Genomic DNA, 69,679 nt, shown 5'->3' on the forward strand with positions numbered 1-69,679 from the left:
GTAAACGTTATGGATTTACTGATTTACATGCAATTAACCCTAATAATTAACACCAAATTACTACTAAAGCTTAGGTGATATAATCTGTAATTAACTCCAAATTGAAAAGATGTAACAATTCAAAAAAAAATATAATCAGAGAGATTAAAGAAAAACTAAAAGACGAAATGCGAAAACTGATTACAAAACAGAGATGAAATAATGATTCTGACACAAATTAACGACGCAAAAGCTTGAGCGCCTTAGCCAAAGTAGCTCTAAATCTCCATACATCAATGGCGACATTCTGATCATTCAAGTAGACATCTCTTAGCTTACTCCATCCCTGCATGTGTATCGACATCGGATCTCTGAGCACGGGATGATCCATCGGATAGCGTTGGATGAGAGAGCTCTCCTTTATCTCAATTTTGTAATCCAGATACCTTATCTTCATCCCCGCCGACGGATTCCTGAAATCCAACTTCGCGAATGTCAATGGCGCCCAACGGCACTATCTGGATGAGCACCGCTTTTTTCTTTTGAGAAGAATTGGGAAGACTCTATACTACGACCCTGCGTATAACGCCTTCACCGTAAGATGAAATTATATAAATGTAAAAAAGTTAAAATAATATTATAGAATATAAATGAAAAACCTGCAAAAAATTTAACAGACATAAAAACTAAATAAAAATTTAATTTTTTTTTTAAAAGAAACTCAAGCCCTTATGCTAATTATGCATTATTTTAACTTTAGAAAAAAAAAATGCCCTGCTAATGAAAAAAGAAAAAGCTCCAAATGAAGTTTAAGGAAAAAGTTTGCTCGACCAAATCCTATCTACCAACTAGAATTACGTGTCTACATATTATTCGATAAAAGCGGGTTTCAAATACAAAAACTAAAGAAAACTAGAAGCCAATGAACCGGGTATACGAAAACTGCCCGGGTTGCTAACTTTAACAACAAATTGCTGGTTTTAAAATAAAGTACACGTGTAATGATCCTAAGGCAAAGGCGCATCACGCAGGGTGTAGTATAGACTCTTCCGATGAAGAGTATATTTCTTTTTATTTATTTACTCCCTCCGTCCCATTATTGATGGCACATATTTCCTCCGTCCACGATCAATGTTCATTTTTTGTCATTTTAATACATTCACAAAAAACTATTTCTTTTTTATTTTTAAACTCTACCACACAATACAATTAACTAATGTGGGACCCAAACTCCTCTCATCCACCACACATTAAACATTACCCCACAATAACACCTTAATGTGGGATCCAAACTCACACATTTTTAAACACTACTCATAATAATAGGATGGAAGTCTGGCTTGAGCTCTGCTCTGTGTCGTGTCTAAGCTCTGCTCTGTGTTGTGTCTGAGCTCTGCTCTGTGTATGAGCTCTGGTCTGTGTTGTGTCTACTGTTCTTTTCTATGATAACCTCTTTAGGTTTGAGAAAATGGTTGTTTACCCCTTGGGTTGGTCTCTATGTAGAGATTGAGATAAATATGCTTAATATTTTTTCTCACCCTCTCTTGTCTTGACTTCGTGGTAGATGAGAGTAAATATGGTTGTGATGATTGAACTCAAAAGAAAGGCAAACACTCCCTGGTGACATTAAGACAATTGTGCCAAAGGTGGATATGTGGAATGTTGGCCCAATGCTCTTTATTCTTTCCTGGCCCAACTTCAGGGCCCATACCTCCTTAAGCCCAATATACCTGATAAACACTCATTTTGCATGGTTTATATGGTCTATATTCTTCGGTTTAAGTCGCTTTTACACCCGTTTTATTATTGTTTGGAGTTCATTTCATATTATTTCATGATTTCACGGTCCGGTGTAGTTTTGGCTGTTTTGGAGCAGGAATGAGTGTTATTGGAGCATGGATAGTAAGGAATATGCTTAGGCTGACATTCACTCGGCAGAGCCAGAGCTGACATTCACTCGCCAGAGCCAGAGCTGACATTCACTCGACAGAGCTAACAATGCCAGAGCCAGAGCTGACATTCACTCGGCAGAGCTAACAATGCAGCCAGAGCTGACATTCACTCGACAGAACTAACAATGCAGCCAGAGCTGACATTCACGCGGCAGAGCTCAAGATGTCAGAGCTGGCAATCATTCGTCAAGGTAGCCAGAGCTGACATTCATTCGCGCAGAGCTCAAGATGTCAGAGCTGGAAATCATTCGTCAAGGTAGCCAGCGCTTACATTCATTCGCGCAGAGCTCAAGACGTCAGAGCTGGCAATCATTCGTCAAGGTAACCAGAGTGGATTTCCGTTGCCAGAGCTGAAATTCATTCGCCAAAGCTCAGTCGACAAAGCTGACAATCACTCGCCAGAGTAGATTTCGTTGCCAGATCCGGAAATCACTCGCAAGGCCGCCAGCACTGCTCCAGAGCTGGCAATCACTCGCCAGCACTGCTCCAGAGCTGGCAACCACTCGCCAGCGCTGCCGAGACTCTGCCTAGGGATTGTCAGCTCTGGATGTGGTGAGCTCTGGAGACGTAGTGAGCTCTGGAAACGTAGGCAGCTCTGGAGACATAGTCAGCTCTGGAGACGTAAGCAGCTCTGTGGAGTTTGGTCAGCTCTGGCAAATGAAATTAAGCTCTGTCGAGTTTGGTCAGCTCTGGCATTGGAAGTCTACTCTGGCTAATGAGGTTCAGCTCTGTTGAGCATGTTCAGCTCTATCTGCCTTGACCGCTCTGGGGAGTGTTGTCAGCGCTGGCGAGGGATTGCCAGCGCTGGGACCACTTTGAGCCCAAATAAGCAATTTCTGATCTAAATCTCCAAACTATGATTCTTTCTCCTATTTTATCAAAATCTTCTGCAACACATCAAACAGACTCATAAACGCACCAAATTCTAGAATATTTAACTCAAATTTAGCGCAATCAAACCCCCAAATATAACTCTGCTTTGGCTTCCGAGCTGCTCTGCTCTGGCCCTCGAGCTGTGCTTCTCTGGCCTCCGAGCTGCTATACTCTGGCTCTGAACTACTCTGCTCTGGCCTCCGAGCTTCTATGCTCTGGCTTCCGAGCTGCTCTGCTCTGGCCCTCGAGCTGTGCTGCTCTGGCCTCTGAGCTCGGACTGAATTAATTGGAATTAATTCAGTTTTTCAGTTTGGGCTAGACGTTTGGGCCGCAAATATTTATTCAAATGGGCTATACGAAATTTGCCCACTACATCCAATAATTACCAATTTTTCTTATATTTTTCTTGCACAATTACATTTGTATAAGAAAAGTATAAGAAAGACTTAAGAAGTTCACACAAAATTGAGTATAAGATCAAGTTTTATACTCCTTTTGTCCCGTGAATCTTGAGCAGTATTCTTTTTTGGATTGTCTCGTGAAGTTTGAGCAGTTTTCTTATATGACAAAAGTTATCATTTTATTAATTTTTTCACTTTTTCACATACCACAGACACAAAATTCTAATTTCTTAAAACCCGTATCAAAAAGAAAATTGTTCAAATTTCGTGGTACAAAGAGAATATAAAATAAAGCATTTTAATTTTAACTTAACAATATGGACATTTTTATGTATTAACACATCTTTTTGTCTAAGGACATAATTATCCCCGAAAAGGAAACATCAAAATAAGAAAATTCGATACAGTTTTTGCATGCAACTGTAATATAATATCACAAAAACTTAAATGAGCGCCGTTCAAATCATGCGCTTACAGAATGCGCGCGGGTCTGGGTCGGGTCGGACCCGAGACCCGGATCCAACTTATATATTAAAAAAAAACCTCAGCTCATTCTCTATCCCTCTCTTGCTCTTCTCACACTTTAGATCAGCCAAGGAGAAGTCGTCGCCTCCCAAATACTTGGTATTGGCGAGTGTGGTTTCGGAGCCAGAGACCACCGCTTGTTCCTTTCAAGATCCGGCAACGTCCTCGCCTTTACACCGGTGACACCTCTTTCTTTCTCCCTCTCTTCGTCTCTCACTGGAAAAATAAAACCAAAAGAAAATCCTAAATTTTTCCCCTTTTCTAAACCTTTCACCGTCTTCTTGTGAACGGAGGGTTCAACGAGAATGAGAGATGAGAGAAGGGGACGACGTCAGGAGGTGCCGCCACTCGCCGATCCCTCAGCGGCGGCGGCGGACTGTAACAGAGGGATAAATTAGGGCTCGATCATTTTGAATCTGTGTATTATGAAATTGTGAGAATTTGAGAAAGATTGAGAGAGGAAGGATGATGGGGCTGGAGTCAGAGGCGGTGGAGGAGGCGAGGCGCGATTTCTGAGGTCAAATCTAGGGCTCGACTTTTGCCTCGAAGTGTGAGTGGCATCAGAGGCGAGGTGCGGCCTAACCGGGAATCCAAAGGCTCTAATTTGTTCTTGAAAGCTCCGACTCTACTTTACCTAGTGAAGCCCAAGGCGAAGCAGATGGTGTCGATGGATTGGATTCCGTTAGTGCTCTGAGTTTTGGAGTTCGGTGATCAGCTGCAGATACTCTTCACCGTGAGGTGCAGCCCTCACGAGGCAGCTTATTACTTCCTCAATGAGCTCCTGATGAGGTTCGATGAGGATAAGAATTTTGAGAACGAAAAGCAGATCATTTCTCTCGGAGGATTAGGCCTGCTGGTGAGAATCATATCAAACATTAAATTTTGTAGATTTAATATTAGAAGGTAAAAGTTAAAAAGAAAATATTATAGTTAAACCATCTTGATAAATGTGAGTGAATGATACTCCCTTTGTAGGCGATATCGTTTCCACTTTCGAAGTAGGGTCTTTAAACTTCCAGTCTCGCCGTCCATAACGTGAAAACGATATCACAGACGGAGGGAGTTTATCCACATTTTCATTTATATATGGGCGTTGGGCAGAGTCAAGAGTCACTTTTATTGAATCCGAATAATCCGTATTAAATAGGATACAATGATATTAGGCCTACCTTTAGCCAAGGGCTCAATTATGTCACATTTAAAAGGCCCAAATTGATCTTTAAGCCTTGTTTTTTCGAATTGTTATCATTTAGTTGGGCTGAACTAATAAATGCAAGTCTAAATAAACGATCCATTTTATTATTGTAAATTTAAAAACAATCATTAAAAAAAAAGTTGAAAAGTTAATGATTGTAATTATACTCTTATTATTATAGTATTTTCACAACCTTGTTTTATCTATGATTCACCATCGCGAAACTTCTTAGTTGTTCATTAACCTTATTTAACATACAATTCACAACCACAAAAATCATCAGTATGAGAGGATACTACGAGAGTCCTATGTGGTGCGGTCTTTAAATTTCTTTATTTAATATTGTTAGTTTATAAAAAAAATCATCAATGTGACATAAGACCAATTTGAGTGAATTAATGGAAAATACTATAGTACTTTAGCTAAAAATAATTACTAGTACTACTTTTTATCTTCTTCTTTTTTTGTCTGATAATCTTTTTGACTATTTTTACTTACAGCCATAAAATAAATATTTTTTAAAAATAACTCTTTTTATGTTTATAATTTAAAAGTATTTATTTTATTTTGCATTTATCTGTTTTTTGAACACAACGGATTAGAAATAAAAGAAATAATAGTGAAATATTTATGGAGTATTTGGTAGCAGAAGCAGGGTGGTGTGAGTTTACAGTTACACAGTGAGGCATAGAGAAACAATTGTAAGCGGCGGAGTAGTCGAAGCCAAGTCTCCCTCGCCCTCTCCGCCCCACCTCCATTTATATCATCACATTTTCACAAACACCTAATGCGCATTCCGCCATGGCTTCGCTCCGAATCTCCTTCTCCTCCTCCCTCTCCTCCACCGCCCCGCTCCTCCGCCCCTCCGCATTCTCCCTCACCCCTCCATCCACCCGCATCCCCCTCGTCCGCGCCAAAATTCGAGAGATTTTCATGCCCGCTCTCAGCTCTACCATGACTGAGGGCAAGATCGTCAGCTGGATCAAATCCGAGGGTGACGCCTTGTCCAAAGGCGAATCCGTCGTCGTCGTCGAATCCGACAAAGCCGACATGGACGTCGAGACCTTCTACGACGGGATATTAGCAGCCATCGTCGTTAACGAGGGCGAGATGGCTCCAGTCGGCTCCGCGATCGGGATTTTAGCCGAGACCGAGGATGAAGTTGCTGAAGCCAAGGCGAAGGCGAAGGCTGCGGCGCAGTCGCCGTCCTCCCCCGCCACATCCGAGCCAGAAGCGGAGGAGTCCGCTCCAATTCCAGCTCCAGCTCCTGCTCCGGTTGCGCCGGGGAAGGTGGCGGCAACGCCGTATGCTAAGAAATTGGCGAAGCAGCATAAGGTGGATATTAGCAAATTGGGGGGAACAGGTCCGTTTGGGAGGGTAACGCCGGAGGATGTGGAGAAGGCTGCTGGAATCACGCCGGCGCCGAAGGCTAGTGTTGTGCCTGCAACCGCCGCTCCAGCGAAGGCTGCATCCAGTTTCGCCGAGATTCCAGGATCGAATGTGGTTTCGTTCACTACAATGCAGGCCGCTGTGTCGAAGAATATGGTGGAGAGTCTGAGCGTGCCGACTTTCAGAGTTGGGTACCCGATCGTTACGGATGCGCTCGATGCCCTCTATGAGAAGGTACATTTCTTTGGATTTGTTGGAGAGATTAATCAAGTTTAATCGAAGTCATTTGCTGGTATTTTGGATTAGTCTATATAGATTGAAATATTACATGTTAATCTATTGTTTACTAAGATGGATTGGAAACTTGGGATAACCTAAAACCCTTCATTGTTTCTACAATTTGAGAGAATTTGTTTGATTCATATATGGTTGAAAGGGGTAGGATTGTAGAAATCCTTATGATAAAGATAAAGATACTCAACCGTGTACATTGTCAATCCTTAATAGTAAATGCCCCTAAGAGAGTATATAGATTAAGGTTTTTCACCATCATTTAGAAGACCTCCTAAATCTTGGAGGTTTATGTGTAGACCTTCGTTGGAATCGTTGAACATAAGATGTCATCTTCTGATGTGATGTGAATATAGCTTTCCAATTTCTTAATTTTCTCTCTAGATAAACCAGCATAGTTTGTGTTCATGGGCTATCATTTGCATATTGGCACATTGCTAGCAAAATGAATTCCTATTCTACTCTATGGTGGATGGTTGTCAATTGTCATTTAAATCAATGTGGTTTTCATCTAAAGCCATTGTACTGTCATGAATTTACATAATTCAGCACCTCTACTGCTCGTACAAAGAACAGCTCATTTTACAGAATGTTGAATACTAGGATTTCTCCATGAATGATAGGTGAAGCCCAAGGGCGTGACCATGACCGCGTTGTTGGCAAAAGCTGCAGCAATGGCATTGGTTCAGCATCCTGTGGTGAATGCTAGTTGTAAAGACGGAAAAAGTTTCACTTACAATAGTAATATAAATATAGCTGTGGCTGTGGCTATCAATGGTGGACTGATCACCCCTGTGCTTCAGGAAGCGGATAAGGTACAACTCCCATTTGTGGAGTAAATAGTTTGTTCTTGCATTTTTTGGCTTCGAGAATGGTAAGCGTTGAAGTTTTAGATGATGGTGACTTAGTTTGGTGTTGATTATAGTTGGATCTGTACCTGTTGTCTCAAAAATGGAAGGAGCTAGTCGAGAAGGCTCGAACTAAGCAACTTCAGCCACAGGAGTACAACTCAGGTATATGCATTATATTCTTGCAGCACATGTATCATTTTTGGACCTAAAAAATGATCTTTCTTGTTTTCCTCTCATTTAGGAACCTTCACATTATCGAATTTGGGCATGTTTGGAGTAGATAGATTTGATGCCATCCTTCCTCCGGGCCAGGTGAGCAGAGTGATCAACATTTTGTGACAAAGTATTATTTACATAATCTCTCTACTTCTCAGCTTCACCCAATCCAAAACTCAAGTTCTTCTCCATCAAATAGGAGAATTAATGAAAAGCTGTCCTTTTAATTTTTATTTTTTTAATTGTTCGTAGTTTAGTTTCATGCTATCTCCCTCTAACTAGAAGGTGTAGTCTTACCACTCCATGACTATAACTTTTTTACCCATCCTCTTGTACAAGTATCTTCACGGGGGAGATCTGGTGATCTACTTTTTGGAACTGTTGTTTGGGCAATTGTAATATTTCCTTCTCTTGTATATCTGAAAGGTGTTTGGATACATAGTTGTTCAATTCTTGATGTAGTATGAGTAGTTACTTTCCAATCTGGGAATTTGAAGGCTCTAAACTAGTTTTATTGTTTTGATTATTTCTCTCTCATTTTCCCTTGGGGTTTGTTTTAATTGAAGTAGATTGTATGAAGTAATATGTATATATATGAATGATCACTCTCTTGTTTGGCTTGGTGGATATTCCCAGGGGGCTATTATGGCTGTGGGAGCCTCAAAGCCTACTGTTGTAGCTGGAAAAGATGGATTCTTCAATGTCAAAAACAAGATGCTGGTGAGTAAATCGTCTACACAATTTGTTCCTAAAAGTAGAGACGTTATTTAATGATTTCAAAAAAACGTTTTGCAGGTTAATGTGACAGCTGACCACCGCATAGTATATGGTGCTGACTTGGCTGCATTCCTTCAAACATTCGCAAAGATAATCGAGAACCCAGAGTGCCTCACCATGTAGATGGGAATTTAGGATTTCTTGGGCAAGTTTTGAAATTTGGATTTTCTTTAGTCATGCGTTTTGCGTTGATAGGAGGATAATAAGTTTTTTCTCTAGCTTCCTGGTTTGAATATTTAGTTGGTAAACACATGTTATTTTGATATTTCCCTCTCATAGTCAAGAGCCTGGAAATTCTGATTTATGTATTATCATTGAGTTTCAAAGTGATCGCTACAGAAAATAAAGTTACATTTGGTAGGAGTTCTCGAGACCAGAAAAAACATAAGAGAAACTGCAGCGGGGATTGACCAAGAGGATCGAGCCGGCCCTTGGCCAGCCCCGCCCCTTTGTCGTGCGTGGGTGCGGGAACGTTAGAGTCGGGCGCGAATGGAGTGTTTTTTATTATATAAATTTAATAATTTAAAATTACAATACGAAAGATTTATTTAAAGTTTTATTAGCAGTTTAATTTTTCTAGAATCCTTGAAATTAAATTAATTATGTAAACATGAAATCTAAAAAATGAACATAGAACTATATATCAATCTACTTTTCTTTTTGGTTGTTTTTTTTTTCTAATGACGAAAAAATTATAGGTACGCTAATTAATTAAAAATTATCTTTAAATATTAAATTTAGATGAGTTTTTTTTTTTAAAAAAATTATGAGTTTAGAATATTACTCTCTCCGTCCCACGAATCTTGACACATTTGGTTTCAACATGAGAATTAAAGAGTTGTAGATTAGTATTTTAAGTGTGTAGTTAATAAAGTATAAAAGTGATAAAGTAGGAGAGAGAAGATAATAAAAGTGATAAAGTAGGAGATGAAATAATAAAAGTGATTAAGTATGTGAGAGAAAATAATAATTATTACTTTATTTGGAAATGTGTCAAGATTCGTGGGACAGCCCAAAAAGGAAAACGTGTCAAGATTCGTGGGATAGAGGGATTATATTTTTTTCTAATATTATCCAATAATTGGTTTAAAGTTAATGATAAATACAATAATATAAAATGTAAAATTACTAATATTCTATGAAAATTTCCAAAAAAAAAATTAATATCAGCCAACCACCCTCTAAAGCTAAGATAGAAAGTCCCAAATGGTTAATGCTTACTAAATAGAATTATGAATAAATTATTGACATTCCATCCTAGTAACCCTATTACACATTGCATCAACTCTTATATACCGCCAAGGTGTCATAGATTTCGAAGGTGCCAGATTGATATTCACACTCCCAAAAAGCTTCAATCTATCTCTCTCCCATCTCTCGCCGGAGACCATAAACGTGTAGCTGAAACAATATTTTTTAATTTCCTTCACTTATAGCAATCATCCGGGCCTTCTCTTTTGCTTGCGTCGATTCAGATGCTGCCTTTAATTAATTGTTTCCTAAAACCTGCAAGAAATTTTTAAGCGGGGAAGAAAAGGTGAGTTTAATACAGCAAGAGAATGCCTTTTTTTTTTTTTTAATGGACAGCGTAGGCTTGGGATAAACATTTGAAGCCTTTAGGTTCTCACAAAGTTGAGCAATTTACTACTAGCTAGAGTCTTAAAATCCGTTATATTATGTTCAGATGAACATATATATATTGAGATCATCTCTCAACTGGCTGAAAAATTGCTGATAATTAAAAGTGACTAGTGAAACATGTTTTTCTATATTTGTATACATGTTTCCTTACCTTGGTAGTTGCCAAAAAAAGTAGAACAAAGGATTCTAATCTAATGGTTACATAAAACAAAAACAGAAACCCATTATTTATAAAGAGTAACTCCAGAGTGGTATTTCATCTGCTTCCACATCGACGCCATAATCGTAGAGAGGCGGCGGCGACATCATCAAGCCCTCACACATATTGGAAATCAATCCATTATCCCTTCCAAACACAGCTTCTTCCTCCTCCGCCATAGACAACGAAGCTGACTCCGGGCTGAATGTCTCAGCTGACTCCGGGCTGAATGTCTCAGCTGCCTCCGCCGCAGCCATTTGAATGTCCTGAGCACTGCACGACGCCGGAACAGGCAGCCGCCACGTGGAGTCGGCGAAATTCAGGCAAGCCATCCGGCCTCTCAACGCAATGGCGGCTACATCATGTGCACGCGCCGCCATTTCTGCAGTGGCGAAAGTCCCCAGCCAGATTCTTGATTTGTTGTTGGGCACTCTCGCCTCGCAAACCCACTTACCGGAACTCCGCAACCGGACGCCGCGGTAGACTGGGTGGCGCGTCTCGCGGACCTTCTTCCGCCCCGCCGGCTTCTTCGGGCTGGCGGAAGCTAGAATCACCTGTTCGTTTCCGCCGGCCGACGGTTCCGGTAGCTCTGGGACGCCGGAATAGTTTTTCCCAAACATACCTATATATGTTTTGCTTATTTGAGGTTTGGAATTGGATCCATGCTTATTTTTATGGGGAAAGGGAAGGAGTGGAGTAGGTATAATGTGGTAATAATGTGTTGGGGTGGAGGAGAGGAGTGTAACATACCAATTATGATATTTATGTGGCAGCTTGCAAGGAACCAAGACTTTACATTATTTAACAAATACTAACAATTATTCTTTGTCTTCCCTCTCACTTGACTACTTATGTTGGGCGCAACTATTTAGTGGAATAAGATTGTAATGTAAATTTATGTGAATTCATATTTACTATTCCTTTCGTTTGAATAAAAGTAGTAGTGCATATTCTTTTTTGAACCGTCTCAACGAAAGTGGTGTATTTTCATTTTTGGTAATAATTTTACACTACAAATAATATGGTCTCACACATCTTTACACACTTTTACATTATAATCTTATTCTCCTTAAATTTTGTGCCGAAAAAAAGTGCACCGTTTCCGTTGGGACGGATGGAGTATATTAAAAATTAATTAATCAAAAAGAAAATAAACGAAATTGTATGGGATAATTCAAAATGTAAGACATATCATGAAATCAAGTGGGATATATATATATATATCTCGGGGTGGTCCCTACAGCTCAGAAAATTTAATTTGTCCACGTGTGACGATTAAGAGTGGTTAGTGCTGCTTTCGAAAAAATGATTTGAAGTATCGCATTTGCACCCAACATGTCTTGTTTGGAGTATTATGTATACTAGGAAACTCTTGGACCGGAGATTGTATTGCTTTTTTGGGTATTTTTATAATGTAATGTAATGGCTGTGTGGGACCACCTCTCTTACAAGATAATTATTCCACTTATTTAGCCGGGCCCCACATGTGCAGTCTCTAGCTATGAGTCGCACAGCACATTCATGATATTTTCTCAAAATAGATTATGTAAGCGGATATGACTGTGCACGATGCTCAAGACTTACTTGGAATAGACAAAGAATCATAAAATTTGTTACTATAAAATTTGGCACTAATTATATTTTTTCTTTGTTTATTTAAATATAGTCTATGATATATTGTAACAATAATTTTTAATTCTGCATATTTAAATGAATAAAAAAAAATTAGTCAAAAGCTTCAAGATATGAAAAGTGATTGAAGAATTTGATCATCAAATTTAATTCGGAATAGACAAAGAATCATAAAGTTGATTACTACTCCCTCCGTCCCAAATCGGCGAAAAAGCCCTAGCCCCAAACCAGAGCAAACCCGCGCCACCGACGAGGTGGGCGGCGGAGCCTTCAGAGAGGAAGAAGGGGCGCCGGTAGTGCTCTGCGCGTGTGTGCGCAACAAGAGAGAGAGAGGGAAAGAGCAAAGGCGAGGGAGAGGGATGGTGCCGCCGTGGAGGAGCTCGACGCCGGCGAGCAAAGACGGCGGTCGTACTGGGGAGGGGTGGTGGTGGTAGGTGAGAGGAGGGCTGAGTGTGTATGTGTGTGTTTGTGTGTGTGTGTGTGTGTGTTTATTTAAGAGGGTTTAGGTTTAGTTAGAAACTTAAATTAAATTAATTAATTGGATTTAATTAAAGTAAACTTTGCCATTTTTAGAAAGTAGCCAACAATAGTGGGACAATCCAAAAAGGAAATGTGGCCAACAATATTGGGACGGAGGGAGTAGGATTTTTCTATAAATGATAGGTTTATTCAACGGCCAAAAGTCAAGACTAAAATCATCATTGGGCTATACAAATCAATTTCAATTAAGCTCAAATCATCGAGAAAAATTAAATTCACAAATTTTTGAAGAAGACATCATTGACATCTTACCAGAATTCAAGTGGAGCAATAAACAACTCAACCCACCAATTAAGCCTAGCAAAAATAAGACAATAATAACATCAAGAGAATAAAAGTGATACACATATCTAATCGCACCCCCTCCCCCAAACTTATTACAGAACAACAGGTTCGAAAATAAGTTTGGAGGGATGAAAATTTGTGTGTCATTACTCACAGAAAAACATGTTTCAAGGTGGTGGTGTGGACGAGGCTCCAAATCCGCATCTTCCAAGCTCTTCTGCGATCTCTTCCCCGAAAGAAACAAAACAATGAAAACAATAGAAAAAGGAAAAATAAAATAAAGAAAAAAAAACAGTTGAGTTACCTCCCAAAGTGTGCTTAATTTAACGTGTAGAGCTTGACGGTACCTCATGGCTCATTTATCCCCACACGGTAGAAAGCAAAGAGAGGCATCAAAATGATGCAAACCTCTAAATCCATAATACCTCTGAAAAAAAGGTAAGTCAATCAATCACACAAACAACAATAAAGTTATCGGGGTCATTGCCATCTTTTCATTAGTATTTGGCTTGGCTAAGCAGGGGAGGAATGGAGCAACAAGCTGGTACTCGGACCTGGGATGAGCAGGAATATAAAACAAGCTCTATAGCGGCAGAAATAAGAGAGATGCTAAAATCCTAGTTCGGAGTAGGTGGCTCATTAGCTGCTATCTTCTCAATCTCCTCATCTTTCTCTTCGGTATCCTGCATCTCAGGCTTGTGCTGCGCAGCTACAAGATTCGCCATCTGGTAAATATGAGTCTCAGGCATCTTCATATATGTTTGGACAGAGCCGTTTCGGTGGACTTCATATTTGCCATCCTGGTTAACTGCGCCATAAGCTGCTGCATCATCTTCTTAAGCGATGCCTTCTTAGGCTCATTAATGACTTCATGGATAAGAGGTGGTGGAAGAAGTTGTGCACGTTTGTCTGATTCTTCTAGTTGTTTTTGAAGATCTGCCACCACGTGCATAAACTTTGTGGGATCACAAACTTTCTCTGCCATAGTATGCTTTATTTTCTCTCGGTTAGCTCGTTTGTACTACTTCTCAATCTCCAAATTCAAAGGCACTAGATGTTCATTTTCTTTGAATCTTGTAATCATGCGCTTGAAACAATAGCAAAAAGTTAGGAATCAAGAAACACAAATACTCCCTTCGTCCCATGAAGCATGACACACTTCTTTTCGACACGAGAATTAAGAAATTGGTATTTTGTGTGTTAAGTGTGGTATGTGAAAAAAGTGAAAATGTGAATAAAGAGTAAATTTTTTGCCATTTTTAGAAACGTGTCATGCTTCGTGAGACAGACCAAAAAGGAAACTGTGTCATGCTTCGTGGGACGGAGGGAGGAAAAAATAAAAATAAAATACAAGCCTGAAATATGTATAATGGAAATGAGTACACAAGCACTTTTTCCAATGAAAATCCGATGCTTACTATAACATCAGCATTTTGCTTCAACAACAAGATCTAAAATGTGTAAAACTAAGTGTTGGGTGACATTTTCTGTGAAATTCCAGAATTGGTAAAGTGTAATTTTTTATTACACTTTTTAATTATTATTTTAAATATATAAATGCATTTAAAATAAGGATAAAATAGAAATGAAAATTATTGTAATGTTTTTGTAATTATTGCATTTTTTTAATTAATGTAATGATAAATTATGATTTTATTCTTATTTTCTTTTTAATTTGAATTAATTTAGAATTTTATTTTATTCTAATGCATTTTTATGTTTCAATAAATATAGTTTTAAATCTTAATTTAAATGAAATTTATGTTATTTAATATAATGTTAGAATTAATTGAAAATATTATTAAAAATAAAAATAAAGAATCCGAGTGTTAACTCTTTCAATATAAAAGATGAACTTTTAAACGATAAGGACCATTTTTAAGCGTCCACGTTAACTCTCAAATGTGGATGTGCTAGGGTAACATAGAAAATCCCAAATGACAAATGCTAAATAGAATTACCAACAAATTATTGACATATATTTTATCGTGCTCCTGTAGCTGATCTTCATCAAGCTCCTCTTTTATTTTTTCTTTTCCTTGACCAGATGCTGTTTTGAGTTTTTGTGTAGTCCTTGGTTTGGAGAATTGTTAGCTATAGCTCATGTTGTTGGTGATTTGTTTTTCCATGTAAGTTTCTTTCTGGCTTGACCATTTCGTACCTCTGGTACCCTATTGGAGTGTTTTGATAAAATGTTTTTTCTGATAAAAAAATAGGTTATATTCCAACCTAGAACCCTACATCACATTGCATCAACTCTTTTTTTTATATATAATTTAATAGTATTAAATATAGACATTGCATCAACTCGTAATATGCTGCCAGGTGTCTCAAAATAGATTTCGAATGTGCCAGATTGATATTCACACTCCTCATTCCTCAAAAACTTCAATCTTTCTCTCTCTCTCTCCCTCTCCCTCTCCATTGACCCTCGAATAGAATCCCACCTCCGACCAGTTCCCCATCTCTGCAGGAAACTGGCGGAGAGCATAAACGTGTAGCTAAAGAAACCGGATCTCGGCGGAAATATTTTTTTAGTTTCGGCGCGTATTCATTCACTTGTAGCAATGATTCGGCCCTTCTCTTTATGCTTGAGTGGATTCAGATGCTGGTTGTTATTATTAGTATTATTATTTTTATGGTTTCAGATGCTGGGTTTGTTTCCTAAAACCTGCAATAAATTTTTAAGCGGTATGAGGGGGGAAGAAAAGGTGAGTTTATTAAAGCGAGAGGAATGCTTTTTTTTTTTTTTTTTAATGGTTGGTTGAACTCTTGGGATCAATATTTGAAGGCTTCCTTTAGGTGCTATATCTGAACTTTAGGTTAAAATCTGTTATTTCATTTAAGAATCAACATATATTGAGATTATCTCAACTGTGATATTTGCCGTTAAGATTGGTGTTAGGAAAACAAGGGGGGCCGGGGAAAGTATGATACTATAGTTTCCACTTTTTGAGTGAGTGAAACATGTTTCTCTATATTTGTATACCTCTTTCCTCACCTTGGCACTTGCCAAAAAAAGTAGAACAAAGGATCCTAATGTTTGCATAAAACAGAAACTCATTATATATATTTATAAAGAGTAACTCCAGAGTGGTATTTCATCTGCTTCGACATCGACGCCATAATCGTAGAGAGGCGGCGGCGGCGACATCATCAAGCCCTCGCACATATCGGAAATCAATCCATTATCCCTTCCAAACACAGCTTCTTCCTCCTCCGCCATACTCAACGAAGCTGACTCCGGGCTGAATGTCTCAGCTGCCTCCGCCGCAGCCATTTGAATGTCCTGAGCACTGCACGACGCCGGAACAGGCAGCCGCCACGTGGAGTCGGCGAAATTCAGGCAAGCCAACCGGCCTCTCAACGCAATGGCGGCTACATCATGCGCACGCGCCGCCATTTCTGCGGTGGCGAAAGTCCCCAGCCAGATCCTTGTTTTGTTGTTGGGCACTCTCACCTCGCAAACCCACTTACCGGAATTCCTCAGGCGGACGCCGCGGTACACCGGGTGGCGCGTCTCGCGGACCTTCTTCCGCCCGCCCCGCTTCTTCGGGCTGGCGGAAGCTAGAATGACCCCTTCGTTACCGCCGGCCGATGCTGCCGGTAGCTCTGGCACGCCGGAAAAAGCGTCGGAATAGTTTTTCCCAAACATAGTTGTATATGTTTTGCTTATTTGAGGCTTTTAAATCGATCATGGATGTTTGTTTTTATGGGGAAAGGGAAGGAGTGAAGTAGGTATAATTTGGTAATAATGTGTGGGGGTGGAGGATACGAGTGTAACACACCAATTACGATATTTATATGCCAGCAACGCGAGGATACTGAGACATACTGTATTTAACGCAGCAGCCCCCTACAGCACATAAAACTGAAGAGACATTATTGTTTGTCCACGTGTCACGATTTAGAGTGGTCACTGCTCACTCAACTTTCCAGAATTTCATCGGAAGTTTCGTATCTGCCCCCAACTTTTATCGGCTTCCCACTTTCTCCCCCCTTGGTTTGCACTTATATTATATAACTAGACGTATCAAAATAGCTAGCGTGTATACTAAGACGGGAGATTGTATTTGCCTTTTTTTTCTGGCTCTTTTTATAATGTAACCATGATTAGATATGTGGTGGTGACTGTGTGGGCCCCACATTTGTCACAGGTTTATAATGAATTTATATGACCACTGATGAGCCCCACATTCATGATATTTTCTCAAAATAGATTATGAAAGCAGATAAAGACTTGCTTGAAATAGACAAAAGCATCATATATATTCATTCTCTTCTGTATATATAAATTAGCCTATGGTTGTTGCCTTTGGAGGACACAACTATGAATGCCACACATTTTCCGGAGCTCATTGAGCAACAATACACACGATGAGATGAATTTGATTTCAGAATTGCCCAACATTCTGCTAAAGGGCTAAAAGGCATCAGTTTTGATTCATTGATGATAGCTGCCATAATGCTAGAAAACAAAAGTTAGTATGCAATCTTTAAAATTCCTCATAAATGCATCCACACTTTCTCAAATAAATATTGCATCACATTTAAGTTTTGGTGAGCACATGGGAACCTCACGATGTAGATGAAAATTTATGATTTCTTGGGCAAATTTCGAAATTTGGATTTTTTTTTTGTTCATGCGTTTGGTAAGAGGTGAGAAGAGTAAGTGAGAGCCTGAAAATTAAAGTTATGTAATATCATTGAGTTTCAAAGTGATCGTTACAGAATATTAAAGTTACATTTGCTGGGATTTTTCAAGACCATAAAAACATAAGCATCGTTAGCCATCTCTAATTTGGATTAATCCTGTAGTGCCTAAATGTTTTAAAATATGTATCCACGGGGATCTTCACTGGAACTACCTCACCAATCCAAGCTGATACGTCTACGAACATACAGGTTATCGATGTACTCGATGACTGGAAGCGACGCATTTATGTATCGAATCATTTCCTTCTCAGCTGAGTTGTCTGTTATCACATCAATCTGTTTTAGTTAGAAAATTGATATGAAGCATATATGCAAGTTAAATGGAGAAGATTCAGATAATCAAGAACTGAAAATACATCTAAATGTTCTCCTCACAATTCACCTCCAGCCAGCCAAGAAGTTACAATTACTGTTGATGGTATGGAATGATTATCGCAGTAGAGAATAAAATGATAAAAGGGTGCAACGCGATAGTGATAGAATCTCGGCTTACCATTTTCATTTAGCTTCACAAGCAACTGATCCCTTGTTGGCAGAGCATACATACCAGCATAAGCAGCAGTCCTCACCGCCCAAGTGTGATATGGTGCACATGTTTTCGCATAAGCTGTTGAGGCAGCATCTTTCAAGTAGTAGTCACTGTAAGCAGCAGCATGGTAAATGTTAGTTGCTATCAAACAATCCATCACAAACAAGGCTCATAGGACAATTTCCTTTTAGACTGTTAGCAATCAATTTTATTTTTTTTCCGTCATACTCAATGTGAAGAGCAGGGGTGATGGCCCAAAACAAATGCAACCAAGAAGTTGTGTACATCTATCAAATGAAATGTATAATGGAAATGTGGACACAAGCACTTTTTCCAATGAAAATCTGATGCTTACTATTATAACATCAGCATTTCGCTTCAAGCACATAACCTAAAATAATAAAACTGAGAGTTGGATGACATTTTCTGTGAAATTCCAGAAAATTGGTAAAGTTGAGTGAGTTTCACATTTTATAGAGCATATATCTCAAAAACAACCCATGTACTCAGTAGATTAACATTATTCATTCTCTATATAAATCACGATAAGATGATTTTGATTTCAGAATTAGCCAACATTCTGCTAAAGGGCTAAAAGGCAGCAATTTTGATTCATCAATGGAAGATGGAATAGCTTTCTATTAAACATAAGTTGATATGAAATCTTTAAATTCCTCATACATGCATTCACACCTTCTCAAGTAAATATTGCAAGACATTTAACTGTTTAAGTTTAGGTGAGAACATAGGAACAGAGCAAAACAGAAAATATGCATTGTGTCAACAACCGGTACAATATTTTTAAAAACTTGGCAGCAAATCTAGGTTTATATTGTAAAAATATATCTATAACCAGAATTACAGGAAAGACTTGAGGCAATTAAATCATTGAACAAGCAAAAAAATATAAACAGAAACCAACTTACTTTGATGACAAAAAGTTTTGGAACAGAACTCTGATAAGATCAAGGCCCTGCCTGACTCTGCGTAAATTACGTGATAGACTTCCTGGCGTCCTGACTGAGTTATTTTGTGTATCGTAATCAAGTACATTATTCAATGTTCTATAGCTTTGCGATGCTCCCGCAAGATCATTTACCTGAAAACAATTAGGCATAGCATTAACTCCTACCAATCAGTCAACCTTTGATAGGTAGTTCGGAGTCAATCTGCAAGAAGAAGAAGATATACATGTCACAGGTGTACTCCTAAATACTTGTCCTAAATACTTGATGTAAATTGTTCATACATGATTTTTTCACACAGAACCTTCAAGCAGAGCCTTGATTCCATAGACAGAATGCCCCATGATACTTCTTTCAAGAATAACATCATCGTTTTACTAGTAACTTAATCCAAACATGAGTAGATATCAAAATGAACAAAAAAAAAAAAAACTATAGAAACCCTTTCAGTTTGTCCAAGATGGTGACGTAAGCAGCAAAGTTCTTATTTTCAACAATGGAACTTCAATCTCCCATCCTTATCTCCACAGTGACACTAAATCATATCGATGTTGTAATTTTTATTTGAGTAATTAAAATCTCCAAATCCTGCTCCATCCTTAAAAATAAACACACAAACATACACATGATTTATCACAGAAGGCAACATACACATCCAAAAGCATATATAGAGCCCTAACAAATTGGGGATAATCCAGCGAGATATTCAACCGACCTTGGAAACATACTCCATTTCAGCAAATTTAAAAGCGACGCCTAAACAACTAAAGAGCACCGACACGAGAGAGCACGCATCGCAGAACGTCTTCAAATCGAGGTCGTGATCGCTCCCCTTCGCCTTCAGCACCGCCGAAAGTTCCTCAAACGCATCCGCCACCGCGGCGAGCGGCGTGAACTCGGCTTTTTGGTAAGAATTATCCGCACACATCGGAGTTCCTGAACTCGCAACCGCTCTCTCGTTCCTTCAACATCAATAACATGTTTTCAAACTCTCATCGACCGGAAAGAGAAATTCGAGAATTAGACAATAACAGGAATTGAAAAGGCTTACTTGTGCGTGTAGGATCGTGCATTTCTTGAGAAAAGGGATTGGAATTTGAGGGCCATGGCTTCTCGTCTTCCGCGAATGTTGCGTTAAACCGTATACTTTGATCAGAGGTGTGAATCTGTGCAATTGATGATTCAGAGAGGTGCTTGTGTATTTGATGACTAATGGGATTCGGGTCGGTTATTCGGGCCCACGGGCTGGCAATCCCAATTGTGTGGGAATTTTGCATATTCGCGCCATCTGCACCCACCAAAAGTAGTTATATGCGACGATTTGATTTGGCCTATCCACATCTTTTACCTTTATTCCATTTCATTTTTATCTCTATTCTCTTTCAAATATTCTAGAATTGTACATCAAATAACGCGTTTTTTTACCTTTAATTTTCACATGCCCTATACGCAGTAGTCGGTCAATGCTATCTTTATTAAATTATTATCATCTCTAACAAATACCAGTATATATTACACAGATATTCCCTCCCTCCGTCATTTATTAAGAGAAAAAAAAATCCTAAAAAACTTTTGAGAGCACAAGAAAGCAGATTAAGCGTCGGATTTCATTAAAATCCTACTTAAAAAAACCCTGTAAAAAAACTTTTAAAGGAAAAAAAAAGTGTCTGTCTATAAACAGACCGAAAAAAACGACAAGGAACAAAGAACCAAAGAACGGTAGGTGGTAAGTATAGAGTTTCGGACTAACCATCACTCTATAAGTGCTGCTATTCCAACCATTACCCAAAGGAACGAACTGGTAGGGATCAATAGAAAGCTTCGGACTAACCATTGCCTCCCAAAGACACTTACCACAAACAGAGCAAAGAACAATAGAAAACCACACCAAGCAGACGCGAGCAAGAAGAAGACCAGAGCTTCTATAAACATCATTCCCCACCACACAAACAATTCCCTTCGTCCATCATATTTATGCATATCTTTCATTTTTCATACGTCCTCTGAATTTATGCATACTTTATTTTTGAATACTAATCTATACATAATTTTTACAATATACTCTATATGTCCCACTAAAACTAAAAGTGGTATGCATTCTATTTTTTGCCATCCCACTATAAGTGATATGTTTTTCATAATCTATACCTATTATAAAAGAGTCTTGTTTTACAAAATTTGGTTTGCCTATTATGTCCCTATTTTTAAATTTATTTTAAGGGCAATGGTGTAATATCATATTATTATTATCTAGATAAAAAGCTTACATCTGAAAGACTAGAAAATTATTTTTTTTAGCACAAGAAATGGTTGATCATGATCTTTCGGAATTGATCCCGCAAGATTCAAGTCCTGACTTTTTCAATTGTATGTTTATGAAACAGGAAATGAGGTAGAGAACAAAATGAATAAAATATATTAGAAATAGTAGTGAAGATGCTCATAATTTTTTTGGATGTCAATCCATATGCAAAAGTTTTTGGAATATTAAAAGATTATTCTTCAATGGATTACGTTGAACTACATATTTCAAAAAATGTGAATATAGATCAATGAGTATATAATTCTCAACATGTAGATCAAGTTGCAGCTATATGGGTCGAAGGTAATAATAACAACATACCATTTGAGTGAATCATGATATATTCACTCATTCGGGTGTGAGAGATAGATAAAACATTACTATGGATGTTATGATCCTTTGCAATATCCGCTCATTTTTTAAGAAGCAGAATATGATCCAACCATCAAAAAGATAATTGCCACCATATCTTCCGTTTATAATAAGAATCTTGATACTATTTTATCACTATAAACAAATATGACTGCAAAGATATCATCTCTGGAGAAGAACAAGATTTGTATATTTGTTCAATTTTATATATTATTCTCATGTTAAAGCTATTTTCTATTGCTAGCTTACTTGAGTACTCCATCCGTCCACGAAAATAGGTCATAAGGGAGAGCGACACAAGTTTTAAGAAAAAAATAGTTGTTTATTTATTGAGTGAAGAAAGAGCCCCACAAATTAAAAAAAATACAGATCTAGAGTTAGTGAAAGAAAGCGCCCCACAAATTAAAAAGTAGTGGGTCCATGAATGACAGAAAAAAGGGTTAGAACATATTTTCGTGAACAGACAAAAATGATAAATTATGACCTATTTTTGTGAACGGAGAGATTACTAAGCTATGAAAAGTATTATGTAGATTTATTATAGAACAAAACTTAGCATTGATGTTGATAGTTGAAATAGAATTATACTTATTTGCTTAACTGAAAAGTTGAAAACAATTTTAAACCATTAGTCCTATCGTCCACGAAAAAAGGTTCTAATGAAGGGCGACACAAGTTTTAAGAAAAATTAATTGTCTATTTAGTGAGTAAAGACATGGCTACACAAATGGAAAAAAAGTGGAGAGAGTTAGTGAGAGAAATAGCCCCAAATTTTTTTTAAAAAAATGGTGGGTATATGAGTGACAAAAAAGGGTTAGGACATATTTTTGTGGATGAATGAAAATGACAAATTATGACCACTTCCACGACGAAAAGAGTATTTATTAATTTTCTAGCTTAAAATAGATATTGGTGTATTAATTTTTAATAATATACATATTTATGTGTTTATTTATTTAACCGTTACACAATAAAATCATGGGTAAAGAAGTAAAATAAGAATAGCTGCTACCATTTTGAATCAATTAATCCAAACCAACAACTTAATATTCAATATAAATCCCGATACTCCATATATGAGTATAATATGGCTTATTTGTAGCATTACGTTAATAGTTGAAATAGAATTAAACTTATTTGCTAAAATAAAAGGTTGAAATAATTTAATATTTTTTTCTAACTTAATATAAATATTGGTGTATTAATTTTTAATAATATAGGTGTTTATGTGTTTATTTAGTTAAGTACTCCATCAGTTCCTAAAACATAAGGGGAGACAACATGAGTTTTAATAAAAATAATAATAATTGTGTATTTGATGAGTGGAGAAGGGGTCTCACCGATTTTTTTTTAAAAAAAGTGATGATATTGACTAATTAATGGACCAATTAAAATGAAAATTGGTGAATCTATTTAGTAACAATATTTTTAATGATATACATGTTTATTGTTCGCTATTTTATTTAACACGCCGCAAGTGTACGGGTGCAATTGTGTACAGTAGCAAGCAAGGTCGTATTCCACAAAGACTGATTTAACCAATTCCTATCCTAAATTATTCTACTCTATCTGGACAAACGAAATTAAGAGTTTTGGTTTTAAAACTAAATAAATAAACAACAGGAAAGAAAACAAAACAAGCTGCGAAACAGAGAAACAGATAAGACAAGATTTCCCAAGACAAAGGTTTCAACAGATTCTCCTAACTAACATGTTCAATTCAATTAATAAGATGATTCCTAAGGCAATCTCTAAGCTAGTCCATACCCACTCTCGTGGCATACAAACCGTTGATTACATGCAAGGCTACCGTCCGCGGATCGCACTTTTAACATGCAACTCCTAAAAGCTCATAGGATTAACGCCCTCACAAATATCAATTCCCTTTAGAATTAAAATAAATGTGTTCTATGTTATTAGTTCAGGTAATAATTATCATCTCCCGATCTCAAATTAAAACCTATGATTATGCTAAATTGGTGGCCAATCAATAAAGCAAACAATTATAACAAGAACATAAAAAAGAATAACACTCTTAATTAATCGAATCAAACAGTCAGAAATTCAAATCATGTCTACTCCCTAAACCCTGGGAAAAAGGGATTCTAGCGACACATAGACATATGACTAAAAATCAATATCTCAATAAAACTGTAAAACATTCAACAATAAAACCGTAGTCAAATTGAGAATCTTGAGTTCTTGCTCCGATGGTGTTCTCTGTCTTCTCAAAGCTCTCCAAAAGATGTAAAATATGATAAAGATGATAAAAAGGTCTTTAGAAATAAGTTGTTGGGGAGTATTTATATGCCCTAGGTCAAGTAGGACTCAAAAATACCCAAAATCGCTAAAAAACGAATTTTGGGCGGAAATACGGCGACTCGCGCGGCCACGTCGCGCGGCCGCATGGCTGGCCCGCGTGACGAAACAGAACTCCTGACAGCTTTGCGCAGCTATTTTGTTTTGGCTCGTTCTCTCTCGTCCGAACTCCGATTTATGATTCGTTTGTGCTCACGAACTCCTATCGAGACGAACTACAACTTCTATTACAGCCAAATCTTCCAAATTCTGCTTTTTTATTTCTGAAAAATACGTTCAAACACAAGCAAGTGACAAGTTCTTGACCAAAAACCAATATAAGCTCAAATAAATCAACAAACACACAAAATCCTCATAACTAAACATAAAAAATGACACACCATGAGGTAAAAATGCATGTTTATCATTTATGTGTTTATTTATTTAAGTATTAGACAATAATAACATGTGCAAAGAAGTAAAGATAAGAATAGTAGAAAAATAAAGTATTTTGCTATCATTTTGAATCAATTAATCCTTAAAGTTACTTGTTTGAATCAATTAATCCAAACCAACAACTTAATATTTATATAAATCTCGATCATCCATATATATGAGAACATTGAAAAATGAACTCATTTCCTTTTATCTCCCAGACATTTGTTTTCACACTTCAACTCTTATTTTTGAGTAAAATTTTGAAGTAGCCAAAAATAAAGCATAAAACACAATTTATGGCCACACGTTGAAAAAACATAAAATTTAGCCATTTTTATTGATTTGGACGTTTTTATCCTTAATGAGGCAGACCGGGTAGGATCAGGCACGCGGGTCGCGTGCCGGGTCGGGTTAGGCACTTATGGCACTATTAGTGCCATAAGTGCCAACGGAAATCCAAAATAAAACCAAGTAAAATGGTCCTTTTGGCACTTATGGCACTATAGTGCCATAAGTGGCACACGTGCAACAGAAACAACAATAATAGAATCAATAAATCATAAATGGATAATCTAAACCCTAAAATAGATAATTTAAACCATAAATCGAACATCTAAACCCTAAATGGATAATCTAAACCCTAAATGAAACATCTAAACCCTACGGGGAAGTGTTTCAAATGGTCCTTTTGGCACTTATGGCACTATTAGTGCCATAAGTGCCAACGGAAATTCAAAATAAAACAAAGTAATAAAATGATACGTATGACACTTATGACACTATTAGTGTTATAAGTGTTATACGCGCAGCAGACGCTGGCTTTTCCCCGCGAGTGCGCAACTCACCCATAAGCTTCCAGCGGCCGCGCAATCATCCCAGCGACCGAGCAATCACCCTAGCGGCCGAATAAAAAGGGCAAATTAGGCATACCACCTAATTAATGGCCATATTTTGATGTTTTAATATTAGGGGCCAAAAATTGATTTCCAATCTTCATTATGGCCATCTCACTACATTGTGAAATTTATTTATCACAATGACATGTCAGCCTGAAGGTAAAGAAATACATGAAAAATAATTTGTTGGGTGAAATAGCTCAAGATCATCTCGATATTTGACTTTTCGTAAATTCAATACGTATTTTAACAAACTTTATTCACAATAATTTTCTCAATGATATTTCGAGTATTGCATTGAATATGATAACAATTCGTCTATGTTCGCTATTATTTTCGCTACGCCGCAAGTGCACGGTGTAGTTGCAATACAGGGAAGCAAGGTCGTATTCCACAAGGATTGGTGAATTTAAACTTCTAAATATTATTAATAAGTTGTTTTCAATCTATTTAGACAAACCAAAGATAAAGAGATATTGAGAACTAAAACAAAGCTAAATAAAGTAAGTAAATAAAATAACAACAAGATAAACTTAGTTAATAAATTGGGGAATGACTCGAAGGAAAGTTATCCTAGGGACTAGATTTTGATGGATCGTAATGAACTTCAATCAAAAGCAATATTAATCTTGATATGACCTACTTATCTAGGGCGATCTCCCCACTAGTTTTAGCCCCCTCCCGGACGACTAAAACAGTAGATTACGGGTCATAATTGCCGTTCCCGGTCAATTTCTAACCTATAACTCCCAAGAGCACAAAAGATCAACAAGCCCTCACCCAACTCTCAACCTCCCGGTTTATTGAGATGATATGTTTCAAGCTCCTAATCTATTGTAATTATCCTCTCCCGATTCAAATCACAAATTAGAAATTCACAAAAGGTGGCCAACCAATCATACAAGAGATAAATCTAGGGCTTGAAAAGATAACAATAAGCACAATCAAGATATAAATATTAAACAAAGAAATCAATCCATTACAAATCCATATAATCTAATCCCTAAGATAAGGGATTTTAGCCAAGCATATTCATAATAAAAGCAAATCCCAAGTCATAAGAAAACATAAATAAAGATATAGAGAGATAGAGATTCATAGACAAATCTTATAATCTTGATCTTCAATCATGCAGTCTTGATGAGCTCCTTTCCAAGTCTTCCCCTTCTTTCTTTGATTTTGGTGTTGTTCTTGTGTGTGGAAGAGAGAAAATGGTAGAAATGGAGGCTAAGGTTTGGAATTGGAGAGTTGGGGAAGATGGAGTGGGTGTGTGTGATGTTAGATATGAGAAAAGAGGGGGGAAATGGAGTTTTGGGCTAAAAATCACGTCTGGGCCCACCAAAAGGCGGATCCCCGCCTCTTCCCCGCGGTCACGGCATGAACCGCGGTTGAAAACGCGGCTGGAAGCAGGGGAGGCCGCGGTCATGGGCCGCGGCCGCGGCTCGGACCGCGGGTGCCTCTAAAAAACGTTCTGGACTGCTCTGGAGCAGAGGCCCGCGGCCGCGGCCCGGACCGCGGGTTACTGGGCAAATTTGGAGCAGAGGCCCGCGGTCGGGCCCGTGGCCGCGGCCCGGACCGCGGGCGACTGGGCTTTATGCGCAGTCCGCTTGTTCGGTTCCGTTCTCCCTCGTCCGGACTCGGATTTGGTCGCCGTTTGCGCTCACGAATTCCTATCGAGACGTACTTCGATCTCATGTCTTCAAAATCCTCCAATTAATCCTCGATTTTCCCTGAAATCACTCCAAAAGCTACACCAAGCATCAAAACTCAACAAAACTCAAAATGGGGAAACAAACACATATTAAAATTCAATTCTAGGGGGGAAAAGACAACAATTCATGCAATATTGAGGTACGAAAACCATGTTTGTCAGTCTATAAAGATAATTGTTAGCATAATATTACATTAAGAAATTCATCATCTGCAAATACGCGCAACGCACGTTTTCTCTGCTAGTAAATAAAAAAAATTTAACTCTTAAAAAAATGTAAACCCTACCACTTTTAACTAATTCACACATTTTCATTAATTTTCGTGCTGAAAAGTTTTGAGCCACTTATAGTGGGATGAAGAGAGTAACTTATACTCCCCCTGTCTCCAAAAGATTTGCCGCAATTTTCTTTTAGAGTGTCCCCAGAAAGTTTGCCTAAATCTCCTTACTTTATATTTTTATATATAACCCACCATCAACTTTAAAATTGTAAGCCTTTAAACACTAATTTTATAAATGACTCCACCATCAACTTTTTACCAATTTTTATTAAAACTTGTGTCCTTATCCTTAAAGCAAACTTTTGAGAGCCGGAGAGAGTACTATTTACCCACAATCTACTTAACAACACTCTTAGGAGACGTTTAGTCTGGTGGATGAGATAGATAACATCGATAAGATTGAAATGATGATTAAATAATTCACCCAACTTTGAAGTGATAAACAATCACTCATTTAAGTGATTAGATACGGGCTGAGTTATCAATTACGAGTTCAATCATGCAAATTAAAACTTGATTAAGGTGGATTATTTTATCAATCATGGCTTATCACTCAAACCAAACGCCTTCTTAATGTGAGATCATTTTTCCACTGTCAATATTCTAACAACTTTTCATTAAAATTCGTGTCAGGAACACCTATACATATTTATAGGGACTTTTCATTAAAATTCGTGTCAGGAACACCTGTACATATTTATGGGGACGAAGGATATATATTTTATTAAATGTAATATTATGGAATTAAAATTTTGGATTCTTGTACATCAAGAGGCACACTCCTCTGCACGAAGGATAAATGCTCCGTACATTCACATATACGCATTAAATTTTAATTGAAATAGATGCGCCATACATTGTGCGCAAAAATTTTGCAATATATGTTCTAGATATCAATGGGAATTTTATTTTATTTCTGTTAGGGCTGGGAATCGGGTCGGGATCGGGTACTCTACCCGAAAAAATCGGGTACCCGGTCCCGATTAAGACGGGAAATCGATACCCGATCTCGAACCCGAAAAAAAATCGGGTACCCTAATACCCGAGTCGGGTATTCGGGTACCCTAATTACGCGGTCAAAATTACATGTTTCAGGTCAAACTGTGTAAAATCGGGTATTTCGGGTATTAGGGTACTCAATTTTCCTTAATCGGGTATTAGGGTCCCGAAAATACCCGATTTTTTTTTAAAAAAAATTCGAAAATGTAAATGCTGCAAATTTGAACAAATACACAATTACACATTGCCGACAATCTAAATTCTAAACTAAGCAAATGATGCAAATCAGTTTAACAAAGCAAAACAAAGCACAATACACATTGAATTGAGTAATTAAAAAAAAAGGAAGAAGAAGATTAGAAGAAGAAGACCTGTACCTGGGAGTGGGGACGGCTGGCGGCGCGTCTGCTGGGAGCTCGGAGGCGGCGCAACTGCTGGGACGACGGAGGCGGCGAGGCTGGGTCGACGGGCTGCGGGCGGAACAGAGGGAGTTGGGCGCCTGGCAGACAGCGGACTGGGCGATGGTCGCGACTCGCGAGGCGAGAGGACTGCGCCACAGCCGCTGCATCATGGCGGGCGGCGGGTGGGACGACGAAGGCCGGCGCCGGCGACGTTGGGTCGTCGAGCAAATGGAACAGAGGGATTGAGGGCTGGGCTGGGGCCTGGGGGCGCGGCAGCAGTCGGGACTCGGGAGAATTGAAATTGTTCACTCATCTATATATTATATAAAAGAGCAGTTTAACGGCTATTTTTTCCCATCGTAATTTTAAATTTAATTATTTTTAAATTTTGGTTATTACAGATCAATTCAATTCTACCAAAAAAGTGTTAAACAAAAAAGATTCTACAAAAACGTGGGTAGCAATTTTTTGTTTCCAAGTTAAAGTTCTTTTTTTTTTCTCTTATTGTTTTTTTCACTTTTTTTTCTTTCTTTTTAAAAATCGTGTAATTTAAATAAAAATAAAATATTCAATATACATGTCAAATTAAAGATCATGAGATTAGCTTTAATTTGATGTATAATAGATATAACATAGATTTAAAATAATAAAGATATTTAAATTTAAATTTTAATATAACTTTGTAGATGAAAGTTATAGATATAATAAAAATATAATTTCAAATATAATTTTGTTATTTATGTTTGTGTTTAAAAAGATTTATTTATTTATTATGACTTGTAATATTCTATAATAATAGTAATACTAATTTTATCAAATAATTTTCAATTGTTTAATAACTATAATTATCATTACATTTTATATAAAGTCGAAACTTTACATTTTCAAATTTGAATTTTCATTGAGTAAATGATGTTGATTAATTATTTTATTTTTAAAACATAGGAGTAGTATTTAACATTTGCTTATATTTTATTCTCTTTAATATTTATAGGGTTAAGTACCAAATACCCCCCCAACGTTGGGGCCCCTATCGCGTATAGGACCCTATAGTCAGGGTCCGCGCTGTTTACTACCTCAACGTGGCTAAACCTAAGCAAATTCCCCCCCCCCCCAACGTTGGGCCCCTATCGCGTATAGGACCCTATAGTCAGGTATTAAGTACCAAATACCCCCCAACGGTGACTTAATGCAGGGGGGGTATTTGGTATTTGAGGGGGGGATTTGCTTAGGTTTAGCCACGTTGAGGTAGTAAACAGCGCGGACCCTGACTATAGGGTCCTATACGCGATAGGGGCCCCAATGTTGGGGGGGTATTTGGTACTTAACCCATATTTATATTTATTTATTTATTTTATTTATATATGTCGTATAATTTCGATGCTTGCCGTGCATCGCACGGACGGGCGTACTAGTTTGATTTGAAAATTGAAATTAAGGAATTAAAATTTAATTAAATACTTTAATATATATTTAATAAAAACCGGGTATTTCGGGTATACCCGATACCCGATCGGGTATACCCAATACCCGATTTTTCCCCACCCTAAATACTCGATCCCGAACCCGGTCCCTAATTTTTCGGGTATAGGGTACCCGATTTTTTCGGGTCGGGTATTCGGGTACCCTATACCCGAACCCTATCTTCCCACCCCTAATTTCTGTGATGGAAAAACAATTTTCTATTTAGCTAGAAAGACTCGAAGCATGTCGAGCCAAGAGGGCCATTAAATTAACATTACGAGTCGATGCATATGAACTTCTTGCGTATATAAAATCAAAGATGAATAATAGCTATGTTGGTTTCCAAAGTTTGGGTTAAACATATACGAGGAAGAAGCCACAGTTTTTGAGAAATTGCGACGAAATAGTATTTTTAGTAAGCCAAAGAAAATTGACGTAAAATACTGATTACGTCGGCAAGGTAGAAAGTGAACTTTTTAGCTCATTTGCGTGAATGAGTCATGTTTCTAAATTCTGTCGTTTTCCCATATTTCGCAACGTGGACTTTTTCTTATAGAATTAAAGAGGTGGCTTGTTAGTTGGTTTCCCTATCTTTTTAAATTGAGATTTTATAAATCACCTCATAAATATAAGGTCCCATTAGTCAAAGCCTTCATATTTTCTTCAAATTATAAAAAATCACCTAAAGTCCTATTCTAGCATCGTCGATCAACTTGTCTAAAGCTTTAATTTTCAAAACATTAAAAGACTCGTTCATATATGCTTCTTGGTGTTCATTAGGCGAATACAACCGATCATTATTTAGCGCAGTTTGCGCGTTCTTATTTGGATCAGTTATGTTGGATCAATAACTTTCCTAGCTGACTTAGGGATGCTGTTTTGGAGGATACTCCTTAATAATATTGCTCTTCTTGGTTTTCAAACAAAAAAAATAAAAAAATCAATACATTACATGCAAATATAATTTTATTTATTAAGTTCCCGAGAATTGTTATTGTGAACATATAAATATTACCCACATATGTAATTTATGAATCAAACTCCAACAGTTTAAAGAAATTTCAGGAACTAAACCCTTGACCACGCAACATACCAAAGTACAAGTTGTAATAATATTTGAAATTTCTGCACTGAGATAGAATAAAAATTGAAGACCTAAGAGCACTCCCAGCAGATCACCTAAATGAATCACTAACTCTAAATTTAGGCAAAAACAATTGAAAATGAGATAAAAAATGCTTCCAGCAGATCCTCTAAATTGGATGGGGCCCACAAAAAAATTTACACCTACCTAAATTCAATCTTAAATTTAAGAGCACTCCCAGCTAAAATCTCAAAATTATGCTTCTATATTCCTCCCTAAAGCTTCCCTATTTAGTTTTAGGGTCTCGATTTTATAAATGCATACACCAGATCTCCTATTTTCTACATAAAAACAATAATTATGTGTGGGCCCTACTAATTATAAGCTTAAAATAAATTTAGGGTGGGTGTAAATTTAATATTGAATTTAGGTAGGTGTAAAATTTTTTGTGGGCCCCATCCAATTTAGGAGATCTGTTGGATGCATTTTTTATCTCATTTTCAATTGTTTTATCCTAAATTTAGAGTTAGTGATACATTTAGGTGATCTGCTGGGAGTGCTCTAAGAGCATCTACAACAGATCTCTCAAAATTTTACTCCTAAAAATACTCTTAAAGTCTTGCCTAAATTATTTTTAATTCCTATTTTACAATTGCACGTAGCAGCTCTCCTATTTTTCATTATCTATTTTATAAATTTAGGATTAGATTTAAGGGGGTGTAAATTTTTTTGTGGGCCCAACTTAATATATGTGATCTGTTGGACTATCATTTTATCTCACTTTTTATTATTTTAGCTCAAATTTAAAGTTATGATTACTTTCGAGAGATCTGCTGTGGATGCTCTAAGTGGTACTATAATAACTTCACAAAAAAGATTGGTTAGGGAAAAAAAAGACTGGTTTTGAAAATTATAAGAAATTAATATGATTACTACTATAATACTAATGTATTACGAATGGAGAAGTCGTTCTTAAACTTTTACGAAGTACTCCTTCCGTCCCACTAGAATAGACTCGTTTTTCATTCTAAGTGAAAAAAAAATAATTAATGTGGACAATATCGCTTTTCTCTTCAAAAGTAAGATTATTAATCTCCGTACCCAAAAAAATTGAGTCTATTCTAGTGGGACGGAGAAAGTATTATACAATATGCCTTTAACCAATCTTCCTTCACTCTAAAGTAAGATTATTAGTCTCTGTACCCAAAAGAATTGAGTCTATTCTAGTGGGACGGAGAAAGTAGTATACAATATGCCTTGAACCAATCTTCCTTCACTCTACGTATGCACATCTTTTTCTTCTTAATAAAGGCCCATGATATTGGAAGGTGTCGGCCCAGCAATATATTGTGTCAGGACCTTGGACTTTACAACTTTGTATTGGGCTCACTATCAAACTTGACAATGTATTTCAATATTTCTTTTATTAAAAAACTTATTTATAAAAAAGCAGTCGACATAATAAATCCAATATCACAAAGAAATAAAAAAAATTTACTACACTAAAGGATCGTTTGACACGCGGTATATATGAGATAATTAAGGTGTGATATATTTAACTGAAATATCTTTTAATATATATTATATTAATATCATATTTGATAGAATATATTAAAAAATAAAAAATATAAAAAATATATATAATGTATTGTTTGGCATATGATATTAAGTGTATTATAGGCATATACACCCTAATCACTTGCATCAGACGATAATAAAGGTTAGTTCGGTGATTAGAGCTAAAGAGATAAAGAGATATATTAGGTAGTAAATGTTCGATTCAAATTGAAGTTCTTTTATCTAAAATTATAATCAAATGGAAAATAAAAGGGCTCATAATAGTCAAACCTTATTGATCGAAGTTTAACGGTTCGATTTCGCTCGCCCTACTTTGATAATCTTCACTTAGTACAATAATTATTATGTAGGTCTAAAGATGGTAATTTTGGACATAAGAAGCACAACAAAAAATCACACGAAATTAATGAGTCAGTACTATTAAATCTTATCAATTTCGTATCCTTATCATGTCGACCTGATAAGAACATGAAAATTTCGTATCATGTTCGTGTGGATTAATATTATTATTTTTATTAAATATTTATTTATTTCTTATTTTAAAGTTAGAATTTTTGACTTTTGGGAAACTTTTTTGTTTTTAGTCACATCCTCTGTTCCGCTGCCAAGTAACACAAAATTTATGATATGATCTTCCTTATTTATTATAATTACTATTTGTATCGTATTGTCATCGATCGGGTGGAGTTTAATTGGATTTTCACTAGATCTTGTCATATCAACACAATTAAAATGGTGTTTCTATCGTTTTTTGTATCGCATTCGTGTTTGCGTAAATCGTATTGTTTTCGTGTTCACGCTTGTGTCAAGTAATTTCTTAATAGATCATATTCGTATTTGATCTTATTGTGTCTACCTGATAGCGACCCGACACACACGATTTACTAACTTTGCCAGGCAATCGCCATATTTGTAATTAAATACAATGGTAGATAATATTATTTGAAAGCAAATGCAAAATACTAGTGACGCTGATGGGAGTGGAATCGCAAGTGCGCATCACAACTGCCCCTCTAAAAACACGAACTCTTCCTCCATACACATAAGCCTAACACTATCATAATTAATCCCCACTGCTAAATCAAGCTCCCGTGAGTTCAACCCCATCTTGATCTCGCGCATCATCATCGTGATGAAGCTGAAGCGGCTTAAGCGTGTAGTATTTGGCGCAGATCAAGTAATAAATCAAATTGATGAGCTGCAGCAACGTGATCAACCAATAGAAATACTCCAATTTCCCCCTATTGAGATTCGAATCCGGCAGCCAGTCCGTCACCCTGTGCACCACCGTCACCAGCAGCGTGCTCGTGTAGCTGCCGGCGGAGATCGACAGCCAGAACAGCGCCGTCGCGGTGCTCCGCATGCTCTCGGGCGCCTGGTCGTAGAAGAACTCCAGGTGCCCGATCGACATGAACGCCTCCGCGATCCCGTGGAGGCAGTACTGCGGCGTCAGCAACAGCGCCGACATCGGGATCACGTCGCGGGGCCGCTCCGTCAGCCCGGCCGCCGCCGCGGCGTGCTTGCGGCGGATCTCGATGAAGCCCGCGGCGAACGTGGCGAGCAGGGAGATGAGGAAGCCGACGGCCATGCGGGTGAGGAAGGAGACGCCCCGCTCGAGGCCGGTGAGGCGGCGCGTGAGGGGGACGAAGAGGCGGTCGTAGAAGACGATGGTGGCGAGCATGGAGAGCTGGGTGAAGACGCTCATGGAAGCCGCCGGGATTTGGAAGCCTTTGGTGATGTGGCGGTCCATGGACTTGGCCTGCTGGAGGGAGAAGGTGTTCTGCTGGGCCGCCGCCGTGATCAGGAGGATTCCGGCCGCCCATATCGGCCCCATCCGGATCAGCGACTTCAGCTCCTCCACGCGGTGGACCGTGCTCAGCCGCCACGCGTTTGGGGCTTTCAGGTTGTCTTCCTCCGTCACCACCGCGGCCTTGTCCAAGAACCTGAGTTTCATCGCACAATTTTTTTTAAGTTATTACAATGCATGCTTTTCTTTTCTAAATATTATCCATTATATTTTAAATCTTATTCACACTCAATATTTATAAAATATCTTATAATTTTAATAGTTTCTTCTCCACTTAATTTTAGTGAGCCCACTTTTGCATTTCATATACATTTCTCAATTCATTAAACCTTTTTTTTTCCATGAAAAAGAAGAAGCAAACTTCATTTAAGAAATGTCACCAGCAACATAATCCCTCACCAACTGGGGATCGCATGAGTCCAGCAAATTGACTCATTACAATTTCATATACATTTCGCAATTCGATTAAACTTTATTCTCATATTCAAACATTATATATATAAAGATTGCAATTATAACTTTTGACTAGTCAGATAGTTCGACGACACAATTTTTTATGATGATCACTAAAGACTTATCCATCTATAAATAAGTGTCTCTACCGCCAAAACAAAAAGTGGGTAGGTGTTTTCACTCTTTTTACCCCTAACTTTTTTTTTTTTTTTTTGATCGGTCAAAGTCATGTTAGATGTTAGTAGTTAGTTCTCCATCCACTCCAAGAACCACCTTATCTCTCCATTCACCAAACTCCACCTTATATCTCCAATCACCAATTCGTTCCCAAGAGGGATCGAACCCGGGTCACTTCACTTAAGTGAGGACCCGGTGGCCAGTAATATATTGAATATTGAAATAGTAAAAAAAATTATAATAATGATAATAAGATTAAAATATAAAGTTTTGCGTCATTTACCATAAAATTTAAAAACGAGACACTTAATTTCATTTCCAATAAAACACCTACTCGGTACTCCATCCCTCCATTTTTTTATTAAGTGTCATCAATATCAAAATAATACGTATTAATAAAATAAGAAATTTATTTTTATAACTTTATTAACTATCATAATAAATATATATAGTACTCCCTCCGTCCACCAAAAATATGCCACAATTTCCTTTTTCGTCCGTCCACCAAAAAACGAAGGCAGTATTCAAGAACGGAAGGCATACTCACTTCATGTTTTGAGTGTGGAGGAGCTTCCCGCCAATAGATATGGGAGCATCCATCTCCGTATTCTCGTACAACACCGTGTGTTCGGAAACGCGCACGTTTCTCTTTCGGAAGGCTGCGTGCGCGACCTGCAGCAGCCGCGTGAAGGGGCTGCCGGCGGGGTCGAGTTTCCGGTACAGACGGTATCCGGCGACGAAGGCCACGACGGAGAGGAACATGGCGACGGTGGGGATTCCGAGGCCCCACCCCCACCCAATGTTGTCCTGGATGTAGACGATGACCGTGTTGGCCACGAGGATCGACGCCCCCATGCAGAAGTAGTACCAGTTGAAGAACTTCCACGTCGCCGTCGCCTCCTTCTCGTCGAACTGGTCCGCCCCGAACGACACCACGCACGGCCGTATCCCCCCCGACCCCAGCGCCTTCAGCAGGAGCGAGACGTAGAGCACCGCCAGCTGCCCGGAATCGGCTTCTTCGCAGGCTTCGCCGTCTTTGCAAGGGGGTGGCCTTAGGTTGGGTAGAACTGCTGAGAGTGTTAAGCTTATCATCCCCTGCACACAACCACCAGCCTTGCACTTCAGTGCTACCTCCCCTTTGTGAACGACGAAATTTAAAATATAAGGGATAATGGTCTCTAAATTACTCAACTTTAATCAAATTCTAATTTTGCACGCCAACTTAAAATTATGCCCGTCAATTAATTAATTAAACTTTCAATTTCATCTGATTTTGCTAACGAGTTTGATTTCGGCTCAATTTAATGTAGACATAACCGCTTGAAAATTCGAGGTGGCTAAATAGCACATGAATTATCACGCAGGTTCTTAAGTTGGTGTGCAAAATCAAAATTTGATCAACGTTCAGTAGTAAAAAAAATAATGCGTTTGAAATAAATGAAGTAGATTAATTTGGTAGGTGGGGAAACTCAACGATTTGGTATACGATTGAAGCGAGTGTGATGGTCCAGAATCTTCCGGCGAAGGAGTCGGCGATGAAGGCGCCGAGAAGCGGCGTCATGGCGGAGGTGCCGCCGAAGTTGGTGAGGGTGTTGGCCGCCTGAGTCAGCGGCAGATGCAGCTCGCTTGTTAAGTAGCTTAGCATGTTTGTACCAAATCCAACCACCGCCAGTTTCTCACATATTTCATTAGCTGCAAACAAAATTTAATTAAGCATAACAAGAAACGCATTTATAGCATGATTATTACAATGAATTGTTTTGATGAATAAAAATGTAGCTTACCAAATATGAATGGCATAGTGATCATGCCGCCTTGCTTCTTTTGCTTCGTCATTTCCATGTTGTGTGTGTTGTTTATTGTGTTGGTGTTAGCCACATATTTATAGGCATTATACATAATATATGCACGCAGCTAATAGGCCTAACCTTTTCTTTATTTTATTTTCTTTCTCTTTTACCGTCAATTACCGTTGTAAATAACTTCTTTTTTGTGTGGTGGTAAGTGAAAGTTGGAGTTAAATCCAAATTGGTATATATACAAGTCGCGAAGCAACAAGAGCAAAACAACAAGGTAAAAGAGAACAAAAATTGTGAGGATATGGGAATGGGAGTGATGTAGAAATATATGGTTTCACGAAAGAGAGGAAATCGTGAAAAAAATTGTTTGTGTAAGAGAAAACAGGACAGCAGTGAAATATTTTGAAAATGATTTCTGTCGTGATGCCGTTTGCGGCTTTGTTTAATTGTTTTTCTTTTTGGGGGGAATTCTTTTTGTTTTTACTTTTATAATTACTTAAGCTACTACATATGCCTATATAGAAATGTTGGGGAGATCTAGGCTAAAAATAGCTGTTAGAGTATAAAATAGAAATAGATTTACATCATTAATCTACTTATAATCTAACAATTGATATTTAATCTTATAGAGAATTTTTATGTAAATGTATGAATTCTATGTAGAATAGTTCACTATCTTTATTATTCAAACTCAAGACCATAAATTTATCTAACAAGGTGAAGAAAATTGTAGGGCTGAAAAGCGTTCGTTCCTATATTATATTTTAAGAGATGTTTTTATTTTAACCCCAACGAAGATATTCATATATATTACGTACTATTATAGATTTTGCTTATTCTTAAAGATGATATAATTATAATATCCTTATGAATTTTAATTTATGGGTATCACTATACTACGAAAAATAAATTGTAGCATGTTCGCGAGTTTTATATATTTATTCTATGGGGAAATTTTAGAGTATTTATAATCTGCGTAAGCTCATTTCTGTATAATAATCCATAAATCGTAGTACTTAAATAACTTTATATGATACATGAAGTATATATTTAATCGTTGGTAGACTTGGAATTGTGTTCTTTAATTGTCCACAAATGAACTCCATTAAATTATCATAAATGTGACAATACCTGCAGATTCTATATGTAGCCATGCATTAGGATGAATTAGCATATCCAATGTTGACTTGGTAACAACACATTATAGGAATCAATCAACTAATCCTCCATTCTTTTTACAGCACTTGCGTCTAATTCTTTTCTTATCTCTGTTTTGTCATGATTGTCTATTTAACCCCATTTAGTTGAACGAAAGGGGAACTTATATTAGTTAATTAGACCATCCTTAACTGTTCCTTAGTTAAGTAAGGATTAAAGGGGACATTAATTAGATAGTGAAAGTTTTTTTAATTAGTTAATTAGATGATCATCTATTTAAAGACGTATTACAAGTAGCGATCAAGACGTAGTTTTTTAGGATAGTGAATTTTTTTTAATTTTTTTTTAGCAGGAGAAACAAATATTTTAAAGGACTGCCTAGCGGGGATGCATTTGCGACTAGCAGCGATTGGGAAAGGAGAGGAGGGAGGGAGGTGGTAGATCGATGACACACTAATTATGGATCAAATGACTTATTTCAAATCTTAATTATTTCAAATCTTATAATGTACTCCCTTCGTTCATTAATTCGTATTCTATGGTAAGTGATAAATAACTCTTCCCCTAAGACACGAATTGATGGACGGAGGGAGTAATATAAATATATTTAAGGTAATCATTATCATATTAATTATCCCTTTCCAGTTTATTGGTACATTATATATTAATACCATATTACGATAAGTAGTTGAACTTTTTTTTTAACATAATACAAATTCAAAGCAAAGTGAAAGTTGCTTTCAAAGCGTGACTTGACATAAAATATCGATCAATGTGATTGAGGAAGATTCCTTTAATATCATTACCCCACTACGAAAAAAAAAATTCATTCACAAATATTCTAGTACAATCGGTTGCATTGTGCAACTAATTTTCAAAATCACACTTGAACATTTTCGAATGACACTTTTTCAACATACAAATGACACTTAAAAATCTTCAAGTGTCATTTGTATATTGAAGAAATATCATTCAGAAACTAATTGCACGATGCAACCGGTTACACGGGACATTGTCTCAATTTCATTAGTAATATTAGACTCGGTAATTATTATGTGTGTCATAAAGATTAATGATATTTGTGATGTAGCTAATCATTAATAGTTAATTATACTTTTAACTGTTACTAATTTTTATAACACGAATATTAATTACCAAGTTTCATGTTAGTAATCGAAATTTTTTCTGCAGTGTCCGTAGGCAATATTCGATTTGTATTAATTTAATACATACTGTTATTTGATTTGGATTCAACAACTTTCCCGGAATTATTTAATAAGTTTAGGGGGGAAAAGCACCTTTTTGTTTTAGACAAATTAGAGCAGCATTATAGTTCAGCTGTGTTTAGGCTTCATTTCATGAGATATTATCAATATTCATATAAAAAATTAAATAAAGTGTGGCAATCATCCCGATCTCGACCAGACTGTTGTTAAGGGTTCTTTAAATTATTATTGCGTGACAAAATTTTCTTCGTTCTGTACTACAAATCCTGCAAAAGATATTTCACTATTATTTTAAAAGGATTTTGACAAATAAAATCAAGAAATCTTTTGAATTTGTAATTTTAACGAGACTTTTGAGGTGTGGCGAATTAAATTACCATTTTTTTTAATTTTGCCCATCCATTTTTTTTTCGGTTGTAAGAGTGTTGCATTGGAGCTTACGTAGATTAGTAAAGACGACGTCGTTTTTGTGAGGCTTAAACGAGGCCGTTTCGTACAGTTTTAATAAAAAAAATTATTCAAATTATAAAGAGATTTGTATATCATGTATTTACACCATAATTTTGAACATTAAACAATTTTATAGAAAACAATGTTCGTAACATGAATATTACGCGTGACAAATTAATGCACGTAAATTCCAACCCAACAATCTGACGATCGAAAAAATTGAGGAGATAAAATTGCAAAAATTGAAAAAATGGTAATTTAATTTGCCACACTTTAAAAGTCATATTAAAATTACAAATTCAAAATAGTTCGTGATTTTAACCGCCAAAACCTCTATTTTTAACTATGTTAGACAATTTTCTGGAAATGATTTATTTGCTCACAAAAATGATTTATGTGCTCACAAAACGAAAAATTATCAGCTGTTTATATAGAAGAACTCAACTTTTCTTCTAAGACGTATCAAATAAATCGATCTTTTTATGTGGCAAAACCACATGTCTCACTGCACACTGCATGCTCAATCATTTATGCCCACTAAGAGTTTCTGGTCACAATTGAAGACTCATTCTTCCCTCCTCTCTCTCTCTCTCCAATAAGATTTTGAAGGAAGGTTTTCTGTTGTAATCGAAAGGTAGTGGGGTGGGCTAGAGAAGACGACTGATCTTGACAAAGTGGTCACACTTCTTGAAATATGGATTTAGGTCCTAAAATGTTCATGCCGGTGGCTGAAGCCAATCACCAAAATCACTCTACGTGTCAGCATCGCTGTGATGAGATTTCTTTTATCTAATTATTACTATAAAAGATTGCAATAACTAAAAGAGATGAGAGATTTAAAGTTATCGTGTAGATTACATTCACACAAGCAGCCATTTTTTTATTTCATTTCTCAAGTTCGTTGAAGAAAGTAGGCAGTCTCTAAACTTCATTTAGCCCCACCCACGAGTTCCTTTTAGGTTCATTAAAAAAGCTGCTTTTAACACTAATTAGGCCTTAAAACATCCCCTAGCTGAGTTAGAACAATGCTTTTACTTTTACTCCAGAAATGGAAGGCTTTTGCACTTAAATTGTAGCACCCACAAAGAGAGTTTTATAATTACTTTAGCGACCATTTGACACTGCCTTTAACCGATCATACTTCATCGATTTGGATTATCGACACGTGTAACATACATCAGGTGTAGCATCTACGAGACCATATCATGGAAATTGAACAGATTCTGCGTTATTTCGACATTATGAAATCAAGACAGCGATTGTGCGACTGTGAAATCTTGTGCACAAGACGCTGAAGAGAGATTTTGCATAATTAGCAGTCATGCATGAATTTGGACATAACATGATAATTACATTTCTCTAAGCATGAAGTCTTGCTATACCTTATAAACCATGGAGTATTAATTATGCAGATAAAGATAGAGGAACTGAGAAGGATATTTCACTGTGCATTAATGGTTAGCAACTTAATAAAGGAAAAATTAAGATCCCAGAGAAAGAGAGACAACCATTTTGTTCTAAACAAGGCTCAACACATTGGATAGAAGAAAACAAGCTCAACCAACTTCATATACTGTGATTCCAGGGAATTAATTTCAAAATTGTCAAGGCAATGCAAGCAAGACACCATAACCATCAAAGTGTCATATCTAGAAAGCATTTTTCTAGAAATCAAATCAAGAGTTCCATTTTTTTTTTTTGATCGGGCAAAGTCATGTTAGATGTTAGTAATTAGTTTCCCATCCACTCCAAGAACCACCTTATCTCTCCATTCACCAAAATCCACCTTATATCTCCAATCTCCAATTCGCTCCCAAGAGGGATCGAACCCGGGTCACTTCACTCCAAGAGTTCCATTTGATAGTGCCTGGTCTGATTTTGCGCAGCAGAACACACTACAAGAATTGAGCACATAGACAACACAAAATAGACAACATAGTTTAGTAACTATGTTGTCAATTACTATATAGACAACTGATATAGTCAAATGTGTTGTCTATAACCACAAAAAAATATGGTCATAGACAACCGAATCTGAAATTTTGTTGTCTATGACCACTATTAGACAATAGTTTTTATTTTGTGTTGTTTATTAGCACAATAAACAAGCGGTGGTCCTAAAATGTTGTCTTTATTCGATACCTATAGACAACTGTTTAAAAATGTATTGTCTATTATATCATTAGACAACAAAAATTAACACAATTGTGTATTTTTAGTAATATAAAAAATAAACTCTCTCCTATTCTTTTTAAAATATCGATTGAGGTTTGCAACAGTTTTTCTTTTTCTCTAGATCTCTATTTCTCGTCCCCAGACCCCGACTATGGAACGTTATTTTTTTCTCTCTCTCTATTCCCTCTCTCTGCCGCCCCCTCTGACCTTTTTCACCTCCGGCGATTTCACCGTTCATCTTCACCACCGGCACGGCGAACGCTGCTGGTTGCTGTCCTCTCGATCCACTCCCAATCTCTGAATCACAATTAAAACCCCTAATTTCATCTAGGGTTTTCAGCCTCTCGAATTTTCCAACCTTCCGACGAGCATCACCGTCGCCGTCGTCGCCGCGTCTTCACCCCGCCTGAGCCGAGACGCAGCTGCAGGTACTTCCCTCTTTCTCTCTCCATGGCGGCTGTTGCGGATTGCTGCTGCACATGCAGCGCCCACGACCGCGCCTTCGCTGTGGCGTGTGGCCGCTGCTGCCCACTCTTATTTCTCTCTTATAGTTGGCTAACTGCCGGACGAGCTAGGGCTGCTGACCGATCTGCAGTCTTCCACATAAACTCCAACAGATTCTACAGCCTTGTTTCTGAATACCTTCAAAAAATTGAAGTTGCTTTTCGAGCTGGATTTGATCAACAATCGTTTCGTCGGGTATGATTTGATTTCGATGCTTTCAGTAGTTTAGTGTTTAATTCAGCTCAGTTTCATCTCATGTTTTAGTTTGTGGTTCTAATTTGTAATCTCCTTGATGCCTTATTCATTAGATCTTAAGTTATTTCCTGATTATATTTGTCGGATTTTGTGGTTGGTTTTTTCTGAATTGTTTATTCGTTCACACCATGTGTTCCTTTTTTTTTTTTTTGCTTGAAGGATAGTTTAAAAACTGAAACAACTAAGGAGCACGAAAAAATAGAGTGACGAGCCATATCTGTGTATTACAATATTATATTTATACTTGGGAGTTTTAAAGTCCATTGTCGGGGCTAGTGGGAGTGTTATTTTTTAAATTGGCAATTTGAAACCATATTAGTATATGTTTGGATGGCTGATGGGAGTGTAATATCTAAAGGTGATTTGCATGTTTTTATTAAAGTATTATTTATAAATTTTAAGTGAAGTATTTCTTAATTGAGTTTAGTGTATTAACTGAATTCATTAAAACTAAACCCTATAGAATTTACTTCTTAATTTCTTGTTCAGGTGTGAATTAATTTATTCCTCTCTTTCCATTTGTCTTAGGATGTCTTCCTACACTTGCCACTATCCCCATATATATTGGGTTTTATAGAGCTCTTTCTAATATAGCAGATGAGGTAAACTCCCCCACCATCTTGTGCTTCCCTCTTCAGTTTCTTTTTCCTTATTTTAAGAATAGGTTAGGCTTTTCTGTTGTATGTTATGTTGAACCCTTTATTTTTTTTAATTGGTCTTCTAACTTTAAAATCAAGCGATTGTTAATGGAAGGCTTCTTCTGGATACCCTCACTATTTGGTCCGACAACTGTTGCTGCTAGGCAAACTGGCAGTGGTACCCCTTAGCTTTTCCTCTACATTGTAAGACTTATCGTCCTCCTCCATTCTATATCAAAGATGTGCATTACTTGATGTCTAAAGTTTGCACGCATGTTTGTATTGGGCTAATGTGGTTGAATACCATTTGCATGATAATTTACTTGGTAATAGACCACCAATTCCTGTTAAAATATTAAATTTGAATTCATATGTAATATTTATATTCATTACGTGATGTGCAAACAAGTTTTTTGTGATATGGAAATAGTAATGTTCAAGTGAAATCCTATTAACCAATCTTTTTTTATCTTATTTTAACTATGCGGTGGTATCATCTTTAATAGGTCTCTCTCTATGAACGTGATCCAGTCCCTTCTAATTCTTTATTTTTATGTTTTCTAACTCAGAAGATGGTCATCCTCCCCTTGGGTGGTCATATACTTTTTTATTTTGCATGTTCTTCTGGTTGTCTCTCAATATATCTGTACAGATCCTCCACAGTTTTGTCATTTCTATCACATATTTGATTAGCTTTTGCTACACTGGAAATAAAAGGTTGTTGTATATCTTTAGTTATGTGTTTTTTCCTGTGATGGTAAAGGAGGATATTGTGGGAGAGATATTGATGTTAATAAATGTCACTTTAACACCCAATCAACCATTTACTTATGCGTGTTTATCTTTTAGCTCCCTATTTTTTGTCCAATTCTCATATTTGAATAGATGACAGTTTTTTTTTAATCTCTTTGACTTTTTATTTGAATCATATTTTGTTATTCTGTTCAAAATCTCCAGGTTTAAACAAAGAGAGGAAGAGATGAGGAAAGCTGAGGAGGCGGCAACTAATGGGCATCAGATTACAAATTGCTGTGAACGGTAATGAAGTAAACTCAGAATTGAAGGATAATGAGAGGTCATCTGCTGATAGGGAAGAAACTCATGATAAGAGTGATGATGAAGGTAAATTTTATATATATATCTTTTGTTCATTTAATTTTAGAAATTTAGATGATTTTAAATCTTACAGCCGTTGTATGTTATTTTGTTCATGTAGATGGAAGCTAGGTGGATGGTTCAATTTACTGGATGCTTGGTGGTGAATGTTCAAGGCTGGAGATATTAGAGGTTTTTTTTTGTAGATAAATGAAGGCGTAGTTAGTGATGATTCAATTGTAATGTCTTTTGATGAAATATCAAACAAGATGTTTGACTTTTATTATATCAATCGAGTTTTTATTAATGGTTTCTGAGTATTGTTTGGTTATTTGATATTTAAGTATTTAATTTTATCACGTATGTTAGTATTACAAAATAGAGGATTTGAATATTATAAAAAAAATATTTAAATTCGATCATAGAATAGACAATAGACATTACATGTTGTTTATAATAATATAGACAATAGATATTACATGTTGTTATTAACCGCTCAGACTATTGTCTATATTATCATAGACAACAGTTACTAAGAATTGTCTATCACCACGTGTTTGTTGTCTATGTTCACATAGACAACCGATAATATATGTTGTTTATTATCTTCTGACTGTTATCTATGTTAAAATAGACAACAGATAATATATGTTGTCTATGAGCACCCCAGAATAGACAACACCGATGACAACAACAGACATTTTCTATATAGACAACAGTAAATATCTGTTGTCTATGTGCTCAATTCTTGTAGTGACAAATCAGAAGCAATGAAAGTAAGATGCTTGTAATTAAGCCATTTTCAGAAATGCAAATCACTTTATAGAATTCCTTTTTCCAGAAAGTTATACACCACCTTCAACACTATTAAGTAAGGAAAAATTAAGTCAACTAGTCAAAATAGATCATCAAATTATTTCTTGAACTCTATCTTATTCATATGTGGATGCTCTGACAAGATCACCAAAAAAAATGCCACTTATTCCATATTCTCAATCTAGAATCAAACAGAATAAACATGTTTAGATGTAAAAAAAAAAAAAAAAAAAGGCATTCAACTAGGTAGCAAACCCAATTTTACCTTCACAGCAGGTGCACTTGATGTTGTTGACCCTTCGGCTGGAGATACTTTGCTCTTCAACATTTAATGAAGTTTATGAAATGCACTACGACACATAAAATTGTAGCATCAAAGGTGCTAAAAGATACAAAAACAAGATAAAAAGAAAGAATTTATTATCTCTAGATAGATGGAGACATTGCATGTACTTTTGAAAGATCTAGGTATTACAAGCTTTAGCTAATTACTTCAGCAATTAGTAATAGATCAGATCTTACCTTGCTCACCATGATAACAACAAAACTACTTTCAGCAACTTTATTTTCTTCTAGTGCTGTGCCGTCTTTAAGAACCTTCCCCTGATAGATAATCATTTGTTGAGAAGCAGGATAGACATTTTCTCCTTGATTACTTTCAATGATCGTTTTCACATCTTCAACCTGCAAAGCAAACAAACGTAAACTAACAGCAAGTCTACTTCAAGGCGACAAACTCAACCCTATAAGTTTGAGGTGCAAACTAAGCAGGAGAAAAGATAGAACGCATATTTCAGTAAATCTTATTACACAGCCAAATTGACAAAGTAATTGCATACTATTAAGTATCTATGGATTATGAGACAAACAAAGCAAAGAAAGAAATCAACCGCTTCGGGAAGAAAGATCAGCATTCGAGCAAATCCAAATAGGAAATTTTAGTAGCAATGTAATCAATTTCACGTGGAAACTAGAGATTTCTCATGCAATAAAGATCATTACCAACAGTGTTATGCATGCCAATTTGATCCATTTACTGTCCTGTCATAATCTATCCATGTCCACATAAATTAATTCTAGCCCAACCCCATATAGCTCTTTTATATGATTGAGTATTTTTATCGTTATAAAAGTATAATTTTTTTAATCTCACTCTTTTAATAAAATAAAATAAAAAATTAAACTGTACTAACTTCGTCCCACGAATCTTGACACGTATTCCTTTTTGGGCCGTCCCACAAATCTCGACACATTTCCAAATAAGGTAATAATTATTATCTTCTGTCTCATACTTTATCACTTTTATTATCTTATCTCTCGTACTTTATTACTTTTATATTTTATTAACTACGCACTTAAAATATTAATCTAAAATTCCTTAATTTCCGTGCCGAAATCAAACGTGTCAAGATTCGTGTTCCAAAGCTTCGAAAGAGGTTTGATAGGGAATGGAGACGAATGGAAAAGTCACAAGAGTCTATAGATAAACACAAATTTGGCTGATTCCTCATGATACACATCTTCACACCTCTTAATTTCTCACTTTCTGCACTATCCACAAACTGATTGACTCGTTTTTTTTTTTCTTTTATCATTTTCTCTAATTTGTCGAGGCAAAAAATACATACTATTATATTTTAACATTATAAACATATTAATAAATTAATCAAATAACAATTAAATATTATAAATTAGATCACATATTTAAATAAATAAAAATACAATCCAAATAATATCAATGGGATTTAAATCAATTATCTTACAGGAGAAATGTTATCTCTATATATTTGATACTTTCTCCGTCCTCCAAAGAACTTTCTATCTTTCTTTTTTCAATCGTCCTTCAAATAACTTCCTATATGTTTTAAGACATTACCACATCACTAAAATACCTCAATTAATCTTATTTTTTGTCTTTTCATCACTCTCAATACTATTATAACATCTTTTCACTACTTTCAATACATTCAACAATTTAATTTGTCTTAAAACTTGTGCCTCTCTTTCTAACAATGTCATTTGAGAATGGAGGGAGTATAAATTTAATATTCACATTTGCATATAGATATTCCAGAGATATTATGATCAAATTCACATGTTATTTTTTACATTGAAAATATTCATATGCTATATATATATATATATATATATATATATATATATATATATATATATATATATATGGTTGACTTCCATGAAAACAGCCCCCTATATAGAGAAAGAAGACATATTATGGTTCGTTGGATCAAGTGTAATCAAGGGATGAGATTGAGAATTCTTTTACTTATTATAACCATTTTTAATATTAAGATATTAATTCTGACGTTTGTAAGGTCAGTTCAGTAAAAATACAATGACCTGAATTCGGAAAGAATCATAGTATTCCTAAAATTTCTCACTTACCAAATCTTCATTCGTTAGGATGGGATTTCACTAGGGGGATATGTTTATTTTCCATATCATAGCTGAGGATCGTAGGTTATTGAATTTTTGTATTGCTTCTGCCGTCGATGAACCCTGGCTTCTTTTTTCTTTTTTTTCCCTGAAGTAGTCAATTAATCTCCTATATTGATTCTTTGTGTTGCTTCCGCCGTCGATGAACACTGGTGCATATCACGTGCATATACACATAACTTAATATTCAAGAACAAGTGCACTCAGGTTCGGAATAAATAAAGTGCAATAATTCTCAGGTTCATAACCATATGCATCTGAATTATAACATTGTTTATTTTATGCTCATTTATCTCATCTGAATTCAAAGATAAAGTTCATATTTATGTGAAACTTAAGTGAACAACTACTTTCGTTCATACGTGCAGAGAGTGGTGTTCAAGAAGAAGTGCATGAAGGTTCGTTATACGTGCAGAGAGTGGTGTTCAAGAAGAAGTGCAGAGAGTTTATTCAACTTCAAGCTTTTAAATTCGACTCCATGAACATACCTTCAAAATCCATATTAGACATTCAATGTCTGGGGTTTTCTTCAATGGAAAAAGAAATTTCTGCCACGGGGGATCTCTATCTTTTCTCTGTATGTAATCTTTGTTTATGATTTAATGCAACGAACGTATCTGCATATCTAATTTTCTATAATAAAGTAGATTTGATTACGTGTAATTAAGGTAACCTACGGTTACACAAATGAGTAAAATACCAAAGTATCCTTTAGCATATAAAATACTGCCAGTAATGGGATTGATTTACTACCGTCAGATTTCATCAAATCAACTAACGAGATAATGTCTCCTTTCTCTGCCTATCTTTGTGTTTCCATATAACTTCCCCACATATATATACATACATATATATACACACACACACACTAGCGTGTAATTCGTTGAAATTGGATGGAGAACCATTTTACATTGTAATTATCATTGTACATTGTTTATAGTCATAGTATATGAAATGATCTTTATATAAATTATATTTTAATAAATTTATTTAATCAAAATTAAATTGGTGGTACAATTCAAACTATAATAATCTCAAAAAAATTCGCTAGTTAATGTTAGTTTTTTGTTGAGAGCTAGAATAGGTTGCCTTTTATATAAGTTTTCATTTGACGAAATTTCATTAAAAAAATGATGTGGGATTGGGGATTTAAAAAAATATATAAACAAAAATAGTTGTAAATTTGACATAGGATATGATGGAGGATTGATATATTGTATTTCTTGTAAATCGTATATAGAAATGATTTACTAATTTTATAAGAGTATAATATTTTTGAAATTAAGGTAATAAATAATTTAAGATTACATCATATATGTAAACATCATCTCATCTGAACCTTACAAGACTTTTGAACATTATCTTGTTTGTAGTCGAAATATTACATTTGGCATTTTTACGTCGAACTTCTAATCATCGTCTTGTCTGAAACTTGAATATGGCATTTGACTTATAAGTATCACCATCTAGAGCTTGAAAGAATACAACATTTTTTTAGCATCATCTCATCTGCCACTTGAGAGATCAAAACTTACTCGTGGGAAACATTTCATCTGGAGCTCGTAAGACCATAACTGACTTATGAACATCATCTTGTGTGGAGTTTGAAAGATCATAACTTACTTGTGAGCATCATCTTGTCCATAATTTGATAGATCAGAGCTGAGTTCTAAGCATCACTCATATGGAGCTTGTAAGACCAAAGTTGAGTGATAAACATCATCTCATTTAGAACTTAAAAACTGTAATTAAGTTATGAACATCATCTCGTTTAGAGAGCTTGACAAATCACTTCTAACTTGTGAGGATATATATTGGTTTGAGCTAAAATTAAGTTCTGAGTATATCTCGTATGGAGTTTCATAGTCCATAATTGAATTTTTAGATTTATTTCGTTTAGAACTACAAAGAAGCATATACCAAGCAGAAATACTTATCAATTAATTGGCCAATTTGTATTATCATTAATTTAATACAGAAGAAAATTTTGTCATCTTGAACAAATAAAAAACTTATGCAAACATGTCAATATGATTTAGTTCTTTAAATATACTAATAAGCCAAATTTTATTATATATTTTAATTAATTTTATATGTAAATATTAATGTTTACAAGATCATCTTATGCTTACCAGACAATTAAAATTTCAAGCTTTCTCAATGTTGGATTAGATGATTTAAATTTAGAGTTTTCACATTTATATTAAACTGAATGCCCCTTAAACGAACACCAAATAATTGAATTTATTGATTTGATTATTGGTTCCAGTTCCCTTGTTGATCTCAGCCAGCTAGTGCTGGAAAAGGGTGGTGGTGAGAGCCTGGCAGAATGGTTCTTCAAGCTTTGGATGATTTGGAGGCTGCTATGTGGTGAAAAACATGGAGATAAGAAAGATGGTGGGGTGGTGGACGTGAGGGAGTGCAGCAGGCAACTGGGGTATTTTCAGAAAGCAAAAGAGCAGTTAACTATTGAAGGGCGGGTTCTTCCTGTAGAGGGAGTGGATTTTTGGTACCCTCCGCCGAGGAACGTACTACGGCTGGATGTTGATGTGGCGTACAAGGAGGATGGTTGCCGGTTGGGAGCGGATTTCATTTTCCGAAATGATAGAGGGGAGATTGTTGTGGCGGGAGCTCAGCCTATTGGTTTTACTGAAACGGTGCTGCTTGGCGAGCTGCATGCTATGCTTATCGCAGTGGGAGTGTGTTTCTCGTTAGATTTGGGTCCCGTGGTTCTATTCTCGGACTCTCTCTTGGCGATTCATTTGCTTCATGATACTCACCATGGTTCTGATTCTTTGTGTGACGATCTGCATGAGGCTTTTGCTCATGCTCGTGAGACGGTGGTGTTGGACTTTTTACATGTTCGAAGGGAGGCTAATAGAACCGCTCATGAACTTGCTAGACTAGCTTTGTCCTTATCTGATGTAATGATTTGGAAGTCAAGTTTCCCTACTTGGCTTTCGAATATTGCTCTTTCCGATTTGAATTAATATAGCTCTTCTTCTCTCTAAAAAAAAAAAGATTATTGGTTCCAATAATCTAGATAAATCAAGTACTTAGTTCTGGAAAAAAAATAGTAATAATTCGTATGGAAGTTGGTTGTTTTGATTTTATAAGAAATAACAAAACTAAATTATTTGATCTTTTTTTAATTTTATACAATAAAGCATAACATAAAATTAATTAATTAATAAAAAATTAACTTTAATATTTAAAAGAATAATAATTTATTCATTTCAAAATTATTTTTTAATAATTTTTATATCGAATTAAATATTTTTTTTGAAATATTTAATTTAACATCCATATTGAATATTATTTTATGAATCGATATTAATGGTTTTTTGAAAAGAATTAAAATAGCAAGAAAAAATAAAAGAGAGATAGAGAAATTTTGGAGGAAAAACATGAGAGCACAGGTGAATCTTGAAGGTAAAACAACTCTTATTTTATATAGTATTAATATATTTTTTTAATGTAATAATATTTAGATATTTAAAATATAATACTAGTAGGGTGCGTTCACTTTGAGGTATAAGGGAGGGATAAGCTACATTTACCACTTTCGTTTGCTTTGATGTATGAAAAAATTCATGCATGTGGTATAATTTTTCAAGCAGCCTCTTATCTCTTGGGAAATGGATAATTTTATACTAAGGTAGGGTGGTATAATTTTATACCATATATGAAGGGAGGAATAATAAATGTATTATCATTCAAACCAAACAAAATATAAAATATGTAGTCCCTACTTAAAGGGATTAATTTATAGAGTAAATATATAAAACTGTCCACTTTCATATTGTAAAGATAAAAAATGTTCACTAAGATAAAAATAATAAAAATTGTCCACTTTATGGTTGAAAGGACGGAAATGCCCCTCAGCCTAAAATAGCCCATTTCATCTCCACTTCCTCTTTCACGGTTTCACTCTCCCTCCCCCCCTCTCTCTCTCCCTCCGAGCTCAGATCGCCGGCGAAGCGCCACTATCCCGGCCTCGTCGCCTCCGCCATCTCCTGCTTCAACCCCCGCCGCGACTTTAGCCTCCCATGTAGAAGAGCATACTGGAGATGTAGAGAAGAGGCGCGAAGAGGAAAATCCCCTGGCGCTTGAGGAGGAAAGAGAGCAGGATCCAGACGAGGCGCTGCGCGAGCGTCTTGGGCGGCGGGCGGCCCAATTTGGAGCCGCGGTGGCGGTAGCGCGGAGAGTGACAAGTGCTTCTCCTTCACAAGTTCGGCCACCGGCCTTGCCCTCAGATTTTCCGGCGATAGCAGCAAACTATAGCAACCGCCGCCTTCCTCTGTACATTCGCACCGTCGATTTTGTCGCATAATCCGGTAATTCATTGTCGAGGCTAAATCCAATCAAAGGTGCGTGCTTTCATTTTGATTTCAAATCTGTTGATCCCCAAATTTAGGGCTTTTTTCTAATGGATTCCATCCATTAATTTTATCGGTTCAAATCAAAAGTACGTCATAAGACTTCAGTTCTATTTTAAAATTGTGTAGCAGAAGCAGATAATCTTTGGATAAAGAAATGGTGTATTTTTTGACTTGTTATGATTATCATTAGCAATTTTGGGGCTTAGTATGATATGAATTGCACCAGCATTGTATGAAGTTGCATTGGTCTCTCGAATTCGCAGAAGTCTTCCATTCACTCCCTTCTCGATCTTCCTTCGCCCCACGACGTAGACCCAGTCAGTTATTTATCTCTCTTATTCGCTTTCTTTATTCTTGCTATTTTGTTTGCAGCTTCTGTCAGTTGCTACACACCTCGGAGCAGTATTCTGCTTTGCTGCCTTTTGTTTTCATAGCCTGTATGTCTTTCTGGCACTTTTCGCAATTGGAGAGCTACTCGTATTTGCTACCCAGGTACTGTTCTTCCCAGTCATCTTTGCATATTTAGATTTCTAACCTGGTTGCATTTTTTGTCCATGCGTCTTGATTTGAACTAAATTATCTAAATTCAAATGTGCATTAAAATTTCATCGATGACCTTTGCAGGCCCCTGTAAATTTTGTTTGTCTACATTGTGTCAAGCCTAGTCTTTGACCACTATCAATGGCAATATCTACTGTATCAATTCATATATTTTAGGTGCAGATCACAATGGGCTTACATCTGATGTAGAGCTCCACTGTGAATGCCATTGGGACCACTGCTCTAACAGCTTTTCGAGCTTTTGCTTACTTTGTCTGATAATAGAAATATAGAATGGAAACTTATCAGTAGCAATTACAATTCAAAATAGAATAGTGTGTGCATAGTTGTAGCATACCTTGGAAGAGAGCTATATATTACATGCACCGAAGGTTGCTGCTCATCAAAAGGCCTCTTAACACCAGATATAGCTGGTATATCAAGTTACGGAAAGAATAAAACCAGGAAACTAGCAAATTAGGTTATTGCATGAGAGCATGAGAAACAACAAACATGACATTCAAGTCCCAGCAGTTCCTCAACAAGTACAGAGTAAAACCACCAAAGCTACAGAAAAAGGATACAATTAGCATCCATCTCCCTTTTACTTGAAAGTACTTCATTTTTCTTAAGATTGCTGACATTTATTTCACTTTGAACTGATAAATATCCATTTCCACGATGCACAGATCTAACAGACACCACTTTTTCTACATCTGCAACTGAATCTATTATTTTCAAACCAATCACAACATTACTATTTGGACCCCTTTCAAAGTCGGAGCATCCATATTTTCATCCAAAATGGCTCCCCATGAATCTCTTCTGTTACCTTAGAGTTTAGAGGCAGAGATTCAGAGTTAATGGCTTCTGGTGATGTGCCGTCCTCTCCCCTCGTCGGGCTTCTCCAGGTTTATGTTCTTATTTCGTCGTATATTTCATTATATATTTTCTCCTACACTAGATTGTGGGCTCCACAGAGCGGCAGCTCCACGGAGCTCGAGATACTGCAGCGGAGCGGCAGCTCCACGGAGAAGAAACAAGCTGGTATTTGTGTGTGTCTAGTTATCTCTGTTTCTCTATCTATTGATGTTTATTGAAGAAATATGAGTTTTGTCATCGGAATTGATTGTGATTTTGTGTTTGATGTGACAAGTTGAGGTAGTTTGATTTGAGCAATTGTTATCAGCTGTTATTTTTCTGGTAGTTCAGAAGCAGCACTAACTTCTTGTAACCCTGCTACTGTGCAATGCGTTGATCATATTTCAGAGAACAATTGGGGGCTGTTTCAACTGGGGTTTATGCAGGGTTTTGTTCACAAGTTATCTTTTTCCTTTTTTTTTGTTCCCTTTTTTTTTCTCTAATTTTGGTTATGCAGCTGATGCTTTGCTTCTACTGTTGTTAATTCAAGTTTGATTACCCATTTGGCTTAATGCGGTATATCCTTGGTGATATTTCGACGAATTGATACAATTGGACGGTGAATTGTGAACTGATAAAACTGATGGGAACTGTAAATATGTGAACTGATAAAATTGATCTGAGGGTTACTGTGAGTTGCATAAGCTGGCATTAGTGTAAGGCATGTTCTTGGAGAATCACTGAAATATGTTTTAGCTGATGCCATGAGATAGTTGGTTGAAAGAATAAATGTTTATTGTTATCACTACTTTTTCTATAAAGTTGATGGGAGCCCTTCAGGAAACTGCGTCACAATATGTGCTATAACTTGTTTAAAAGAGAGAGTTCGTGAAGCAAAAGTTCTTAGTCATGAATTTTCTGGATGTCATGACAGAGGACTTTACCAGAGGACTCACCTGTCCACTCTTCAAGCAGCGATGACTTTGTAGCAATTCTTGATGCGGAGCTGGATGCTGCTTCTGATTCATCAGACGATTCTGAAGCAGTTGCAGAAGAAGAGGAGAGTAGTGAGGAAGACGATGATGACAGAAGTGACTATTTGGAGCTTGGGAGGTATGCTTAATTGCCTTGTCCTGAAATCACTCTGCATGCGATTTAATTGTCGTCTCTAAACTTGCCAAAATCTGTTGCCTTTTCTGCTGGGGTAAAATATGTGGAAAGGCCTGCTTCGAAAGTTTCCTAAAAAGGGGTCCAATAAAAAAGGAAAGCTTGTTTGATGAACTGGTTTGGTTTTGGCCCTCGTGTGTTTTCCTTGGATATATGTTTTACAGGACTCATGAGCCACAAACAAAGTCCGAGATGGAGAATGAGAGGAAGAGGACGATGGAGGTTATACAAGAGAATAACAGGAGGTTGCAGGAGAGGAATAAGGTTCTCATAGAAGGACGATTTGCAGATTTCATCGAACTTTTGTGATAATCAAGTATCTTTAATTTGTGAGTGGGTCTGGCAGATTGGGATGAGCAAGATGAAGGCGAAGAAATGGCGCACCAGTGGGAAGATGACTGGGATTATTGGGTGCTTGGTTGTACATGAAGCTTGATGAGTTGTGATGCTTGCCGCAGAAAATGTATGACTTGATTTTGGAGTTTGTTTAGGGGCCAAAAGTTTTTCTTTTGTTTTGTTGGATTTTGAAAATTGTAAAAGTGTTTTATTATTTATTAATCTTGTCGGCTAAAGACTAAAGTATGAAGCTTAATTGGCATGTTCTTGGAACTGAAATTTTGTATTCTGAAGTATATAATTCGGGTTCTTGAATTCACGACCGCATCTATGAATTCACAATTTTATATTCTTGAATTCACAACCAAAATAAATTATGTTTAGTTGTGAATTCAAACTTTAAAAACTCAAATTCACAACTACTTGAATTCACAATCAAAATAAATTCTGGTTGTGAATTCACTAAAACTCGAATTTACAATCAAAATAAATTCTAGTTTTAGTTGTGAATTCAAACTTTAAAAACTCAAATTCACAACTACTTGAATTCACAGCCAAAATAAATTATGGTTGTGAATTAAATTTTAGTTGTGAATTCGACTGGTTGTGAATTCACAATCAAAAAATTCTGGCTGTGAATTAAATTTTGGTTGTAAATTCACAACCAAAAAATTCTTGTTGTGAATTCGACTGTGTAGGGTTTAGGGATAAGGGTTTAGGTTTTAGGGTTTAGGTTTTATGGTTTAGAGTGAGTTTAGAGTGGGTTTACGATTTAGGGTTTAGGTTTTAGGGTTTAGAGTTGATTTATCAAGTGACAAAATTGATACACCACAAGATTCTTTTTTGTAAAAGGTCTTGAGTTCAATTTCACCTGCATGCGGTGTATTGTATCACCTTGTGTAGAGGTGATAACACTCACTTTTCCATGATTTTTAATGTTCATATCATGTCAATTTAGGGTTTATGTTTTAGGGTTTAGGGTTTAGAGTAGGTTTACGGTTTACGGTTTAGGTTTTAGGGTTTAGGGTTTAGAGTGGATTTAGGGTTTAGGGTTTAGAGTGAGCTTAAGCTTGTGAATTCACAATAAAAAAATTCTTATTGTGAATTCGACTGTTTAAGGTTCAGGGTTTAGGGTTTAGGGTTTAGAGTGAGTTTAGGGTTTAGATAGGGTTTAGGGCTTACGGTTGTGAATTAAATTTTCGTTGTGAATTCGACTGATTTTGAATTCACAACCAAAAAATTCTTATTGTGAATTAAATTTAGGTTGTGAATTCGACTGGTTGTGAATTCACAACCAAAAAAATATGGCTGTGAATTAAATTTTGATTGTGAATTCGACTAGTTCAGTTCAGTTGTGAATTCACAATCGTAATAATTCACAACTAGGTTTTAGTGTTTCAGTTCAGTTCAGTTGTGAATTTACTGTTTCAGTTCAGTTGTGAATTCACAATCGTAATAATTCACAACTAGGGTTTAAGGTTTCAGTTCAGTTCAGTTGTGAATTCACTATCGTAATAATTCACAACTAGAGTTTAGGGTTTCAGTTCAGTTCAGTTGTGAATTTACTGTTTTAGTTCAGTTGTGAATTCACAATCGTAATAATTCACAACTAGGGTTTAGGTTTAGGGTTTAGTGTTTCAGTTCAGTTGTGAATTCACAAACAAAAAATTCTGGTTGTGAATTCGACTGGTTGTGAATTGTGAATTCAGGGTTTTAGGTTTTAGGGTTTAGAGTTTAGAGTTGATTTAGGGTTTAGGATTTAGAGTGGGCTTAGACTTGTGAATTCACAATCAAAAAATTCTTGTTGTGAGTTCGATTGTTTAAGGTTTATGGTTTAGAGTGAGTTTAGGGTTTAGGGTTTAGATAGGGTTTAGGGTTTAGGGTTTACGGTTGTGAATTAAATTTTCGTTGTGAATTCGACTGGTTTTGAATTCACAACCAAAAAATTCTTATTGTGAATTAAATTTAGGTTGTGAATTCACAACCAAAAAAATCTGGTTGTGAATTAAATTTTGATTGTGAATTCGACTGGTTGTGAATTCACAAACAAAAAATTCTGGTTGTGAATTCGATTGGTTGTGACTTCACAATTCACAACCAGTGTGAATTGCAGGATTTTTTAAAGGGGTGATGTAAAGTGGACATTTTTTTAATTTTTAATGTGAAGGGTATTTTGGTAACAGTGGACATTTTTTAAGTTTTTTATTTTAGTGGACATTTTTTATCTTTACAATATGAAAGTGACCATTTTAAAAATCCACTCTAATTTATATCCTTTATATTATCCATCCATTTAAAGGGATAAAAAGTAAACACACCGGATAATATTTATATATCATGCAACGTCAATAATATAAAATATTGTTTAGTTATAACCGAAAAGAATTGTGCATATGTGTATGTTAAAATTGTGAAGCGGTAAAAACCAGAAAGTATAATTCTACACGTAAAATCTGTGTTACATGTTGCCCACCCAAATACTCCTTTTTATCCAAAAAGTAAAACCTAACAATTTGCTCGATCATCCAATTACTTTTTATATTCAAAAAGTGAAATATATGCCAAAACTACTTCTTTTTATCTAAAAAGTAAAATCTATAAATTAAAACGCTTCTATCCACCAAATCAATAGAAGTATTTCATGTCAACCAATTAAGAGACATGTAATACGAGTTAATAACTTCCTAGCTATTTAAAAGACAACAATAAAAAAAAACAACAACTAGTAATAAATTCTTGTAGATTAACCATTCTTCTAAAAAAAAAATGTACAATAAATAACCATTAGTTTACTCACATGTAATACGATCCGTGGCACATGGCTTAATTAAAATATCAAATCACATATGCGATGCGTATTTTGTTTTTATTTTTAAAGAGGGGTAATTAGTGTATAGATATAAAAATTTTATTTACATCTTCGTATTTAATATAAAATTTTAATTATAATTATAAATATAAAATTTTAATCACTTTTTATCGTTAAAATTTAATTATAAATATATGAACTTTAAATTTAATTAATTTTTGATCCGTTTTTTTATTTTTTCAAATTAAAGCTAATAATTATAAATATATGAACTTTAAATTTAATTGATTTTTGATTTTTTATTTTTTAATGTTTGAATCTTGACGCAGACAATTTTTCGCTATAAAATTAAATTATACTCCCTCTGTTCATGAAAAAGAGTCCTACTTACCCAATTTTTTTTGTCCATGAAAAAAAATCTCATTTAACTTTTTGAACCATCACATCATAGATTTTCTCTTACATTTAACTATAAATTGTACTTTTATTCCACTTTTTAACTAAAAATGTACTTTTATTCTACTTTTTTGTACTAATAATACCCCTACAAATTATACCTTTATCTCACTTACACCTACTTTAACTACTTTCTTAAAACCCGAGCCGAACCCCAAATGAGACTCTTTTTCATTGACGGAGGGAGTAAAATTTAATTATGACATGCCAAAATTAAAATTGAATAGACAAAATCAATTATTCAATTGACTGATGACCTTGCAGAAGTACCCGATTAAAACTAATTCATTTAACTGTGAAATCTTTACATCTTAAAGAATGAAATTCTGAATTTAATTTTCTGAAGGATGAAATAGACTTTTTGAATTTATAAAATTTATCGACAAATTTTTAACTTTCCTTTTCGTATTTTAATTTTTAAATTATTTTCCTCAAAATTTTTAAAATTGATGTTAAATATAAAAGGTGAATAGAGTTAATATATTTATAATTAAAATTAAAATTTAATATTTGATAAATTTAAAAGTGAATAAAGTTAATGTATTTATAATTAAAATTTAAATTTAATACTTAGATACGAAAAAAAGGAGTAAAATTCATGAAAAGAATCTTTTTTACTAATCCCAAGTATTCTCTCTTTTAAACTGTGCAAATTTAAATTCCAATTTCAAAGGCTCTTTCAGTTTATGAGGTAAAATAAATTAAGAAGTGGGGAGTATTTATTAAGTATTAACGCCAAATTCGTTTATTCAGTCCAACCAAATTGTTTTGATCTCCTAATTAACAAATTTTTCAATATAGTATTAAAAAAATAAAGAGATATCAACAGTATTTTTTCCGCCTAAATTTGAGACTAACATCATAGGGTACTATTGGGCCGGCAGAGTTTCGGGTCTCCATCCGAAATCACCCGACCCGAAACCCAAATCCGAGTAATCAAACAACCCGTCTAGCGCCACGTATTCACCACCGTTGCCACAGCTATAGTTCGACTCCGACTCCCCGAGTCCGAACTCGAACGAGTCATAACCCGGCGCTTCCCAGAACTCGCTCCCGAGTTCAGACGAGTGGGACTCAACTCGGACCAACTCAGTCACCGGCTCACCCTCCAATCCCCCGGAAGAAGAGGAGGGCGGAAGCCCGAGCTCATCGTCGGAAGCCTCCAGCAAGTACCCCAGATCCGGCCGCGATTCGCCGGAATCCGACGTGAGATCCACGAATTGGACCGCCTCCCCGCCGGCGGAAGGGGAAGCGATGATTTCCTCCTCGAAGCTCTTCATGAAAGAGTCCAGATCCTGAGTCACGGTGCAGCAGAACTCGGCCTCGTCGTCGAAACTATCCAGAAGATTCTCCCGGAGCCGCTTCACCTCCGGCGAGTACATCTCCAGCTCCGCCTCCTCCAAGTCGTCCCGCCCCCTCTTCTTCGCCTTCAAATCCTCCATCGATTCAAAACAAAAAGGAATCCCCAAAACTGTTGTAGAGAGAGAAACAAAAGCGTGCTGCGATGAGAGAGTAAAAGGGAGGTGAGGGAATTTATAGGGGGTGAAATGTGGGGGGTGATGATGGTGACGTGGGGGAAACAAGGGGGCCAAATCACGGGCGTCTCGGCAATTGTATATTGCTTTCCTTTGACGTGTCTGCTCATCTGCTGCCTCGTATTCTTGGTATTCACTTTTCTATTTTGTCATCCATTTTTTTTTCCTTTTCTGGAATTTCTGAATCGGGCGTGATTAACTGAATTTGAATGTGCGTTTGGCGTCCGAGTCTGTGGGGCCTACTTAAGGGCATAGTCAATCACGACCCCCCAAATTTCTTTTTTCCTTTAATTTTTTTGTGGGTTTGGGCGTAAATGAGGTTGGCCGTCGGCACCGATGGAGCGATCCCATCCAACGTGAAAATTGTGACGTGTTTGTTTTTTGTGAAAATTATTGGAATATTTCGCCCTCTCGATTTAGAATTTTTAGATGGGAAACGGTTCCAGGATTCCGCTATTTAATCCTACATAAATAATAATTAAAATAAATATTGTGAAGATGGAAATTTCGTTGCACCTAACCTAATATGTGAAGGATGTAATTTCGTCGCATTCTTGTTCTATTGTCACATTTAATAATTAAATTTGCGAAAATTACAATTATGTCCACACATTTTAGAGGTTTTCGAGTTTACAAAGTTCCGTCTTTCACAAATATTAAAGCATGAGTTTCGAATTCGAGTTTTATTCCTCTTGTTGAAATATCTTCATAAACTAGTTACACAATTATGCAAACTAGTGGTATTGATTTCTTGACAAAGAAAAAGGGAAAACTGACACAGTTAATGTGGTCTTGAATCTCCCAAATTTAATTAACCACATGCGACTGAAAAGGTTAATCGTAATTCGTAAATGTAAACTATAGTTACAATTCATGCAATGTGTAAATGAAATGTGGTTGCATATTGCTGTGTGGTGAAACTTTTTTTCATTTTAATGGCTATGAAATGCAATTTAATTAACGGATTGGAATTCTTCTTCTTCTTTTTTAAAAAAAAAAACGGATTGAAATTCTTGAGACAAATGTATCTAAATATATAGTGTTCTATAATGTTTTTGTAAAAATAGTGTATTTTATGGCACGATAGTGTTTTACTTTTTGCATGGGTAAGTTGTGTTACTTGCACCGCTCACATACCTAATGTCTATTTCCTTCCGTTATTTTAAATGTACTAATAAAAATGAATTTTATTTCTAATTAAGTACACCTTTCGTCCCACTAAGTATGACCATTCATTTTTTGACAATTTTTAAAAAAATAATAATTAAAGGATAAAAGTGATAAAAAGGGGTGGAGCCTCAATTTTTTGTGAGATATATATATATATATATATATATATATATATATATTGAATTAGCCATTTGTAATGAGACAACTCAAAATGATAAAATGACCATATTAAATAGGAAAGAGGGAGTAGTATTTGGGGGGTGTATTGATTGTAGAGTCTGTAGAATTTTTTTCGGACTTTGAAAATCTGGGAGTATTCAATCCAAACTTTAAAAAGTCATTAAAAACCTAGAGGTATTCAATACGGATTTTAAAAAGTCTTAAAAAATCTTTATGTATTCAAAAGTCTGTAGACTTTAAAACTCTATGAATTTTGATGGATTCTCCTTCAAAAGTACAAAGAGAGAAATCTCACATCATCACACGAGATTTCTGTGGATTCTTTCACTATCTTCCGTGACCACCGATATTGTGCCATTGAATTGAGTGTAGTGCCCCAAAATTTTCTTATTAGCTGTAGTGCTTAATTTTTGTAGGAAAACAAAAAAGACAGTTGGATGTTGTAAGAGGAATAGGTAAATAAATAAATAAATAAATAAAACACTTTCTTGATATGTATATATTTTGACGGCACAGGATACATACTTTAAAAAACAAAGGGAATAGGTATTTGTTGCGCTGCCTTTTCTGGATTAAGAGTCTTTCATATCCTATCTATTGCAATTTAACCTTAATGACTTTGCTCGAAAAAAATGGGTGGTCATCTAAATCTTTGTATTGGTACTAAACCAATCATAAACAAACTATATAGAAAATTCTGGGTTCATTTAAATATTAAATTCACAATAAAATTAAAGTTGACTTTGTTTTATTTTACATGTTTTATTGTGTTGTCCATATTGTAGTTATTTTAAAAAAATAAAAATATATTTGTTCAAAACTTCAAAAAAAAAATGCAAATTTAATAGAAAAAAAAACTTTAATGTGAACAAAACAGTAAAACTAGTTACGTCCTTTTTTGTTATTTCAAATCAAAAAATTTAAATAAATAGAGTTTTTTTTTTCTCTTACCAATTTACAGTTGACCATATTATAATTGCTAATTGCATAGATTTATATGTATATCTTACAACGTTTACAATGTCGTTTTACATATGCAACACTCACGCTTTTTCTAGTGTATGTATTAGTAAATCAGTTGGTCTAATTAAACTAGGCTTACAGTTGGTCTAAAATTGGCATTATTTGTATTGATATTTAGAGGTATTTTGCTAGGCTTATTTTAAAGAGTTTATAAATTATGGTAATTTATAAGATATAATATCTCAAATACTTAAAAATTATTAAATTATTCATAAAGAAAATTGTCAATGAGAGAAATAAAATACTGACTAAAAAAATTGGGATAATTACATATAAATACACAAATTTTGATCAAAATTCATTTTAGACGCGTACCTATAAAAATTTAAGAAAATACATGAATTTTATTAATTGTTGAATTTTAACTCCGATTTCAATTTTTTCAAGTTAAAAAATAACATGGCGTCTACGTGGTGTCTACATGCCTACATGGCGTCTTTGTGACTCACCGAATCAAAATTGAATAACTAATAAAGTTCATATATTTTATTAAACTTTTCTAAATAAAAATTAAAAATTAATTTTTATTAAAATTTATGTATTTGCATGCAATTAATCCAAAAAAAATATTACTGTATAATATTTACAACTTATCAACAATTTAAAAGTCTATTTTGTCAAACACTTTTTCATGTGTTTATGAGCTCTTAAGCAATTTACAAGCTACATCAAATATCCCGTTAACTCTTAAATATTATCTGAACCAAGATATTGTTTTTTATTCATTTTAAAAGATGTTTTCAGTAGGGATATGGATAATAATTATGGGCCAAAGAATTTCATCTTCGATCTGACACATTCAAATCCTTTGTCTTAATTTTACATAATTCGATAGAAAGAAATATGGGAATTCGGCCTAAAAACTATCGTACAAAATTGTTAGCTGTAAGAATCACATAAGGCATGCAGAAGAGGTAATTGAAACTTATGCAACCGTGTAAATTAGTATTATTGAAATTTAATAAGGTTTCTTCTAGATCTTCCGTCTTATATTTGAGAGTATTATTTAAATTAATCTTCAATCTAAAAGTCTTGGTCCTTGAAATTGTTTACTAAAAATATTTAATTATACCAGCTAAACTTTGTAAATAGAATAGTTGTCTATTATTACCGAGATAAGGACCACACAAACATCCCCATAAGCATTAACACACGTCTTAGAATTGTAGTCGTTTCTATCTATACGGGATTATGTGGCCAAAAAAATACACAAATTTTAAAAAAAATATAATTTTTATTTGAATTTTTAATTAAGTTAAAAATACATAAATTTATATTTTTATTGTAATTTTCATATAAGTTTGACTTTCAACGAAATTACGGCTTAATTGACAGTCGAAATTAAGTCAATTATATTAATTTTTGTTTCTTAGACCTGCAAACTTCTAAATATTCCTCATCATCAGAAGTTAGATCAATATCAGGTGAACTTACGACTGACAATTAAGTTCTAATTTCACCAAAAGTCAAACTCAAATAAAAATTACAATAAAAGTATAAAATTATATATTTTTTGATTTAATTAAAAGTTCAGATGAAAATTACATTTTTTTTCAAAATTCATAGTAGTATTTATTTATACCATCGCCAATCTAGCTAGATTACTGCATTGAAGTAGTACCGAACTGAATCAAATGGTAAGACAAACGAATAATTTATTTACTAACTGACAAAAAATGAACAGTATCATGATGAAATCAAGAAAATTCAAACGCCTCCTCATTATGTCTTCACTAACTGTAGTTTGCTTTCTATTAATGCCCACCAAAATAAAAAGGGGGGAAGGCTTGCGTACGTGATAAATATATGGAGGTGGACCATCTAACAGTCCACCATCCACAAGATAATACGCATATTCAAATTTTAAATATACTACCAAATACTCCCTCCGTCCCTGAAATGGCTTCCTCTTTGGGGACGGCACGAGTTTTAATAAAAAGTTGTAAAATGTATTGATAATGGAGAAAAAGTGATATAATTATTATTGGAAGTTGTGAAAAGTGTTATAATTAGTATTGGGAGTGGTGAAAAGTGAAAAGTAAGAATAAATAAAGTATTATTAGTGGTGGGGTAGGTTTCCAAAAATGGAAAGAAAGAAAGAGGAAGTTATTTGGGGGACGTCCCAAAATGGAAAAAGAGGAAGTTATTTTAGGGACGGAGGGAGTATGAATCTAATATATAATCATCATACAAATTTTAACACGTGAGATGATTCTAGTACTTCCTAAAATTATCATATAAATTTGGGTTAATTACGCCAAAAATCATTAACTATACCTCTATTTCCAACTTTTTCATGAACTTTTTTTATATAAAAAATTCCCTGAACTTAAAGGGTTGAACAATTTTTTCATGCTTTTTTGATCCCGTGAAGCTCCGAGCTGACATGGCAATTACGAGCTGACATGGCGCATACTATGACTGAAAATTGACACATGACAATATAGCGCTGACATGGCACTGCCCACTGACTCCCGCCTCTGCCGTCGCCCTCTGCCGCACTTCTCCACCACCATCACTAGATTCGCCATCCTCTGTCGCCCCCCGCCGCCCTTCTCCACCACCATCACCAGATCCGACCCTCTGTCGCCCCTCCACTGCCTTCCCCCACCACCACACCAGATCCGCCGCCGTTGCCTTCCCCCCACCATCACCACCAGATCTGCCACCCTCTGTCGCCCCCTCCGCTGCCTTCCCCCACCACCACCACCAGATCCGCCACCCTCTATTGCCCCCTTCGTTGCCTTCCCCGACCACCACACCAGATCCGCTGCCTTCATCTTCCCCCTCGTGGCACCGACCTAGGGTTTGCGCCGCCTAGGGTCTTCATCCCCCTCACACCACCGACTTCATCCAGTCGCCGTCGTGCCGCCCTTCTCTAGGGTTTGCACTGCCTAGGGTCTTTTTCTCCACCAGAAATTCTTCTTCTCCCACAGACCTCGTGCCGTAGCTTCTCCATTAAAGACGTCGCCGCTGCCTTGGCCTTCGAACATCGGCGCCATCGTCGCCTCCCTCCGCCTCTCACACCCAAATCGAAATCCTAAGACCCTGAAGGCGGCGGCGGGCGACCTGGCATTCAAAATCGCGGCAGCGGCGGCGTTGCAACAGACCCGAGGCATGGTTGGGGCTCAAAACGACGTTGTTTTATCCCCCAACTAAACGACGTCGTTTTGATTCACTATCAGCGACGCCATGTCAGTGCCGGCGACGCCATGTCAGCATTCAATTTGGGGATTCTTGAAAGTCATGGAAAAATTGTTCAACCCTTTAAGTTCAGGGAATTTTTGATAAAAAAAAAAGTTCATGGAAATGTTGGAAATGGATGTATAGTTCATGATTTTTGGCGTAATTAACCCTATAAATTTCCCATGAAGCATGACCAAGTTCTATTCTACACGAATTTTAAAAAATTGGTATTTTGTGTGTTAAATGTGGTAGGTGTAAAAATGAAAAGGTAAATAAAGAGTTAATGTTTTGTCATATAAGGAAACTGGCCAAGCTTCGTGGGATAAACCAAAGAGGAAACTTGATCATGTTTCGTGGAACGGAGGGAGTAATATATTTTTATTTAGAATCAATTGTATGCATGTGAAATTTGTGATTGAATAATGGTGATTTTTTTTTTCCCAAATATTCTCCATGCTGAATAACTTTTTTCTCATACAATATAATATAAAATTCGCACAGCCCAATCATTTTTCTTCATTTTCATTTCAATTCATAATAATATTATCATGAATAGTGGTATGATAATATTTTTCTCTTAATAGAACATGAAAAAAAAATGTTAAAATTATCTCACCTTCTTTTCTTATACTCCCTCCGTCCCACGAATCTTGATACGTTTGATTTCGGCACGGAAATTAAAGAGATGTAGATTCGTGTTTTAAGTGTATAGTTAATAAAATATAAAAGTGATAAAGTGGAAGAGAGAATGTAATTAAAGTGATAAAATATGAGAGAAAAAGTACTCCTTCCGTCCCACCATTTTAGTCCCTTATTTCATTTTGAGATGTCCCAAAAAGATAGTCCACTTTTCTAATTAATACTATATAAAAATATTGTTTTTACTAAATTGACCTTATTTAATGCTTCACTTAAATGTGAAAAGGATGTGTAAAAATAATAAATAAGGGTATAAAAGATAAAAATATAAAAATTACATGCATTTTCTTAATATGTGTGAAAAGTGAGAGAGGATTAAAATGGTGGGACGAAGGGAGTAATAATTATTACCTTATTTGAAAATATTTGGAGATTCGTGGAACGATTCAAAAAAGAAAACGTGTTCAGATTCGTAGGACGGAGGAGTAATAAGTTTCAACTAAATAGAATGCACCATAATGGGATGTATTCCACCTATCACAACATTTATGGAAAAATAGTACGCCAAAGTGGGCAACAAATTAATTAATAGTCTGCCGCTCCCGGTCACGTTATATTTCTGGATGCATTGGCAACTTGTACCTTGAAAGACATAGATGCAGTTATAAATAAATGATAATAATAATTAATATGGGGAAGCAAGCCGCAGGCTATAGCTGAAGAAATTGAAGTAGTCGTGGTCAGAATCGTATGCGCTCTTTCATCAGCTGCAATTTGCGAGAGAGAGATGGATAATTTTATTCGCCCAACTATTTTCCACCTAATTTAATAAGTTCCCATTTCATCTTATCGTGCTAAAATAAATTCATATATTGAACATGCGAGCCCATCTCGAACCCTATTTTCTGATTCTATGATTCTAGAAGGAAGTTTTATAACAACTTTTTAGAATATGTTAAAATAAAAGTTTATTTTACAATATAAATTAAGGATCATTTTCAATTTTTATAACATGAAAGTTTATTATGAATTCATCATTTTATTGGATAAATTTAAAGTCGTAGATTCGAACTAGATAATGAGCAAAAAAAATCATCTTTTTTTTAGGGGAAAAAAAAAATCATCTTTGAATTCATACATTTACATTGATAAATTGATATCAATAAATCAAACATAGATTCAATCAACTATACAAACCCTAGAATCGGAAAAAGAATTATCCAGACATAATTAAATAAATAGAAGACAAAGTAAAAAAAGGTAATTGAATTAAATAAATAGATAAGACTTCGAGATGAATCCACGATGAACAACTCGAATCTAAAAGAAATCTTTGCAGAAAATAAACCAAAATTATAAAAATTAAAGAACGAAAGATTATCAAATAAAACTAAAATATATTCATATATAAAAAAACTAAAAATCTATGTAATGAATTATGTATTGCAAAGGTGTATATAGGGTCCTATAAATAAGTAAAGGGAAAAAAAAAAACTCAATACAAAATCGTGAAAATACAAAATAAAATCAATGTGGACTGAAAAACGGACCAAAATAACGATTAGGCTTGTCAGTTGCCGTTTTAGCATTAAAAATTTAACAAAATCGGCGACCACCTCGGTTGTCGTTGTTTCGCACTACTGCGTGCGACTTACTTATTTCAGTCTTGTATCCCTCATTTGAACTTTGATTTTCGATCTGTTTGCGCTCATGAATTCTTAGGTAGATAATCTTCAACTTTCATTTAGACCATTATTTCCAATTCAGCTTCAACAATTTTGAAAAATCCATAAAAAGAAGAAGCAAGTATTATATCTCACAAGATATACAATTTAAACACAACATAATTATCAAACACTTAATTTCCTACAAAATTGACATCATAAAAATCTTATAAAAAAAAAAAACAAGTGTTATCAGTAGCCTTATCCTTTCCATAATTTCTTTAATTGTTTAATTTTTTTTAAATATACTTCATTGGTCTCAACAAAAATATAAACAATTTGTCATTTTGGGGTGTCTCACAAAAATATAAATATTTTTATTTTTGTACACTATTCCTTTATTTTTTTATCCCTCATTTTCATACTTATTTCAAGAAAAAACCATTATGACCCGCCGCTATATTTCCTCAATGAACTCATACTCTCATACTAGCACTTTATAAATTGAGATTCATTTTTCACTCAAAATAATTTTCAATTAATATTTTTTAAAATCCTTGTCACTTTCAATTATTCATATTTTTGTGAAACAGATGGAGTAATAATTTATCCATTCATCAAAAAAGAAATCATTAAATGTTGATATATTCGAAGAACGTCCGTGGCAAATACTTTATTCCATATATATTTATACCCCAATGAGAGGACCATAAATAAAACAGCTCACACGATCGCAGCACTAAAAGGGTTGATTCCCATTATTCAGATTTACACATATAATTAATTTACACGATTTATATATATTTCGTGCACTAGCAAAGAGAGAAATCCATACCAAGAATCTAACTAGTTAGGACAGCTAGTAAGATGGGAAGCAACAATTGGTCAAATACCCACGATTGATTAAAATAACAATTACCTTTAAATATTATTTCATCAAAAGAAAAATAAAAAAATCCCAACTTACTGAATCAGTTTTTAATGGTGTCACATCTCATGAAATTTTCCAGTCTTAAATTTGAAATAGCAACAAAGTTGATCGGTTCAAATGCTCTTTTCTACGGATTGCCTTTCAAGATTTGTCTCTAATTTTTTACTGCAATAATGTTGTATTTCATTATCAATTCAACAGTTATCACTCAAACCTTTTCAATTCACAGTGCAAATGGCAAGATTATGGTTCTCTAATCACAGTATGTACATATTTATTACTCCATCCGTCCCACCATTTTAGTCCCCTCCCACTTTTCACACATATTAAGAAAATGCATTTAATTTTTATACTTTTATCTTTTATACCCTTATTTATTATTTTCACACATCCTTTTCACATTTAAGTAAAGCATTAAATAAGGTTAATTTAGTAAAAATAATATTTTTATATAGTATTAATTAGAAAAGTGGACTATCTTTTTGGGACATCTCAAAATGGAATAAGAGACTAAAATGGTGGGACGGATGGAGTACTTATTAGCATCAAAATATTATTCTAATACCTTAGGCCAACTCCTTTTCACTCAAACTCTACCAACTTTGGTGCTGCTTGAAAATAATATTTTAGAAAAATATTTATGATCTTTGATAATTAGGTGCATGCGAGCGACATTTTAATAAATACTCTAATTTTTGGTGTGGTATTGAGTGTGTGATCAATAGTTGAATTGAGAAAACTTTTTCGGCTAATATTGCACCATTTTATTGTGCAAAAACCACTGAAAATTCAAGATTACTACCTAGCTAGTGTAGAGTCGGTACAATTATGCGTCAGCCTTGAATTATTGGCGTGAACCTAGTTAATCGATTCCTTCGTCTGAGTTCAATTAGATCATAATTTTTTATTTAGACTTTAGACGTTCCAATTTAATAAATCACTTCTTAAATGAAAAGTCAATACATAATAAATATCTTCACGCAACTCATTATTTACACTAAATGTCATTGTAT

At 35.6% G+C, this 69,679-nt stretch overlaps 8 protein-coding genes and 1 long non-coding RNA gene across 17 annotated transcripts; 3 read left to right on the forward strand and 6 right to left on the reverse strand.

Moving 5' to 3' along the window:
• The first annotated feature begins 5,561 nt into the window (after positions 1-5,561).
• On the forward strand, positions 5,562-8,812 carry LOC131025040 (dihydrolipoyllysine-residue acetyltransferase component 4 of pyruvate dehydrogenase complex, chloroplastic-like). Of its 2 annotated transcripts, XM_057954630.1 has the most exons (6): positions 5,562-6,548; positions 7,229-7,420; positions 7,531-7,618; positions 7,698-7,768; positions 8,309-8,392; positions 8,468-8,812. In XM_057954630.1, the coding sequence occupies exons 1-6, from the start codon at positions 5,727-5,729 to the stop codon at positions 8,570-8,572; spliced, it is 1,362 nt and encodes a 453-aa protein (XP_057810613.1). In that variant the 5' UTR covers positions 5,562-5,726; the 3' UTR covers positions 8,573-8,812. The 2 variants fall into 2 exon arrangements, with proteins under 2 accessions (XP_057810613.1, XP_057810614.1); XM_057954631.1 differs by lacking the exon at positions 8,309-8,392 and having other exon boundaries at positions 5,565-6,548.
• Positions 8,813-9,654: 842 nt separating this feature from the next.
• LOC131025041 (dehydration-responsive element-binding protein 1C-like) lies at positions 9,655-11,182 on the reverse strand. The gene is made up of 2 exons (XM_057954632.1): positions 10,230-11,182; positions 9,655-9,955 (listed from the first exon to the last, which is right to left on the reverse strand). Exon 1 carries the CDS (start codon positions 10,907-10,909, stop codon positions 10,319-10,321), a length of 591 nt encoding a protein of 196 aa, XP_057810615.1. The 5' UTR covers positions 10,910-11,182; the 3' UTR covers positions 9,655-9,955; positions 10,230-10,318.
• A 4,513-nt stretch (positions 11,183-15,695) lies between these two features.
• LOC131025044 (dehydration-responsive element-binding protein 1C-like) lies at positions 15,696-16,847 on the reverse strand. Its single transcript, XM_057954636.1, has one exon. It carries the CDS (start codon positions 16,399-16,401, stop codon positions 15,820-15,822), a length of 582 nt encoding a protein of 193 aa, XP_057810619.1. The 5' UTR covers positions 16,402-16,847; the 3' UTR covers positions 15,696-15,819.
• Positions 16,848-17,419: 572 nt separating this feature from the next.
• Positions 17,420-20,331, reverse strand: LOC131025042 (ACD11 homolog protein-like). 3 transcript variants are annotated; one of them, XM_057954634.1, is made up of 5 exons: positions 20,008-20,331; positions 19,672-19,918; positions 18,918-19,090; positions 17,956-18,101; positions 17,420-17,722 (listed from the first exon to the last, which is right to left on the reverse strand). In XM_057954634.1, exons 1-5 carry the CDS (start codon positions 20,061-20,063, stop codon positions 17,616-17,618), a joined length of 729 nt encoding a protein of 242 aa, XP_057810617.1. In that variant the 5' UTR covers positions 20,064-20,331; the 3' UTR covers positions 17,420-17,615. The 3 variants fall into 3 exon arrangements, with proteins under 3 accessions (XP_057810617.1, XP_057810618.1, XP_057810616.1); XM_057954635.1 differs by having other exon boundaries at positions 17,420-17,738; positions 20,008-20,274; XM_057954633.1 differs by having other exon boundaries at positions 17,420-18,101; positions 20,008-20,277.
• A 13,329-nt stretch (positions 20,332-33,660) lies between these two features.
• LOC131025045 (protein NRT1/ PTR FAMILY 3.1-like) lies at positions 33,661-37,160 on the reverse strand. The gene is made up of 4 exons (XM_057954637.1): positions 37,002-37,160; positions 36,692-36,909; positions 35,765-36,312; positions 33,661-34,723 (listed from the first exon to the last, which is right to left on the reverse strand). Exons 1-4 carry the CDS (start codon positions 37,114-37,116, stop codon positions 33,862-33,864), a joined length of 1,743 nt encoding a protein of 580 aa, XP_057810620.1. The 5' UTR covers positions 37,117-37,160; the 3' UTR covers positions 33,661-33,861.
• Positions 37,161-41,393: 4,233 nt separating this feature from the next.
• On the reverse strand, positions 41,394-46,473 carry LOC131025046 (probable ubiquitin receptor RAD23). 2 transcript variants are annotated; one of them, XM_057954639.1, is made up of 4 exons: positions 46,224-46,473; positions 45,856-46,017; positions 45,599-45,652; positions 41,394-41,722 (listed from the first exon to the last, which is right to left on the reverse strand). In XM_057954639.1, the coding sequence occupies exons 1-4, from the start codon at positions 46,245-46,247 to the stop codon at positions 41,690-41,692; spliced, it is 273 nt and encodes a 90-aa protein (XP_057810622.1). In that variant the 5' UTR covers positions 46,248-46,473; the 3' UTR covers positions 41,394-41,689. The 2 variants fall into 2 exon arrangements, with proteins under 2 accessions (XP_057810622.1, XP_057810623.1); XM_057954640.1 differs by lacking the exon at positions 41,394-41,722 and adding an exon at positions 45,415-45,514.
• LOC131025047 (uncharacterized) lies at positions 42,125-44,892 on the forward strand. 3 transcript variants are annotated; one of them, XR_009102071.1, is made up of 4 exons: positions 42,125-42,453; positions 43,313-43,386; positions 44,380-44,544; positions 44,639-44,892. It is a non-coding gene; the product is annotated as an uncharacterized LOC131025047 (long non-coding RNA). The 3 variants fall into 3 exon arrangements; XR_009102073.1 differs by lacking the exon at positions 42,125-42,453 and adding an exon at positions 42,595-42,724; XR_009102072.1 differs by lacking the exons at positions 42,125-42,453; positions 43,313-43,386 and adding an exon at positions 43,401-43,626 and having other exon boundaries at positions 44,639-44,888.
• A 5,220-nt stretch (positions 46,474-51,693) lies between the features above and the next one.
• LOC131025048 (uncharacterized) lies at positions 51,694-55,352 on the forward strand. Of its 3 annotated transcripts, none has more exons than XM_057954641.1 (6): positions 51,694-52,157; positions 52,542-52,661; positions 53,399-53,764; positions 54,505-54,683; positions 54,902-55,001; positions 55,084-55,352. In XM_057954641.1, exons 3-6 carry the CDS (start codon positions 53,573-53,575, stop codon positions 55,171-55,173), a joined length of 561 nt encoding a protein of 186 aa, XP_057810624.1. In that variant the 5' UTR covers positions 51,694-52,157; positions 52,542-52,661; positions 53,399-53,572; the 3' UTR covers positions 55,174-55,352. The 3 variants fall into 3 exon arrangements, with proteins under 3 accessions (XP_057810624.1, XP_057810626.1, XP_057810625.1); XM_057954643.1 differs by having other exon boundaries at positions 51,695-52,157; positions 53,399-53,756; XM_057954642.1 differs by lacking the exon at positions 51,694-52,157 and having other exon boundaries at positions 52,168-52,661.
• A 3,704-nt stretch (positions 55,353-59,056) lies between these two features.
• On the reverse strand, positions 59,057-60,299 carry LOC131025049 (uncharacterized). Its single transcript, XM_057954644.1, has one exon. It carries the CDS (start codon positions 59,778-59,780, stop codon positions 59,208-59,210), a length of 573 nt encoding a protein of 190 aa, XP_057810627.1. The 5' UTR covers positions 59,781-60,299; the 3' UTR covers positions 59,057-59,207.
• Positions 60,300-69,679: the final 9,380 nt, after the last annotated feature.

The sequence above is a fragment of the Salvia miltiorrhiza genome, chromosome 5, assembly GCF_028751815.1.
Source record: "Salvia miltiorrhiza cultivar Shanhuang (shh) chromosome 5, IMPLAD_Smil_shh, whole genome shotgun sequence".
NCBI lineage: Eukaryota > Viridiplantae > Streptophyta > Magnoliopsida > Lamiales > Lamiaceae > Salvia > Salvia miltiorrhiza.

What these genes read in the sequence shown, in the direction of transcription:
- LOC131025042 (XM_057954633.1), bottom strand. Translation starts at nt 20,063, where the DNA reads ATGGCCCTCAAATTCCAATCCCTTTTCTCAAGAAATGCACGATCCTAC. An exon ending in GCACGATCCTACACGCACAA is followed by an intron (nt 19,919 to 20,007) that starts GTAAGCCTTTTC and finishes TTGATGTTGAAG; the next exon opens with GAACGAGAGAGCGGTTGCGA. An exon ending in AAATGGAGTATGTTTCCAAG is followed by an intron (nt 19,091 to 19,671) that starts GTCGGTTGAATA and finishes AATTGTTTTCAG; the next exon opens with GTAAATGATCTTGCGGGAGC.
- LOC131025049 (XM_057954644.1), bottom strand. Translation starts at nt 59,780, where the DNA reads ATGGAGGATTTGAAGGCGAAGAAGAGGGGGCGGGACGACTTGGAGGAG.
- LOC131025040 (XM_057954630.1), top strand. Translation starts at nt 5,727, where the DNA reads ATGGCTTCGCTCCGAATCTCCTTCTCCTCCTCCCTCTCCTCCACCGCC. An exon ending in TCGATGCCCTCTATGAGAAG is followed by an intron (nt 6,549 to 7,228) that starts GTACATTTCTTT and finishes CATGAATGATAG; the next exon opens with GTGAAGCCCAAGGGCGTGAC. An exon ending in GCCACAGGAGTACAACTCAG is followed by an intron (nt 7,619 to 7,697) that starts GTATATGCATTA and finishes CCTCTCATTTAG; the next exon opens with GAACCTTCACATTATCGAAT.
- LOC131025044 (XM_057954636.1), bottom strand. Translation starts at nt 16,401, where the DNA reads ATGTTTGGGAAAAACTATTCCGACGCTTTTTCCGGCGTGCCAGAGCTA.
- LOC131025048 (XM_057954641.1), top strand. Translation starts at nt 53,573, where the DNA reads ATGGCTTCTGGTGATGTGCCGTCCTCTCCCCTCGTCGGGCTTCTCCAG. An exon ending in AGAAACAAGCTGGTATTTGT is followed by an intron (nt 53,765 to 54,504) that starts GTGTGTCTAGTT and finishes ATGTCATGACAG; the next exon opens with AGGACTTTACCAGAGGACTC. An exon ending in GACTATTTGGAGCTTGGGAG is followed by an intron (nt 54,684 to 54,901) that starts GTATGCTTAATT and finishes TATGTTTTACAG; the next exon opens with GACTCATGAGCCACAAACAA.
- LOC131025045 (XM_057954637.1), bottom strand. Translation starts at nt 37,116, where the DNA reads ATGTATAATGCCTATAAATATGTGGCTAACACCAACACAATAAACAAC. An exon ending in CTTCAATCGTATACCAAATC is followed by an intron (nt 36,313 to 36,691) that starts GTTGAGTTTCCC and finishes GGTTGTGTGCAG; the next exon opens with GGGATGATAAGCTTAACACT. An exon ending in CTCCACACTCAAAACATGAA is followed by an intron (nt 34,724 to 35,764) that starts GTGAGTATGCCT and finishes GATGAAACTCAG; the next exon opens with GTTCTTGGACAAGGCCGCGG.
- LOC131025046 (XM_057954639.1), bottom strand. Translation starts at nt 46,247, where the DNA reads ATGCTGATCTTTCTTCCCGAAGCG. An exon ending in TGATCTTTCTTCCCGAAGCG is followed by an intron (nt 46,018 to 46,223) that starts GTTGATTTCTTT and finishes TTTGCTTTGCAG; the next exon opens with GTTGAAGATGTGAAAACGAT. An exon ending in TTGTTATCATGGTGAGCAAG is followed by an intron (nt 45,653 to 45,855) that starts GTAAGATCTGAT and finishes TAAATGTTGAAG; the next exon opens with AGCAAAGTATCTCCAGCCGA.
- LOC131025041 (XM_057954632.1), bottom strand. Translation starts at nt 10,909, where the DNA reads ATGTTTGGGAAAAACTATTCCGGCGTCCCAGAGCTACCGGAACCGTCG.